Source organism: Urocitellus parryii, unplaced genomic scaffold, assembly GCF_045843805.1.
Source record: "Urocitellus parryii isolate mUroPar1 unplaced genomic scaffold, mUroPar1.hap1 Scaffold_60, whole genome shotgun sequence".
Taxonomy (NCBI): domain Eukaryota; kingdom Metazoa; phylum Chordata; class Mammalia; order Rodentia; family Sciuridae; genus Urocitellus; species Urocitellus parryii.
The window spans coordinates 1,051,060-1,123,148 of record NW_027554101.1 but is presented as its reverse complement, the minus strand read 5'-3'; the positions used below and the strand labels follow the sequence as shown (position 1 = coordinate 1,123,148).

At 42.3% G+C, this 72,089-nt stretch overlaps 4 pseudogenes; 1 reads left to right on the top strand and 3 right to left on the bottom strand.

Moving 5' to 3' along the window:
- Nucleotides 1–19,198: 19,198 nt before the first annotated feature.
- Nucleotides 19,199–22,599, bottom strand: LOC144252834 (chemokine-like protein TAFA-3; annotated as a pseudogene).
- A 5,583-nt stretch (nucleotides 22,600–28,182) lies between these two features.
- LOC144252828 (rho-related GTP-binding protein RhoC-like) lies at nucleotides 28,183–30,739 on the top strand (annotated as a pseudogene).
- A 1,046-nt stretch (nucleotides 30,740–31,785) lies between these two features.
- On the bottom strand, nucleotides 31,786–43,229 carry LOC144252823 (helicase MOV-10-like; annotated as a pseudogene).
- A 6,401-nt stretch (nucleotides 43,230–49,630) lies between these two features.
- On the bottom strand, nucleotides 49,631–61,321 carry LOC144252816 (F-actin-capping protein subunit alpha-1-like; annotated as a pseudogene).
- Nucleotides 61,322–72,089: the final 10,768 nt, after the last annotated feature.

The following is a 72,089-nucleotide window of genomic DNA, read 5'->3' as shown; positions in this document are numbered from 1 at the left end:
CAAATAATAACCAAACACTGAAAACTAGTAACAAAGAAAAAAATTTAAAAAGCAACCAGAGATAAAAAGACACTACAGAGGGATTAAGATAACAAAGATAAGTATGACAGCAATACATCATAAAAACCATGTAAGTCAGAACACACTATTACAACACCTTTATAGTACAGAAAGAAATTAGACAAAGAAAACCTGTCAAGAATTTTTCACCTACATTTTCAATTCTGAATATATGTTTCAGAAATGCAGGCAAAATAAAAGGCTTTTTCAGACAAATGAAAGCTAAGAGAACTCATTTTGAGCAGAATTACAAAAAACATTTTTTAAAAAAACATATTAAACAGAAAAGAAATCGTGTTAATGGAAATCTGCACGTATACCAAGGAATAAAGAGCTCCAGAAATAGCAGATACAGAGAGGAACACAAATACCTAGAGGAAAGAAACCCGACTGAACTCTTGTAAGGTTCTCACAGATACTTAAAGGGGTATGCAATTATGAAAAGGTAAACTACAATAAGTTAAAGAAATATATGTTGCGGCTGGGAGGATACACAGTGGTAGAGTGCTTTGTCTAGCATGCATGAGGCCCTGCATTCAACCTCTGCACTGCAAGAAAAAACAAACACACAAAAAATATATGGAGGGGCTGAGGATGTGTCTCAAGTGGTAGCGTGCTCGCCTGGCATGCGTGTGGCCTGGGGTCGATCCTCAGCACCACATACAAACAAAGATGTAGTGTCCGCTGAAAACTAAAAAATAAATATTAAAAATCTCTCTCTCTCTCTCTCTCTCTCTCTCTCTCTCTCTCTCCCTCTCTCTCTCTCTCTCTCTCTCTCTCTCTCTCTCTCTCTCTCAAAAAAAAATTATAAAATATATATGGAAAACCTGGGTTCGATCCTCAGCACCATATAAAAAATAAAATAAAGGTATTGTGTCCATCTACAACTAAAAAATAAATGTTTTGGGGAGCTGGGGATGTGGCTCAAGTGGTAGCACGCTCACCTGGCATGTGTGCAACCCTGGTTCGATCCTCAGCACCACATACAAACAAAGATGTCGTGTCTGCTGAAAAATAAGAAGTGTGTATAAATATTAAAATTCTCTCTCTCTCTCTCTCTCTCTCTATCTCTCTCTCTCTCTCTTAAAAAAGTAAATAAATATTTTCATAAAAGAATAATATGTTAGACTTAAATTTAACCATATCAATAATTACCTTAAATGAAAATGCTGTAAATATTCTAAATAAAAGGAAGAAACTGTCAGATCAAATTGAGGGGGGCAGGAAGGCAAGATCCAGCTGTATGTTCTTTACAAGAAATATGCTTCAAATCTGAAGACTCAATTACAAAGAAGGTAAAATAGCTATATTATTATCACACAAAGTAGACTAAAACAGAAAATATAACCTCATAGGATAAAAAGGGAAAAATAGGCAAACCTACAAGTATAATTGGAGATATCAACAATCCTTTCTCAGTAATTGTTGAAATGGACCTCCCTTACATATAAAAGCAGTTAAGACATAAAAGACTTGAGCAATCCTACAAACCAACTATTTAATTGAATTTTTACACAATAGAAAATTTTTCATATTTCTCAAGTGAATACTAAACATTTACCAAACAGACCATATTGGAAACATTTACCACAGACTTATTGGAAAATAACTCCCTACATATATGAAGTAATTAAAACCATGTAGAGTATTCTTTGTCTTGAATATAATTAAACTCAATAACAGAAATCTAAGTGGAAAATCCCCAAGTATTTGGAAATGAAGCAACATGCTTCTTGATGACATATGAGCCAAGGAATCCATCAAGAGAGAAATTAGAAAATATTTTAATTGGATAATAATAAATTATAACATATCAAAATCTATAGGAAGCAGCTAAGCTTTAAAGTAAAGTAAAAGCATTATATATATATATATATATATATATATATATATATATATATATATATACAGTAAAAAAAAAAGAATAAAAATCTCAAATTGGTATTCTAAAATTTTAACTTAAGAAACTAGAAAACAAAAGACAAAATACATCCAATATAAGGTAAAAAAAAAAGCAAAAATAAAGGTGAACAAAATAAACTAGTTAGAAAAGACAGAAATTAGGGAAATCAATTACTGAAAAGCTAATTATCTGAGAAGACAATATTGGAAAAACTTGTGGCTAGAATGAATGTGAAAAAAGATAAAAGATTCATTTAGGAACATCAGGAATGGAAGAGGGAGCATCACTACAGTTTGTACAGATATTCAAGAAATAATAAGGGCATATTCTAAATAAATTGATGCCAACAAATTCAATGCCTCAATGAAATGGAAAAATAATAAATTTGAAAGACTGATGACTAATCAAGAAGAAATAGCTTGAATATTCATTATAATTATTGAAGAATTTTAATTTGTGGTTAGTAATGAAACCACAAAGGAAACTCTAAGCCAGATGACTTCATTAGTGAGTAATAATCATTAAAATTGGAGCAACAAAATAATATAAACTCTACCTAAAAAGTAGAAGAGTGAATACTTTTCAGTTCATTCTATGAGGCCAGCATTACCCTGTTTTCAAAATAAAGAGAAAGATATTATAAGTAAAGAAAACTTCAGAACAATATCATTCATGAACACAGATTTTTAGAAATCCTTAACCAAATATTAGCAAATTTTAGCAAATCAAATTCAACAATATATTAAGGAACTACATTATGCTCAAATGGGATCTATTCTAGGAATGCTGCACGATTAGTTTAACATTCAAGAATAAACATTATTAATTTACCATATTACTTACCAGAAAAAAAGAAAATCATATGATCATCTCAAGAGATGTAGAAAATTCCATGATAAAAATCAACACCTATTCATGATAAAATTTCTCAGCAAACTCAGAATAGAAAGGAACTTCTTCAATCTGATAAAGAATACTTAAGAAAATCTACAATTAATGTCATATTGAACAGTAAAGGCTGAATGTTTCCTCCAATATCAGGAATAAGAGCAATATGTCTGTAGTTACAACTTCTAGTAATTATTGTATCAGAGGGCCCAATCCATGAAGTGAGGCAGGACAAATAAATAAAAATCTTCCATAATAGAAAGTAAGAAGTAAAATTATCTTTATTCACAAACAACATGCTCATTTATGTGGAAAATCCAAATGAATCTTTTTTAAAGCTACTAGAAGTAAAAAGCGTATTTAAAAAGGTCACAGGATAAAAAGTCAGTATAGAAATATCAATTGTGTATCATTACTACTGCCACCAATCAACTAAAAGCAGAAATTTAAAACACTGTATCAGCCATTTTATTATTAAAAAAACATAAAATATGTAGAGATAAATTTGCCAAAATATATTTGAAAGACCTAAACCTGAATATTCAAAATTACAAAATATTGCTTAAAAATTTTTAAGAAAACCTAAGTAAATGCAGAGACATTCCATGTTCATAGACCAGAAGTTTCAATACTTTCCCTACATTAAAATTTAATTTAATGCAAGCCACGTTAAGATCTCAACAAGTTTTTTTTTGTTTGTTTGTTTGTTTGTTTTTAGGAAATTAATGAGCTAATTCTAAAACTGGCATAAAAGACAAAAAGCCTAGAATAGTCAAAACAATGTTAAAAGAAAACAAAATTAGAGGATGTGAGTACTCACCATAAAGTCACCGTAATAAAGACAGTATGATATTGATGTAAGGATAGACATAAATCCAAGGACCAGAAAATTATAAGATTCCAGAAGTATTGTTTGTGTATGTTAAGAATTCAGAGGCAGTTTAGATCTGTGGTTCTGGTTCAGGCTCACCTGAGGTTGCAGTCAAGATGTTGGTTGAGACTAAGCATTTGAATTCTTAACTGCAGTTCGAGAAGCTACTCCCAAAATGGCTCACCTACCTGTCTGGTAGGTAGATGTGGGCTACAGGAGGCTTCGTTTCCCTGCAAAAAAAAAAAAAAAAAAAATTCTCCATAGAGTAGTTTGAGTATCCAACTGGTTTCCCCCAGAGAAAGTGATCCAAGAGGGCAAGGTAGAAGCTAATGTTTTTATGATTTAGCACTGTAAATCTTACTCCACCATTTCTGCAAAATTATACACTAATGATTGCAATACAACCAACGTTGTGGGAGATTACACAGGGGCCTGAATATAGGTGTTCATTAGATGCCATCTAAAGATCTAGCTGCCAAGGTGCTAAGGTTATTCAAAAAAATGAAATGATGCTGTAGCAATGGGGCATCCACGTAGGAAAAAAAATGGTCCTCAACCTGTACCTAACATCATATATTAAATTTACCTAGAAATAAATCATAGACTTAAAGATATGAGCTAAAACTATAAAAATTATAAGAAAAAGAAGAAAAATCTGCACAACTTCATTTAAGGCAAAAGATTTCTTAGCTAAGGGCTGTGGCTCTAGCTCAGTGGTAGAGCACTTACCTAGCACATGTGAGGCACTGGGTTCAATTCTCAGCACCACATAAAAATAAATAAATAAATAGATAAATAAACAAATAAATAAAGTCATTAAAAAAAGATTTCTCTGGTAAAATCCAAACATCACAAACCATAAGGGTAAATTATCATCAATGGGCTTCATAAGAATTAAAACTTTACTCTTTCGAATGCAGAGTTGAGTTATTGAGGCTGCAGCAGGAGACTTGCAAATCTGAGGCTAAACTTGGCAAGTTAGTGAGACCTTCTCTCAGAATAAAAAATAGTGGTGATGAGCCCCAATTCTAGCGACTGGGGAGACTAAGGCAGAAGGATCGAGATTATAAAGCCAGCCTCAGCAACTTAGTGAGGCCCTAAGCAACTCAGTGAGACCCTGTCTCTAAATAAAATATAAACAGAGCTGGGGATGTGGCTCAGGAGTTAAGCCCCTCTAGGTTCATTCCCTGGTACCAAAAAATAAAAATAAATAAATAAAAAGAAGCTAGAAATGTGGTTCCTTGGTGGAGAGCCCCCTGTATCCAGTACCAAGAAAAATGAAAGAAAAAAAGACAAGTCACAAACTTAAGAAAATACATAAAAAACATAGACTTACTTATATCCTAAGTATACAAAGAACTTTTCCATTCAATAATATAAAGCAAATGACCTTATAAAAGCAAATGAATATTTGAACAGACATCGCACTAAAAGAGATATATGAATTGTTAAAATAAGCAGATAAAAAGAAACCCCACATAGAGACTTGAAATTAAAAAAAAATAGTAAGATATCACAAGACACCTATTAGAATAACTAAAATACAAAAGTTGGTGAATGTGTGAAAATGATCAAAACTTCATATACTACAGGTGGGAGGGTAAAATTCTCCAACCACTTCAGAAAAATAGTTGAACAGTTTCTTATAAAATTGAATGCATTTTCTGATATGACCTAGCAATCCCATCCCTAGATAACCATTCAAGAAAATGAAGTTTTATTCCCCACAGACTCACTTGAATATTCATAACATCTAAATTTAAATAAACAAAACTGTGGGGAAAGCCCAAATATCTATAGACAAGGAAAAGTATAAACTTGCTATACAACCAGACAATGCAATATTAGCAATAAAAAGGAGTAAATTAATGACTTACAACAAAAGGGATTATTCTCAACAACATTATGCTAAGTGAACGATATTAGGCACAGTTAAATATAAATATGTATCTATAGTGTTCAGAAAGCAGTCCATTGATTGCTTGGAACCCAGATGCATGGATGGGTTGGAGTGGGGGCTGAGAATAGTTTGGGATACCACACAAATAACTTTGTGTGTGTGTGTGTGTGTGTGTGTGTGTGTGTGTGTGTGTGTGTTACTGAGCATACATGACAACTTTTAAGGAGATGTACGTGGTATAAAAATAATCATGTCAGTGGTATGTAAATGTGTCAAAACTCATCTAAATATTCACTTAAAATGGGTGCATTTTATTGCATGCAATCTGTACTTCGATGAAGTTCAGTTTAAAAAAAGAAAAGAAAAGAAAAGAAAAGAAAAGTAAAGAAAAGAAAAGAAAAGAAAAGAAAAGAAAAGAAAAGAAAAAGGAGGCAGCTTTGCACTGAGCTTCAACCTGGACAGGCAATATTCTGGCACTTTTGTATCTTCATTTTCACCTACAGAGCCCCAGGTTTTCTCCTCGGAGACTGTCGGGGTGCCACAGAGCCCAACATCAAGAGGAACTCTAGTTAATACCTTCAGCCCGGTTGGACTCCGGACAGTGGAGCAGGCGAAGGTGGCGCTGGCTGAGTCCAGCGAACAGGCCGGGAAGGGCTGGAAATAGGATGCGGAGCTCCCTCGTCGCCCCCGCGGGGTTGGGCGCTCGGAGCACCAACCGATCCCACAACTAGGGGCCGCTGATTGTTCGTAGGCTGGAGGTCCAGAACACCCAACCAATATGCGTGCCCTTGACTATGCGCAGAGGCCGGATGGCCCTGGAGGTCGTGGATCCGCCCTTGGGTCCCCAATGCCTCAGCCTCGCACCCGCTCCTGCACCGAGCACCACCGCGTGCCACTTCTGGAGGACTGGGGCGATGGACCACCCAGCAATGGGAGCGGGCAGGACCTGCCCGGCCAGAGCAGCCTACCAGACGGGAAAGGAGAAGCCTCCGCCTCCTCTCAGAAGGCGGTACCCGCCCAGATGCGCCCGGATCTGCCCTCCTGCAAAGCGAGCTCGCTCAGGACGTGCCGGGTGGCTCTGGCTCCTCCACTAGCCTCCTGTGCCCCATTGTAGCCCAGAGGTGCATCAGTGGACATCCCCTGGAAGACGCCGCCGATCCCAGATCTGCGGGCTCCGCAGCTCCCCGAGGGGCACTGACAGAGCCTAGCCGGATGCGGTCCGGTCCGACGGTCCTCGGTTGGTGCTGCTTCATTGATCCGAGGCATCTGCCCACCTCTAAGTAAAATAGAATTCCTGGGAGTCACTGTCCAACCAGAAGGGGATGGGGGCGACAGGGAAGCAGAATCTGTCTTGGAAGAGCTGTCGCCCTGCTTAACCCAGAGACAACCCTCCCTCCCCCCATCTTGTACATATCCTTCACCCACTCCCCACCTCCACCTTTCCAGCCCCCCACCTTCCCCTTGGACGTCTAATTGACTAATGTCTATGATTGCAACCAACTGCTTCTATGCAAACTTAATTAAAAGATTTTTTTTCTGGAAGATTATTGTTTTGCAATCAGCTTACCAGCAGCTTAATCTTTAACAATCAGCAACTAAAAGCAAAGGATGTTTGCATGTCCCCTGGCATGTGTTGGACAACACAGAAAAGGGGAACGAGCTGGTGGAGAACAGCAAGGAAAAACCCCCTCAGGTGGGAAAAAGGGAACTATCCTTGACCTTCCAGCTTTGAAGACTTTCCCAGATATCACTCTTGAGGAGAAAACAAAAAAACAAAAACACTTTCTAGTCCTCTCAGCTGAATGCCTTGGGCTCAGTCCTACACAAGAGCTTAGGGACTGTGCAGGGTGAGACTTGGATACTGAGCTGCTCACACTGCTCCTGTTTTTGACTGGTCATTGATAGGTCTTGCAAGTCTGAATGGGCCTCATTTTCCACATCTGTCACTCCTTTCTTGTGGAAAAATGCATCAGAGGAAATGTTCTATCATGTGCCTCTCCAGCTCTATCCAGGCTCTGGATGGCATGTAGCAATCTTGTTCTGGGAATCCTTGTGCCTTAAGAGAAGTTAAAGAGAAACATGATGCTGTGTCAGAATGAGAGGGAAAAGACAAAGCTCAAAATTCCTAGAAGCCAAAGGGCAAAAATTATTTGTGTTCAAGGAATCCCCTTCCCGCCCCAGCAGTCCATCCTTCCTGGGCAGAGTGGCCTCTTTTCTTTCTTGGGAATTCCTGGACATCTAGTCCTCCAGAATGGCCATACCATCAAAACTTTTGCATTTCAGTCTTTTTTCACAGTTGGTTCAGATTCAAATGGTAGCCCTTAAAGATGTCATTAAACAGAGTACCACTATGTTTGCTTGTTATGAATACAGCTGTAAAAATAAATAAATAAATAAAAATAACTCAAATGAAGGGATTATAGGCTCTGAAGAAGGCAGCACATTGGAATACTGAGCCTTCAGTATGTAAGCAGTCAGTCATCTGCCTAGTAGATGGAATTAGGGCTGCCACTCATCAATTGGGAAGAGAAAACACACACACACACACACACACACACACACACACACACACAACAAGCATTGACTAGAGAATAGAAAGAGCCTGGAGATGGAAAACATCTTCATCTTCCTCTCCCCTATCTCTGCACCCCCAGGCCAACTCTTGTTTTAAGAACTTATCATTTCTTACCTATTTATTGTCAAAATTTCCTATCTTTCCTGTGCAGTTTCACCCCTCATCTGGACTTAGCAGCTCTGTCTTCGATGTGCTAATCTACTTTGGCTTTTGCTCCTGAGTTCTTGTGTGGCTTTCCATTGTCTTTAGTGTAGAATTCAAACTACACAGTATCCAGCTTCTTCCAAGCTCACTCTGGCCAACTGTCAGCTCCTGCAGTGGCATTTATTACTCATCCTATCCCTAGGACTTCTCATCTTCCCTAAGCATTTCTTGTGGAGTGTTTGGACTGTGGGGAATTGGGTCCCCAAGGATATGACCAGGAAACAGCCCACATGTTATAAAATGCTACAAACTCTAGAGTCGGGCAATCCTGGGTAAATCCTAGTTCTTCTGCTTGTGGGCTCTATGATCTTGAGCAAATTAGTTAGACTCTGGGTCTTAGATTCCTTGTCTATAAAATGAGAATATTAATAGCTACCTTATGGAATTGTTCTGAGGATTAATGAGACAACTCACATTGCCTGATCCTCCCCCACCAATTCTCACTTTCCATATGTATTTTCCTGGTCTCTCTCCCAGTTAGTATGAAAGCTATCGAAGGCCCAAAGGCTTTTTTATCCCTCTCTGCATCTGTAAACTGGTGTTAATAGCACTTACCTCATAAGTCTTGAGCAGATTAAATGTTTCAAGGTACATGTAATCAGTTCACTGAAAAATTTTTCCAGTTCGCTGAAGTATAATGACTTGGGTTGGGAGGCTCAAGCAGGAAATAGTTTCATTATTTACCACACCTTTGTCTTTAATCCCAACATTTTCTTTTTAAAGAGAGAGTGAGAGAGGAGAGAGAGAGAGAGAGAGAGAGAGAGAGAGAGAGAGAGAATTTTTAATATTTATTTTTTAGTTCTCGGCAGACACAACATCTTTGTTGGTATGTGGTGCTGAGGATCGAACCTGGGTCGCATGCATGCCAGGCGAGCGCGCTACCTCTTGAGCCATATCCCCAGCCCAAATCCCAACATTTTTGTGGTTCTGGATGAATCTCAGGCAGCTTCTGTATATATTTCTGGTTGCTTTCAGATAATAAATTGCCCTGATCGATTTCATGAGTTTCAGGGAAGAAAATAAATTTTAGTATTTATGTTAACATATTGTATTAACATAATCAATTATGTTATAATTGTATGATTATGGTCATAATAATATTCATATTAATGTAAGGAAAACATTTTTAACTATTGCAGTTCTCTTTTTTATAGCTAGTTATGTGGTCATAGTTGGTGTTTTTAACTTCATTCTCTATTATTCAATATATATTCACTTTGCTTCCAGCACACTAAATGTCATCACTGAAAGATGTCTGTATTATTGGGCTGGGATTGTGGCTCAGCGGTAGAGTGCTCACCTAGCATGGGAGGGACCTGGGTTCAATTCTCAGCACCACATAAAAATAAAGGCATTTTGTTGGGTCCATCTACAAAAAAGATATTCTCTCTCTCTCTCTCTCTCTCTCTCTCTCTCTTAAAAAAAAGAAACATATATGTATTACATGTTTTACTTACATGCCATTAACCTAGGCAGTTATATATATTTTTTCTAAACCTGAAAAGAACAAAGTTGTGGGGCTAGAATGCAAAAAATTTCCCTGATGGATCACTAAGAATGACAATGAGAGGAATCATTCTCATTTCAACCTCTTGATTTTCAGACCATGAATCCTGACTATGAGGGAAAAAGGCACTACATATTGATCATTGCTTCAAGACATACACAGCTTCCTGAAGTACATTGCTTCAGCTCTGTCCAATGTGAGTATTCAACTGGCATTGAAACTGTGTCACCAAGTGACCATTCCACCATTCTATTAGGCCATTTACTTCAGAGTGACCAGGTACATTATAAGACCTCTGAATTCTATGATCACGAGTACTTTGCCATATTTTATTTGCTGTTAAAGGATCCTTGATCAGAAGCCATGTTTAGTGAAATATTTTATTAATAAGATATTCTGTAAGTTGGTGATATAGTTAGCAGTATGTAGACAAGGAAGGAAAAATCCATATTCAGATTAAGTGTCCCCTAGTGAGGAGAGGCTTGCCCCTTCATGATAGAAGTGTTCCAATGTAATCAGCCTGCTACCATGTGACTGGATATTTACCCTGGAGAATGGCACCACATTGAAGGTTCAGTGTTGGTCTAAGCTGTTGGCAAGTTAGCCTCTCAGCAGTGATTGTAGACAGATCAGACTTCATGAATAGAAGCCCATATTACTAAGCCATGCACAATTTCTGTCCCTGAACTTATATAATGGAACTATGAGACACTGGACAAAGATAGAGATGGCTGATAAAGACAGTTGGGGAAAGAAATTTGCTATCTTAGTGCCGTGATTATGAAGATCATCCTCCACTAAGATTTCACTTCAGTGGACATTCAGGAAGAGACAAATATTTTCACTTTTTCTCAGCTCATCATGGTTCATTCACATATCTCTTCCCCAGATTTCCTTATTACCGATTTTCCCTCTAATACTATGAGTATCAAGTCAAATTTTCAGCCACAGTACACACACCCACTCAAAAACTTTTTTTAAGTATATATTTTTATCACTGGCTATCTGGCCTTCCAGGAAAAATGAGCAACTATGTGTATTGCTCAAAACTTCTGAACAAAGGGAGGATTTTCCAGCTATATTTCTGGGTCCCCTCTGAGTGGGAGAGTAGTACTCCAAATATTTTCCTTTAGGTCAACTGGGTCAGAGAGAATTTCTCATAGGGTCACATGACAGGGAAGAGACAGTTTAGCAGGGTTAGGAGCCAAGGGAATCTGGGGCACTTGTTTATGCGATTTTTTTTCACCTTTAAGGCCTGCTCAAGTTCTAACACATATGCATACCACTTCCACTTGATAGTAGAATATTGCTGTAAATAATATCCAGCTCACGATAGGCAGCTCAGGTCACATGGTAACTTGGTAATCCACATCAAACATTGAGTTTCTAGTAGCCCCTCCCCAATGAAGCCAAAAAGGGAAAGTATTATCTGAAGAGAATGGCATAGTTCGGTCCAAAATCCTAAAGGTTTGTTCTGTGATTCATCTTTAGCATCTGCTGAAGTTTCCATACACTTATTCATAGTCCTACACAGTACCAGAAACTTGAAGCGCCATTGAACCTGAAAGCTTGGTTCAAGGAGCAGATAAGTTTGCACATTCTGGGTCCTACTCAAAACTGCCAGACATTTGAATTATTTGATATATTAAAGCTGCATGACCAAAGGAATTGAATGTTACTTTCCAAATCTAAGGAAGCTCACTAAACACTGCACCCCTTTCTTAGTGTAGAGAAGTGAGAGGTAGCAATTTTTCTTTCACCTTAGATGTAATACTTTAATGTACCTCAAATCTCTGGGCCTCAATAAATTTTACCCAAATGTCTATGGTAGTTATTTCCAACCATCTGGATGCATGTGTCTTACCAAAGCCTCTGAGGTACTTGCTACTTGCTACCTACCTGGTCCATTCAGCATCATCTCATTCCTGTAGTAGATAAAGCCTTGAGGAAGGAAGATGAAGGCATATTGCTGGCTTTACCAGTTGGCAGTAAGCTTAGTCTGGTGATCTTTCCTAACAGGCATAAAGAATAAGCATTTTTCCAGGTCAACACCTGCAAACCAGATGCCATAAGAGGTCTTAGATCCACAGGCTGGAAATCTAAGAGCACAGCCAGCAGCTGCTCAGTTTCTGTGAGGGCCTCAGTGTGGCAGGGAATATGGGTGTGTGCAGAAGAGGCAAAACCCACTCCTATGAGAAAGGCATTAACAACCAAATCTCCTTTTAGAGGTCCCACCACCCATCACTTCAAATTACAACATGAGCTTTGAAGGGACTAAACCATAATCAAGGAGTAGCCATGATTTTTGGATACACTGGGGGAATAAGGTTTGCATAGAGAAATTGTAGGAACAGAGAAAGCCATTCAAACTTTTTGAGCTCAGGCAGGCCAGCTACTAGAGAAGGATCCTAGAGAAGTCAATGGAAGTCTGTTGTCTCTGCCTCTGATATATGGACTGGGATTTCTGTGGGTCAAAAGGGCTGGAAGTTGCTACTACTTCTGGTAGTGGCATGGGGCAGAATAAGTACAACCTGGAACATGCTGGAAGTAATTGCTGCTTCTGCTGAATTTCTCTGCCTTCCACATAATTTAAAAATATATCTTTTTAACTAACCCTAACCATGAAAAGAAGATGATTCTGGAAAATATAGTTCTAGCTTACCCAAATTGACCCATACAAAACCACCATACACCATTTATTAGCTTCTTGATATTGAGCAAATTATTTAATATCTATGAATCTTTCTCTTTCTATCACAGTTTGGCATTGTCTCGAGGGACATTGTACTGGGTTTCTGGATGATGCCCTATTGCAGAGGATCTCTTACTTATAGGTATAAGTAAGAGGTTCTCTGCAATAGATATGGGCAATACTCATCCAACTTGCCACTTAAAACCATTTGGCCATGTGGCTTCTGTAGGTCTTTCCCTAGTTAGGGTCACCTCTCTTTTTCAGGCCCTCCAGGGCAGTCTACATCTGGCCCATGGAAAATGCAAACATCTGCTCTACTAAGCTCTCAGGGGTGCACTTACCCTGAAGGCAGTCATCTGGACTCACTATCAGAGCAGCAATCCTGTCACAGCCACTTGCCTTTAGATTATCTTTAGGCCTGAGTCCCTTTACCCCCAAACATATATCAATGATTCCAGTCAAAACTCTTTTCCCTCTGGAATACCCACCTTAAGTGTTATAGTAAAAAAGAATCAACACCCTTGGCTGGAGGGGGAAGAAAGTGACATCTCTCTGCAGACAGCTCTTCAAGTGCACCATTTAGCCTCAACTCTTAGCCTTCTGTCATTCCATGAGGAGGCGGGTAATGAGCTGTTGACCACCCACTTTACAAGTCTGAACAAATAGTCTTGCATCTTGATTTAGAATGTTGGGTTGATTGAGAATAATTCATACCCCATTTTCTTTTTCCAACCTTTAATCCCTCTCTCAAAATTTTAGGATGGGAGGAGTTCCATTTGTCAACAAAAAATAACAACTCTGCTCTAAGGAATAAGAAAAAGATTTATTCAGAACCAAACATGAGTAACCATGGGCTGGGAACAGATTCAAGCTCCCTGGAATGACATGGTTCTCCTGTGGAAGAAGTTGAATGGGCTTTTATAGTCACAGAAGAAAGTAGATGGGGACTACAAAGAGATGGAGAAATCTCTTCTAGAAGACTCAGGTGTTGTCTTTCATAAATTGAGGAAATCTTTTATAAGATTCAGATGTTATCACATTTTTACCAAGCTTAGTATTCATTCCAAGAGTTTTATTTCATAGTCACAAGAATGTTAGGTCGGATACACAGGTTAATAATAAAAAGCTATTAAAAGAGATTAAAGATAGCCCAAGATAACTTGGCTCTTGATCTGCAACATTCCATCTCTCCACTCAAGATATGTTAGATGTCCAAGATCCAACAGTCTTCAAGCTCTTTGGAGATCTTTAGTTCACATGTTTAATATATGGCTACCTCGCATGGTACTTGATACATGGTAGACAGTCATTAATTGCAGTGATGATGGTATATTGCCAATCACCCAGCATGTAGGTCAATCCAACTTTTGAAAATGCATAATCGTTTTCAAAAGTTGAACCTCCCCTTCCAGAGTAAGTACCCTCATTAATGGTTTAAAAAGCAGTCCACTGGGTTGTCTTTTACCTATTCTACAAGGCTATTCCAAATACATGAATAGCCATCTGGGTCCAGTAGCTGCTGTGCCCATGTCCACCACAGAACCACACTGAGTGACAAACCACAAGCTTAAGGATATCAGGACCCAGTTTAGCTACTTGCCCTGGGGGAAGAGAGAAATGAGTCCTCTCTTCCCTGTAATGAAGTCCCATCTTAGCCCCAGCAGGTGGAGGAGGAATGTACAATAATGTGCTGGACTGTGTGCAGCCAGTGTGCCCTGGTCTAGCCATCTGTCTTGATTAATCATCTCTGTGCTGAACTTGTTTGATGATACAAGTGTCATCCTTGCTTGTAGGTATGGAAATACAAAAATCCACAGATACCCCAAACACCAGCAGCATACAGGCATGTACAATTATATCATTACCCCAAGGTACATATGCAGTTTATTCTTTTTTATTAAAGTATTTTTATAGTTGTAGATGGACACAATATCTTTATTTATTTATTTTTATGTGGTGCTGAGGATCAAACTCAGTGCCTCACACTTACGAGGCAGGCTCTCTACCACTGAGCTACAGTCCCAGCCCCTCCAGTTATATTCTTTAAGTTTAAAAGTAGAAACAACATGAACTTGGAAAGCATGAACTGAACTGATATATGGAGAGACAAAACCTTAGGGAAGGCTCTATCTGCTCCAAGTCTTCTCTTGGCATCTCTCTTAGTCTTTATTTCTTTCTTTTTTAATTCATTTATTTGTATGTAGTGCTGAGAATCAACCCAGTGCCTCACACATGTTAGGCAAGCGCTCTATCCACTAGGCCATAGCCTCAGCCCCTCTCTCTTAGTCTTGATGTCTTGAATTCTTTTCAGGTATCACAAGTGACAATGGAAGGGAATAAAGGGGACACAGGCACACTCAGTGTCAAACAAACAGGCCCCCCAAAGCAGGAATAAAATCCAGTCTCATTTTTCAGATTGTGAAGTGTGCATATTGAGAAAGCTTAAAAAAACACTTTAGCAGGGATTGGCAAAATTGTTCTATAAAGACTCAGATAATTATTTAGGTTTTTATGGGGGAGGGGGGACATATGGTCTCTTTTAAAAAATTCAACTCTGAGGCTAGGGATGTGGCTCAAGTGGTAGCGCGCTCGCCTGGCTTGGGTGCAGCCTGGGGTTCGAGCCTCAGCACCACCTACAAGCAAAGATGTTGTGTCCGCCGAAAAACTAAAAAAAATAAATATTAAAAGAATTCTCTCTCTCTCTCTCTCTCTCTCTCTCTCTCTCTCTGTCTCTCTCTCTCTCTCTCTCCTCTCTCTCTTTAAAAAAAATGCAACTCTGCTATTATAGCACAAAAGTAGCCAATAATAAGTAGGCAATAATAGACAAATAAACATGGTTCTGTTGCAACAAAACTTTATTAACAAGGAAAGGTGACCAAGGAGTTTCATTTACAGACTCCTGTAGCAGACTGTAAGAAACTAGAAGCCATCAGGGCTGGCTTCACAGCTTTCAGCGGTTAACAGGGGCTCCATTCCATTTCCTCCAGAAAAGGCAAAAATCAATTCTTTTTGTAATGGCATTAGTTTTGTTTTATTGTGTCCTGTGCTCTGGTGTTTTGATGTTGTGGTGAAGTGATACAGTACTGGGCTTGAACCCAGTGGCACTTGACCACTGTTATATCCACACCCCTTTTTATTTTTTTATTTTGAGACAGAATCTTGCTAAATTGCCTGGGCTGACCTCAAATTTGTGATCCTCCCGATTCAGCTTCTCCAGTCACTGGGATTACATGTGTGCCCACTGCACCTGGCTGCTTCTTCCCTCTTTCTGTGTGTATATCTCTAAATGTTTCCATTTTTCTTCTGCCCTCTTGCACTCAAGCCATGAAAGTGTCCAGGCTCTTTCGCGTTAATAATTCTCCTCCTCTTTCTTTCTCTTCTTCATCCCTCTCTCCTCCTCCTCCTCTTTTTCTTCCTTTGTGCTGGAGATTAAACCCAGAGGTGCTTAACCACTGAGCGACATCCCCAGCATATTTTATAGTTTATTCAAAGACAGGGTCTCAGGAAGTTGCTTAGGGTTTTGCTAAATGTTGAGGCTGGCTTTGAACTTAGATTTTCCTGCCTCAGCCTCTTGAGCTGCTGGGATTACAGGTGTGCACCACAGCACCTAGCTTCACATTCATTCTTGCTAACTACTTTCCAGGTCCCTCATCAGTTCTGGGGTAAAAAGTGATGAGCAGTAATGAAAAGATCACATGTCTGGGTGGGTCCCTGGGCAGAACAAGCAAGTAGTCTGCTGCGTACCTTTGGGAAAATTATCTAAGCTCTCCAAGCCACCCTTTCCTTATCTAATAAATGAGCGAGTTAACTAACTGGCCTGAAATCCCTTCCAGCTGTGAGCTTGTGATTTTAGGAAGCTACAGCATCAACTCTGTGCAACTGTCTAGGGTCATTAATTAAGATGTTACTCACAGACCTTAAGGAAACTGCCAGGAGACAACAGAAATCCATTACGTGATCTGTAACTAGCAACCTTCCTAAGGCCTTCACAGCTGAGGGGCAGAGGGTGCCTGTGAACTCAGAGGATGTGAGACCCAGCACACTAAGGGGAGATGAGGAAGACAATCCATGGAAACCATTCTAGGCTCTCTTTGTACAGCTACAAAATGCACACAAATATTGACTTAGTTGGAAACAAGATCCCAGGTAACTACTATTGGAAACTGGGACAACTTCTCCATCAGATCCTCTCATGTGGGACTTTTCTGGCCATGCAAAGGATACCCTTCAAAGCCCTTCAGATAAATATATGAATAGGTTTGGAGGAAATGTGTCTTTGAGGAGCTAATAAAATAAACTACCAGATCCCAGCATGTGTCAAAGGAAAGCAGTCTCCTCTGAGCTTTTATTGCCTGACTCTGCTAAAGTTGTCTCACTTGTAGTCTAAATAATTAACTTACCCATCCCTAAAGGAGCATTCAGAGAAAAACAAAACCCACCCCTGCCCTCAAGTTCAGGTTTCCATGGCACCCAGGGCAGGCCAGGAGGCTGGGAAGCTATCCCAAGCTGCAAACATGGCCTGACTTCAGAGGTTCACTGGGGTTAGTGACCTTCTGAAAAAGGCCAAGAGTTGCTTTTTGTATTTGAGCTAAAGTTTTTTTTGCAATTTTTAAAGTTTTTTTAAATCAAATGACACAAACAGCAAAAACAAAGAATGTGCAACAAACTGTCCTCAATCTGATAGAGAAGGTGTCCCACTTTGTGGTCTGCAAAGCCTAAAATATTTACTCTCCAACTCTTTCCAGGAATAGTATGTCAACCTTTACTCCCCTCCTCCAGGTCCTTTCCCTGCCTTGAAGGAGGCAAGAATGGCTCTGATCAGCTCACTGACAACCCCACCTGAGAGCCCACTCTATGCAGAGATTATAGTTGTCAGAGCACTGATATTTACAGTCCAGCAAGAAGCTGGCACCATTGTTCACCCCATTAACAAAAAAAGAAAGAAAAAGAAAAAAATACACTAGGGTGGGGTGAGGGAGACATCAGTCTTGATTCTACTGTATAAAGAGGTAGACAGAAAGGGAGGAACTGAAACTAGTCCCAAATCATCTAATTTGCCAACTTGAGTATCAGAAAGTGGCATCATCCCAGTTGGTTTCTGATGACACCCTACCCCTAAAGCCCTGGTGATCCCCACCATCACAGAGGCTGCATCTAAGCTATCATATGGTGCCAGCTGATCCTCAGCCCTAGACAAAGGCTCCAGCCTACCACCTCAGCAGGTGAATTTAAAGTGACAGGACTTTGTCCAGCCCTACACTCCTCCCAGACTTTCTTCTAGAACCAGAACCTCTGAGAGCGTCACAGGCTAAAGACCACAAAAGAGACGGGTCAAAGCAGGCAATGGGGATGCCAACTGAGCACCCCCACTGCAAGTGGGCTGAGTGACCTCTGTGTTATCATGGAGCCTATTTGGAATTTGGGGGGCTTAGGGCTGAGTGGAGACAGAGTGACTCTACATCCTGGTGTGTAAAGATTCTGGTTTATTGCAGATAGGAGAACAGTAAACTTGGTCAAAGTGTCTAGCATGTTCCAAGAAATATGTTGCTACTGTCCAGCCAATGCTTTACAAGGTCAGGTGTAATAAGGAAGGTCTAGGTTGGAATTCCAATGTCCACACTAGTGAAAGTCTGCAGTCTTAGAGATTTGAGAGACCAGGCTGTGAGCTCATGGGATAATCATCTCAACCTCAGCACTCTGGGGCTCAGTTTCTTCTCTCTCTCTCTCTCTCTCTCTCTCTCTCTCTCTCTCTCTCTCTCTCTCTCGGTAATGCTGGGGATCAAACCCAGACCTCTCACATATGCTAGGCAAGTACTCTACTATTGAGTTACACCCACAGCTCTTTTTATTTTGAGGCAAGGACTTGCTAAATTTTCCAGGCTGTCCTCAAACTTGTGATCCTCCTGCCTCAGTCCCAGAGTTGCTGGGATTAGGTGCACGCCACCACATCCAGCTTTCTTATCTGTTACAATAAACAAATGAACAGAGACCTGAGGTGCTTGGATGAGGCTGATTCTAAGGACCTGTGAATTCCATACCCAACAACACAGCTCAAACATGCTGTGACTCCACAGACGCTTAATTGCTTTCCTTCCCCAAGTCAATCCAATCCCATCCAAATGAGAGATTACTGGCCTGGCATAAGGAAGAAAGCTTTCCTTCAGCTTGTTAGCAGTTTACCATGGAATCAGGGTGGATGGAAAGGTGCTGATTGTGAATTCTCAACTCTGTTCCTTGTGACCAGGGAGTAGCCAAAGAGCTTTTGAAAATTTCATCCCCAAACTCCTATCATGCCCTCAGCAGGTGGTTCAGAAGTCATGGTTCCATAGACTCTCAATGACCTAAATTATGTCTTCAATTCCCCAGCCCAACTAGATATTCCTTAAGGGAAGGACTTGTGTCTTGAACTTCTTTATCTCTAGCAGAGCACAGTCTTCAAGATATGTGGTTGGAGATCCATCCATATCTGCTTAGAGACTTGATTAAAATCAAGAGAGTTGAAGCATGAGTCCAGGTAAGTGAGTTGAAGCATGAGTCCAGGTAAGTGAATCTCTAAATTTGCTGGGTGATGACTGGATGCCATTCTTCAGTCCAAGGCTCAATCAAGCTTCTCCTGTCCAGGCTGTGATCCCTAAGAGCTATCGTGTTACCTAAACAGCAAACAATAGAAGACAAGGTGGTTCCATTCCATTGTGCCAGAGACTCTACAGGATACGCAGGTCACATTGCTGCTGGTCCCTTGCTTCTGAAGCAGTCCAGGCTGCAAAAGTGGCCCAGCTGGACCATGCAAACATAAATCAGGCACGCTTTACCCACTATTTGCTTCCAGGTCACTGTACAAATTGCAAGCACATTGTAGGCTTTATGGGCTACAAACCTAAACATATAATGTGGTGACAAATGTCACAAGCTCTGTGGTGGGTCTCACTCTCATCTAGGCTTAGGTATATTCAGAATGGCTGTCTCCTTTCTCTGCCTACAGATAAGATGCTCTACATCTAGTCAAACTCCCTGCTCCATTTGTTCTGTGCTCTGGGAAAATTGTGGCCTTCTTCAAAACTGTTGAGGCTGCCTTTCTTTCTCTTCTTTTTTGTTTGCCTGTTTGATGTGTGTGGTGATGGGCACGGAATGTAGAAGGCAGTGCCTTGGCTTGCCCCACATTGTCACTCATCTGTACAAATGGTGATGACAAAGAGATGCAACTAATTGACCATGACACACATGGAATTGCTAACAACTTTAATAAAATTTTAATTACCCCTTGTTTCATGGGATAGGCAACAACCCATGAAAATAATAATCCTCTTGGGTGCTGTCACAGCAGACAGAACAATTTGACTAGGGGAAGGGAGGTATGAACTGTTTGGAGTTTAGAATTGTGGGAATGGGGGGACAGTCCATGGAGAAGTGTTGGGCAGAGTGACTACTATACCTGGAATTCAGGTAGGCGGATAGACTCCTCCCTGAATTATCTAGATAGCTTCCCCAATTCCCCACTTTGTTTGTATAGACTTGATGTTTTCCAGAAGCAAACTCACTATAGGCAAAGAAGAGAAAACAAGGCATATGGACCATCAAAAAATCTGTCAGAAAGACACTCCTGGATTTCTGATCCAGAGCCCTAACACCAGTCCTCAGAGTCTGACTGTACATGGAAAGACCACCTGGGGATGCAGTGAGTATCTCACTGCTCACAGATACCAACTTGGGTCATGCCATCCTGGATCCCCAGGGCTCCTGTGCCCCCTTGGATGCCCCAGGTGAAAGAGGAAGAAGAGGAGTAGAATGAGGTGTCCACCTGGATACCTTAGTGGGTTTTGACTTTGTGTCCACTGCTGCAGCTCCATCCCGACAGGTCTGTGAGCACCATACACTCCTCCCCTGGCAGGCAGGGCTCCATCTGACACCACCACCTCTGCAGGATGATAGAGGCTATTGGGGCAGGAGGCAGGAGTGCATCTCTAAGCTCTCTGTAAGCACAGCCAGCAGTCAAGAGGGGGGGTGGGTCTGTGAATGAGGTACACATTTCCACACACCCCTGGCATGGAGTCCAGTGTTTCCCTTGTCTTCTGCCTACTCTGGGATGCCCAGAGAGGAAGAAATGTTGAGGACTGGGGACATAGCCCTACCAACTTTAATCCTACAAGTCCCAGCATCTCACCAAAAACATTGAGGGGGAAAGGAGGCCGGTAAAGTTGTCTCTGAGGCAATCATATCATTGGCACAGAGGTACCAATCTTCAGCTTGGTGTGTGTGAGCTACTATGCACCATGTGCAGAGGTCCACAGACCAGGAGGGCACAAGCTGCCATGCATGTGATCACACTGGGCATGGTTACTCAGATGCCACTTAAGCGTGAGAACAGAAGCCAGAGTGGGTAGGTGGGAAAGGGTGATGTGAAGGAACACAAGTGTTCATGTAAAGGCAGGGTTGAGTGTAGAGCATGTGGAAGAGGCTAGTGAGAGAGCAGTAGGTGAAGAGCCCATGTCTGAAAGGCTGTGTGTGGCAGAAAACCTAAAGTATGAGGGAATTTGTCTGTCGGTGTGGGCTGGGCAGTGAGGGACAGCACACAACAAGAGCTTTCCTTATCTATAACACAGAGATAGTCATATCTGCCCTCCTGTCCCCCAGAGGGTGCCCCGTCATTTGAGACTCTGATCATGAAAGCCCTGAGATGGGTATGAAATTGGATCCCCAGAAGATGAAAAGGCCCAACCAGACCTCCTTATCTCTCTGCTCAGAGTCTCACTGACCAGGGCCTAGCTTCTCACTCACCATCCTCACAGGAGGGCTTTGCCCACATAGTGCCAGCCACCTGGCTGGAAAAGCAGGAGCATTTTACAGTCTGGGAGTGCTCCTCAATGTGGTTCCTGTGGCAGCAGCAGTGAGCAGCGATCACCTCACAGGTGCCCTGATTTACAAAGACTGATGGGGCCAGCCACATCAGATCAGGTCCCCAGTCCAGGCCTCCAGCCCTGCTCCCCTCCCACCCACCTGTTGGTCCTTGAGCCGCTTCTACCTGCTAGGGAGAAGGCCTTTCCTTCCTTCCTTTCTTGTTTGTGTGTGTTGGGCGGGAACTACTAGGGATTGAACCCAGAAGCCTTCTACCACTGAGCCACACCCCCAGCCCTTTATATTTTATTGGGAGATGGGGTCTCTCTCAGTTGCTGAGGCTGGCTTCAACCTGCCTCAGCCTCGGAAGTCACTGGGATTACAGGTGTGCACCACTACACCTGGCTGGGGGAAGGTTATTTAAGAGATTTCCAGGGATTTGGTTTTAGCTCATTGATGGGCCACATGCCCAGCAGCATCAAGTCCTGGGTTTGATCCCCAGCATCACACACAGAAAAAATCCAATGGCAGGGGAGAAAGAAGCAGATGAAATCTTCCTGTTCCTCCCCAGTGAAGCCGCACTCATCACCCTTTGGCAGACCCTGGGTCTGAGCAGAAGAAAGCTGAAGTCTGGCAGCAGGTCCCGCCCCCACCTCCCTGCTTTCTCAGGGTGAGGGCAAGGGCCCCAGGGCTTATAGTGCGTGGGGAGGATCATCCACTTATATAGGCTTCAGCCATCCCAGAAGGAAAACCCCAGAATTAGGCCAGGAGGCTAGACTTAAGCCTCCACCCGAGGGCCTGTCTCCCTGCAGAACACCTTCTGGCTTGGAAGGGACAGAGAACAGTGGGTCTGCCCAGGCATCCTCCTGGTGGGGATAGCAGAAGGGAGCAGTTGCCTGGGTGATGAACAAAGGAGGAGTCAGAACCCTGAAATCTATGGATTGTACTTTACCTCCACGATCTGCTCGCTGTGTGGAACAGGGTGGGGTGTTATCCAGTTTTCCAGTTGTGCTGGAAAACCTCCTTCCCAGTCCCTGCTGCCTCCCCTTAACCTGTGGCAGTTGGAGGCTGCAAGGAAGCAGAGGCCAGGAGGGTCCACAGCCACATCAAGCACAGTGCCAGTAGCCATTGGCCTGAGTTCCAGTTCTGCATGTCCCTTTCACTCATCCTGTGGAGAGAAGGGCACACCTTGCATAGCTCCAGACAGGAGGGGCTCTCCTAGTTCCCAGCCCTAGTTGCTTCTCTGTGCTATGCCTTCTGGGAGGCAAGGGTGGGTAAGATGCCCACCTTGTCCCCAAGCAGCTCAAAGCCTGGCACAAAGTCACTGTAGGAAGCGATGGATGCCACAGAGAACAGGGGAGCAGGAAGGGAAGACCTGAGGAGGAAGTGACATTTAAAAGGGGTCTTAGAGCTGGGCACAGTGGCACACTTCTAATTCCAGCTGCTTGCGAGTCTGAGGCAAGAGCATCCAGAGTTCAGAGCCAGCCTCAGCAAAACGCGAGGTGCTAAGCAACTCAGTGAGACCCTGTCTCTAAATAAAGTACTAAATAGGTCTGGGGATGTGGCTCAGTGGTTGAGTGCCCCTGAGTTCAATCCCTGGTATCCCCAAAAAATTTTAAAAATGGGCTGTGGTGTGGGAGGAACAATCATGCTAACTCCCATTTTTTTTTTCAGTTCTTAACCCAGGCATGCTCTTGAATCCTTCATGACTATTCCAAAAAGTAGGATAGTTATTACCTATTTTATAGATGAGAAAATGGAAACTCAAAAAGTATGGACACAACCCAAACAGCCACCAGTGAAGGACTGGCTAAATGCTTTGAAGAGAATCTGGGCAGTCTCTTCCAAACAGCTGTGGAAACACAATGGAAAATGCTTTATTTAATGATGCATGCAGTGATTTCCAATGATAATCCACTGTTAAGAGGGAGCAGCAACATGTGGGATGATGTGTATAAAATGTGTAAAAGAGAGGGATTATTTATGCTGCCTGAATAGGCATAAACTAGCTCTGGAGCCACATGTGGTGGTCTGTACCTGTAAATCTCAGCAACTCTGGAGGCTGAGGCAGGATTGCAAGTAGGAGGTCAGCCAGGGCAACTTAGTGAGAGCTTGTCTCAAAATACAATAAAAAGGGCATGCACTTCGGAGGCCAGATAAGTCTGGCTGAAGATTCCTTAAATGGTGTGTCCTGCAGTGTCCTGTTAGTAGGTTCTATACCAGGCTCCGATGTCATCGGTGTAGGATCCATATTTTAATACTGTTCCTAAAATTTCATTTAATACCAAGATGTCTTTGACTTGATTTTATTCTTTGTAATTCTAGAAACGAGATTGTAGTTTAGCCATTACTGATATTTTTAAAACAGGGATATGATTTCTTGCACAGCACTTGAAAAGAGAAACAAGCTTCGGTTCTCAATGCTGACCTTTCTTTTTCAGGTACAAGTTTTCTAGCTCAGACAACTGAGAAAAACTATAGACCATTCTTGAAGCATTGGTTACACATTGATTTTCTATATTGCAGGCAAATTGGGCTGTGATGGGTGGTATGCAGGCAGTTTCAGGATCTGACAACCTGGGAGGTTCTGTACTAAAATGTTACTTTGTATCAGTTTTAGTACAACAAAATAAAGGACAATTTCAGAAAAGAAATAATTAAAAATAAAAAGGGCTAAGGAAGTAGCTGGCAATAGAGAAGCCCTGAGTTCAATCACTAATATTGCGAGCGCGCACACACACACACACACACACAGCACCAAACCAAACCAAAGGATTGTGACAAGTATTTAAAAGGTTGAGTTATGTAGTTCCTAGAATATACAAGTCAATAAAATGTTGATAGGTTTCCTCCTTCTTTGTCCACTTTCTCAGTCATTTTTACAAGAAAGATCTACATGTAGGTAAATACGTTATGTAACACATCAGACGGGGGCTAAGCGTCACTAAGGACACAATAATACAATAGGAGTGGGAACTGTATTCCTGGTTGGGGATCCAGAAGCACTTCCAAGAGTAGTACCTACCCTTGGAGAAGTAAGTAGGAATTGGACTCAGAAATTCCAGGCAGTGGAAGGAAGGGAATATGAGGCAGAACGGTGGTCTGGGTCTGCAGGTCCCAGAAGGTCCGCAAGGATTCTAGTGGCAGAGAGTGGTCTTCTGCACACACCATGTCCGACTCCATCGCCCGCGCTGGCACCCGGGTTTCCCAGTCCTGCCTCCCGCGAGCGCCCAGGTGGGGCAGGAGCGGGTGCTGTTTGGCCGCGGGAGGGCAGCAGCGGCCCTTCCTGACGCCACCCTGAGCGCCTCTCAACTTTCTCAACTTTCTCTACGCCCATCTGCCCCTAGGGGCTGGAAGGCGGGGAGAGGCCGAGTCCTCCGGGGTCCCACCCGCTCCGGTCACTGCCCACTCCTCTGCAGTCCTGGCAGCTCGCAGCGACTCTCCTTCCAGCCTCTCACCCAGCCCGGGGCAGGCGCCCCAAATCCTCGCGCCTCAGTGGAGGCGACCCTTGGCCGTCTGGGGCTGGGCCAGAGGCCGGCGGAGCCAAGGGCTGAAGGAGGGCAGGGGCGGGGCCCGGCCCCTAGGGTCAGTCTCAGCCTCCTGCAACGGCCACACAACTCGAGGCAACGGAGCGGAAGGTACAGGGGTCGGGGCAGGGGGAGAAGGGCGTCCCAGTTCCCGGGAGAACACTTTCCTCCTCTCCACTCGCTGGGAGCTCGGGCGGGTCCAGCGAGGGGTTTTGGCCCGTTCCCTCCCCTTGGACGCTGCGTCCGGGCTGCGCTGGGGTCCAGCCTGCTCGGCTCCTCCCCGGACTGCAGGGAGGAGCCCCAGGAGCGGCCTGGCAGGGGCTCTCTCCTGCTGAGGCCCTGATCGGAGCCCTTTCCCTTCCCTCAGGGTTTCCCCTAGCCTCCCCCGCCAAACAAGGGAGCGGCCTTGATCTCCCTAGGCGAGGGAACCCAGCCCAGACGCCCTGGCTAGCCCCAAGCTAGACGGCCCAGCACGGACCTGGCCTGGAGTGCTGGGGATGCGCTGGGAGTTCTCCCAGGCCCGGAAGGTGGAATGGAACGAATAATGACCCTTGGGGGCTGCCATTGTTCTGCGGAGGTTGGACACTGCCCTCGAAAGTCCTTGGAAACTGCCTGGGGCATGGGGTAGGGGAGACCGGGAAGGATCCAGCCCACGTGTGTTCGTGTGATCGTTAATACGAGTGTGTGAAGGAATCTACCCTCCACACTCCCTAGCTAGGCTAAAGATTTATTTTAGGGGTGTTGGTTGGGGAGCCCGGGGCACAGAGTTCTCTCAGTTCTGGCTTTAAAGTTGAGGAAGAGGTGTCAACTGAAGAGTGAGTCTTTCCCAAACTTCAGGGGAAGTGAGCCAGGTAGGAGGCCCACTGGATCTGCGGGAAAATCAAGAGAATGAGCTAGGTATCCCACATATCTTGTCTCAGGGGAGGTGCCAGAAGTTTCAGGCCCCGTTCCAGCTCCACTTCAGTGTCTGCGTGGGGTTTGGTTGCCCCTTTTAGGGTCAGTGGGGCAGTTCCTCTGGGGTTTTCTCTCACAGGGAACTATTGTTCATGCCATCTTGACCTTGGGCCTTGTGTCCTGGCTTGGCATGGGCTGCTTGCTCTTCTGGCCCAACCAGAGCCTGGAGGGAAAGTCTTCTGAGCTGGGGGTTCCAGGTCACTTAATTCATGTCCTTGTCCTGAAGTTCTGGCCTCTGCCTCCCACCATCTGGTGCCAGTTGCCTTGAAGGGGGATGGCAGTGGCGCACTCTTGCCTAAGTGACTGGTAGATCAGTAGTGATTGTTCTCTATCCGCACTGCCTGGGTTGGAGTTACCCCAGCCCATGTTTACACAGCTGCATGAGTTGAACTAATGGGAGTAGGTGGGGAAGTTGGAAGAAATCCTAGTGTCAGTCACCTGGGTAGACTTCAATGAACCCCTGTTTGGAAAGGGATGTGCTGGCAGGGCACATCTTCCCTGTCATTTGGGGTATCAGCAAGAGCCCCTCTGTGATCCGGAGAGTGGTTCCGATAAATTCTCAGTGACTCATGTCCTCTTCCCCCACATCCCAGATTTCTGAAGGTGTAAGTGGAGGAGAGGGAGGGGCCACCTAACATCTCACTGTTGAAGAGAAACAGCCTGGGGCTGGAGTATTCTGCTTCCTAAAAAGCAGACCCAGGCTATATAATGTGAGGTGGTGGAATGCAGGGACTAGAAGAGCTCAGCCCAGCATCCAGCATAACAGGATGTGGGACTGAGGAAAATCTAGGTTTGAGGCAGAGATCAGGTTACCTACCATACCCTGTGCTCCCTGCCTAGTTGGTGGAGGGACTGGTCCTCATTTGTCATTTCTTTTGGGGCTCCTCCCAGCCCAGGCTCTAGCTCCTTCCCTTTTCCCAACAGTCTAGATTTCATTTCAGCTCCAGAGCACACCCTCTCTTTCTCCCTGACTGCAGGGCTGGGAATCTAGCTGGGTGGAGTTTGGCTCCCCTCCCTGGGGAAGGAGGAAGTGAGGGGAGCTGTGAAGGTGTGATGAACTGCAGGTGTGATGAACTGCTCCTTTATGTGTGTTTGTGATGAGGGACACATGTTAGCCCTGGGAAGCTGACTCCTTGCCCTGAGTCACAGGGAGGGGTGGGCAGGGCATAAAAGTGAGCTGGACAGAGGGAGGAAGGGGCTGTTCCAGAGTGGGTGGAGGTGATTCCCTAGTGGATTATTCTGTCCCTCTGCTGTGATGGATGCGTGACTCCCTAGAGTGTAGTCATTGTCCCCTACTGGGGGCTGAGTAGCCTAGTGTTGCCACCAGGCCCAAGAGGAAGAGGGGAGGAAGGCAGGCTGTCCGAATGTGCGCTGTGGGCACTGCCTGGACTGAGCCTCCTTTGTGTGACCCGGGGTTTGGGGACAGGGTGGGGTGGGTCAGAGAAGCTGCTGACTACTGCCTCTGTCCTCTGTCTGGGTTTTCCTCCTCCTGTTCTCCTTTCCACCTCTGAGGTGACATGTAGAAAGGCAGAGACTCTGGAGGCATACATCCCTGCTTTGAGTGCTGTCCTTGACACTCTGATTATCTAACCCTCAGAGAGTTTCCTTGTTGGCCAAAATGGGAAGTGCACCATTCACCTAACAAGCCACTGGAAACTGAGGTAAATATTTTTTGTCAAAATACCCAACAAAGAGTAGGCACTTTGGGGCTTTATAAATATTCCTTCTCTTACGTATCAGCCACCCATTAAGTGGTTATGCTAGTATCTGGTTTTGTAGAGGGACTCCTTGTGTTTGACTAGGCAGGCGTGACTCAAGCTGAGGGACAATCTGTTCTAGATTACACCTTAGCAATTATTAAACCTTAAATGTATCAAATCTTGTTACAAATGAAATCTGTCTCATGACTCCAATATGCAAATCAGATAAAAGCTGGCTTTTCTGGAGGCATCCCTGAACACCTTGCTGAATGTTTCCCCTCAATTGAGTGGATAACGTTGAAAGTCATGTTTTCTGGTTCCCACGTGGGTTCTTCCACCTCCCACTGCTATATTTTAACCCATTGGAGAAGACCTGTCCCTGTCCCAGAAATTAGGAATCTTAAACTCTGTTTCCTACAGGATTGGTGCTTGGCAAGAATGTGCTGAAGCAAGCCCCCTTTTCTGTTTTCTCTTCCAGGTTTGTGGAGAGGTTTTGGAGGCCACAGAGCAGTTTTTGGACTACCATTTTTCCCCAAATCCCTACTGTCTCTTGTTTGCCAGCCCCAGCCATGGCTGCAATCAGAAAGAAGCTGGTGATTGTGGGGGATGGTGCCTGTGGAAAGACCTGCCTCCTCATTGTCTTCAGCAAGGATCAGTTTCCAGAGACTACTTCCCTACTGTCTTTGGGAACTATATTACAGACATTGAGGTGGACAGCAAGCAGGTAAGGCCAAGAGCCCTTTCCTATCCTGCCTTGGAACCCTGTTCCTGGTCACGTAGTATGTCCTTCCTTACCACTCACTCACATTTTTGTTTTATTTTCCTGTGGGAACAAGTAAAAGTTGAGAAATGAAACTGCACTTTTAGAAAACATATGGTGGTACATGCCCATCATGCCAGCTACTCAGGAGGCTGAAGCAGGAAGATTGATCACAAGTTTGAGGTCAGTGTGGGCAACTTATCCAGACCCTCTCTAAAATAAAAAGGGTTGGAGTGTGGCTTATTGGTAGAGTACTTGCCCAGCATGCGTGAGGCTCTGAGTTAATCCCCAGTATCCCAAAGAAAACCTGGATATATCCTCTGGTTCTACCACATACTCGCTGTGTAATCAGGGCCAAGTCCCTTTGCTTCTGGGTTTAAACTCCCCACCACCACAAAATGGTGATGATGGTATGATTTACCCCAAAGGAGTGTGAGAATTAAAGTGGTATTCACGATAGCAATTCATTTGAGATCACAAAAATCAAACACATTTTAGTGATTTTTGTGGGAGAGGTGTTACTAGGGGTTGAACCCAGTAGCACTTTGCCACTGAACTATATCCCTAGCCCTTTTTACTTTTTTAAACAAATTGAGACAGCGTCTTGTTAAGTTCCCCAGGATGGCCTTGAACTTGGCGATTCTTCTGCCTCAGCCTCCCACATTGCTGGTTTATAGGTATGCAGCAGTACACCCAGTTTACATCTTAGAACTTTAAAGAAAAACTCAATTGAGTTTGTTATGACTGTGATTAATATGGTGCCTTGCACACAGCAGGACTAGTGGTTTGAGAGGACCTCTGGATAGTAGGTTGGGGCCCTTGGGGTCAGCTATATATTGCCCGTTTGTCAGGTGGAGCTGGCTTTGTGGGACACAGCCGGGCAAGAAGACTATGAATGTCTTCGGCCTCTCTCCTATCTGGACACAGATGTCATCCTCATGTGCTTCTCCATTGACAGCCACGACAGCCTGGGTGAGGACTTTGGAGAGAGGGGGTAGAGATGATTTGGAGTCAGCCATCTTCAGAGGCTGTGGGGATGGAGTCACAGGGCCCACACAGGCTCTGCTGGCTCCTTTGTTGTGGCATCTCCAGTGTTTGGAAGGGCTTGGGGGAGGATATGCTACAAGGGACGGGGTTTTGAGGTATGAAGGAGACCATCAGCCTCAGACTGCTATGGGAAGGAAGACCAGTGCTCACATGCTTAAACTGAGGTACCTGTTGGGACATGTCTGTGCAGAAAACATTCCTGAGAAGTGGACACCGGAGGTGAAGCACTTCTGCCCCAATGTGCCCATCATCCTAGTGGGGAATAAGAAGGAAGTGAGGCAAGATGAGAATACCAGGAGAGAGCTGGCCAAGATGAAGCAGGTGGGTGGGGCTGCCTGATGGGGAACCCTGGGGAGGAAGGTGCCCTCTGAGGGGTTGCAGTATGGGGCAGAAAGGAGCTCTCTCTTCAGCCAACTGTCCTGTGTTAAGCAGTCATAGTGATATTTACCTCCTCCACTCCCATGTGTGTGCCCTGCTAAGAACCAGAAGGAACCTCAGTATCAAATCAGATGATCATAGAATGAAGTGACTTGTCCAAGGTCACTTGGCATTTTAATTTATTCCAGTTTATTATTCTGTCTTTGGAATTGGGGCTACTAAGATGAATAAGGAAGTCCTTGTCCATGGGGAGACAGCTTATGTTTCACTTAGGGTATGCAGACTGTGCCATCAGTGTACCTGGGGAGGAAGGGCATCATCAATGGCTGAAGAAAGGCTTAGAGGGTGAGGGAGCTGGCTAATTCAGGGTCTCACTAAGTGGCCCACTGACCAGAGGAAGAGTTTATTACATGAAGCTGCCGGGGTATAGAATAGAGACTATCTTGAGAGGATAATTATATAAGGCAAGGTTTTAAACTGGGGACAGCAGGCAGAGGATGGGTTGGGGGGATGATGGAGAAGGTAGTCATTTAGGAGGTAGCCAACACACATTCAGGCAAAACATATGTGGACCATAGGGTCTGCAACTAGGTGGGCGAGGAGGGGCTAGTCTGGGGACAACTTTGAATGTAAACATGAGGTTTAGATCCCTGCCTGGGGCAGCCGGGGCCTGGATGCTTTGTAAGCTCAAGGCTGGAGGAGGTATTTCTTATGGGTGAGGTGGTGAGAGGTGCACTTAGCCAACAGCTTCCTCTGCCTTATCTTCTGTCTTCTCAGGACCCTGTTGGATCTGAGGAAGGCCGGGATATGGCAAGTCATATCAGTGCCTTGAGTGCTCTGCCAAAACCTATGAGGGATTGCGGGAGGTTTTCGAGATGGCCACTCAAGCTGGCCTCCAGATCCACAAGAATAAGCGCCAGAGGGGCTGTCCCATTCTCTGAGATCCCCACGGCTCCTGATGCCCTTTTCCTTCACAGGGGCTTAGGGATCACCCACCTGCCCTTGAGCTCCACCCTTTGGACTCCATGCTGAAGGCTCCTTTTTCCAGTTCCCTCATTCCCAGGATTGCTTCGTTTCCCTAGCCCCCAGAGTGGTGGCAGGCATGCCCTCCCTCCCTGTCCTCTGGGAGCTGGGCCTGTGGCCTGCCCTTCTTGAGCAGTCCCTCTCCCTGCTGCCTTGGTCCAGGGGTAGGGCTCTTGCTCCCTTTGGCCTTCCCCAGAGGATGGTCACACACCAGCACTTCATATACTTCTGGCTCAGAGGAGCATTTCTAGGGTAGGTGGATTAGGGTTTCTCCTTTGGGCAGGGGCCTTGCCTCTGACTGCACTTGTTGGGGGGCATGAATAAAGGCCACAGGTTCCAACACGTGTGTGGCAGCTTCTTATTTTCTTTGTCTGGTTCCTATCTTGGCTACAAGCCCAGAGTCCCATCTCTCTCTTCATTTCCAAGTTGCTTGCCAGACTGGCCCCCTGTTGGCAAAGGCAGGACTAGGGTGGAAGGGTGGAGTCTTAGAGCAGAGATGAGGTCATGCCTGGCTTAGCCTGGGTGGCGGGTGAGGGGCATGGTCTCTAGCCTGGACTAAATTTAGAAACTGGTCGGTGGCTTCCCACTGAGTTTCCTCCCCTGGACATGGAGTCTGTGAGGAGATGTGGCCCTGGACAGGGTGTGACAGTCTCACACTCTTGCAGGTCAGCCTGGGGACACAGGAATCTGGGGCCAAGATGAGGAGACACGATCAAGAGGCTTTTGCATAGAACAAGATTTTTTGCTTTCAGAGTTTTTCTTCCTTCCCCTTCCCCCATAACAATGCTAACAAGCAGCTTGATGTGTCATTCTCCCAGCAGTGGAAGGGTGGAATGGCTTGGTTGTAAACACCCTCCCCCAGCCTTCCTGTCCCTTAGAGGGGCAGCTCAGCTGGGTTCTGGTTCAGGGTTGGGTGCAGCGGGCTAAGGCTTGGCTTGGTGTGAGAAGGCAGGCAGCTGTGTCTTCAGAGCTCATTCCTCCACTCGGGCTCCGCTTGCAGGGACAGGCCCCTTTTACTCTCCCACTCCTGGGGGAGGTAGTCATGACCATGGGGCCCTAGAAAGAAAGGAGGTATGCTTTGTCTTCTTTACCTTCTCTTCCACCACTGGCCCACCCTGGCCCAGCCATACATAAGGTAGAGGGGCTGAGCTTGCTCAGATCTTGAAGTAAGTTCTGTCCATTCTGTAGGTCCAGTTTGGCAAGAAAGCGACACCCTGTATACCCTCCGTTTTGTGGGGTACAGAGGTGTTGGCACACAGAGCTGTGTAGGCCTGGATGAGGAGTATGAGCGCAGGCTGGAGGCCAGGCCTGGGTCCTGCCACATCTGAGCCTTGGTTGCTCAAGCTCTAAATGTCAGCTCACTTACAAATAAGATGGAGGTTTTATGAAGATTAACTGATCCTGAGGATTGAGCCATAAGCAGGTACTAATGAAGATACAGCTGCCTAAGCTGGGGCTTGTGGCCACCATGAGGGATTACAGGGCAGGAATGCTCATGCTTTCCAGTCGGGGTCATGGCCCAAGAGAATGGGGTTGCCCACTATGATGAGCAAAGCTTTGGCCCAGGTCACAGCCACGTTGAACCTCTGGAAGGAAGAAGTGGTGGGGTCATGGGAAGGAAGGGCCAGAGGAAGGAAGAATTCCTGCCACACCCACCAGCCCTCCAACCTTGGGGTTCTTAAGGAAACCCAGGTTAAAGTGCAGATCCAGCTGCACAAAGCTCTGTCTGCTTCACACAGTAGAGATGAAGACCACGCTGCATTCTTGGCCTTGGAATTCTTCCACAGAGCCCACCTAGAATAGATAGAGGCAGGGTGTGAGAATAGGTGGGTTCAAGGGGAACTTAAGGGATGTCTGCCCCATGGCTCTTGAGCTGCAAGGAGGGTACACTGGGCAATTGTCAATCAGTGGGTGAGTGCTGCCACAGGGGACAGGAGGCATGCTCTGCAAGCACAAGCCTCAAGAGTGAAGCTAGCTCTGGGATTCAGGCCTGTAAAGCCATCAGAACAAAGCAAACAGTGTTGCAAAGAACACAGTAACTACAAATAGTGTTTCTGAAACTTTCCTGGAGATAATCAGCAAGTACTTGTTTAGACTATAGAACCTGGGGCCCTAACCCAGACCTCCTGATCAGAATTTTCCAAGGCAGATATCTCCAAATCTCAAAAGAGTAGGTTTCAGGCTTGTAACTGAGGAGCTGTAAAAAATACTAGTGCCCTGGCTCTGCCCCCAGATATCAGTGTTAATTGGCTGGTAGGGGCCCTAGTAGTATTAAAAGCCCTCCAGGTGACTTTTCTCTGTACTAAGAGCTTGGAATCACCATCTCAGAGCAAGTGTTAAGCTATTGAGGGTGGAATTGAGGTGACAATATCACATGACAGATGGGGGTAGGCTGTGGCATTTGGACTTCATTCTTAGGGCAAAGACCTCAAACCTGCCCAATAACAGTGACCTGGGAGGTTGTTAAACATGCAGGCTTCCTGATCCCATGCCAGAACTATAAACTGGAGCTTTGAGGAGCAAGAAGATGGGAAAAAACCCAGTTCTGTCCAAGGCAGTGGAGGTGGGACAGGGACATGGGCCAGACTGAAGCAGTGACATAGGAGCTGAGGTCTCTGATTTGGGAAAAAGAAGGGTACAAAGAAGGTGAGAGTGAATGTGAAGTAGTGTGTCACCTTCAAGTCCTTCCAGTCTCTGAAGCTCCCTGTCAAGTTTGGCGATGCAATAACGGATTTTTTCGACCTGGAGTGAAGGGAAAGGCATATTTCTCTTATGCAGTCACCTCAATTCAAGAGGAACTAGGCAGGAAGGAGGCCAGAGAGCTGGGGAGCAAAGAGGGAGGAGGCAGCTGACCTCTGCACTCTTCTGAGATATAGGGCCAGCAGAGGCCAGGGCTGTTCTAGAGGTATCACCTGGGGGAGGACCCATCCTTGCTGGGAACTGAGGGTCTGACCTGCTTCCAGTATGGCGAGATGACTCCAACGCTTCATGGGCTCAAGAGGGCTTTCCCCTTCTTAGAGGAAGTGGCCAGGAGCAGCTCAGGTAGGAGGTCACCATGGCAGACTCTTAAGGGTTGAAGAAGGATAGGCTATTTCACTCATGCTCATCTTTGCCCATCACACCATGAAAGATGATGGGAAATCCCTGGTCACAGGGCTAGAAGAAACCCTCAGCTGGACTTCCCTGCTTCCTTTCCCTCCCACTCCAAAACCCTTGCAGGCAATAAGGAAGCTTAGTCCAAGGGGACAACTGGAGGGACCCCTGGTGTCCAGTCAAGCCTTTTCCTACCTTCAGTAAACAATCAAGATATGGGGGTGGGGGCCTGAGTCCTGCTCTGTCCAGTCTCACCTGTTGAGGCAGACCCTCTTAGCGGCAGAAGCACTCTTGATCCACCACATCTGCACAGGCCTGCAGCTCTCCAACGTAATACAGTTGGTTGGGAATGTCCAGTATGGTGGGATGGGACCTGAGAGGCAGGAGGGAGGGAGAGCTAGACCAAGGCCTGGATTACTTTTATCCTGCCCTGGGGGGACAGGCTTTAGGCCCACACATGAGCGTCTTGCTTCCTGCTTCCTGCATAGCAGGACACATTCACCTGCAAGCTCTCTTGCCAGGCATTGCACACCACATAAAGCAGAACTTGTGGGTCCATAGGGATCCAGTGACCAGTGAAATTATTATTATTTTTTTTTCAAATTACTTTTAAAAACTAAGATTTGCCAGGCATGGTGGTGCATGCCTGTAATCGCAGTGGCTTTGGAGGCAGAGGCAGGAGCATGACCAGTTTAAAGCCAGCCTCAGCAAAAAGCAAGGCATTTAAGCAACTCAGTAAGACCCTGTATCTAAAAAATGCAAAATAGGCCTGGAGATATGGCTCAGTGGACATGTGCCCAGTTCAATCCCTGGCACACCCCATCCCTCAAAAAAAAAAAAAAAAAAGAAAAAAAAAAACTAAGAAATTAGGGACTCAGCTTTCAATTTTGCCAAGGAAGGGCAGTGCAAAAACAATGTATCACTTCCCATTACCCTTATTTGAGATAATATGTTAAATCCAAAAATAAAAGTAGTAACGACACAATAACATTTCCTTTTTGCAACTGTCCTATATGGTACTCATCCAAGCATTTTTAATGTCTAAACTTATTCAGTAAAAGAAGCATATAAATAGGGTGTGGTTCTATGTGCTTGTAGGTCCAGCTAGCTATTCAGGAGGCTGAGGTAGGAGGACTGCCTGAGGACAGCCTGGGGAACAAAGAGACTCTTAAAGAAACAAAACAAAACAGAGCTGTCTATGTAACTCAGTGGTAGAATTTTTGCCTAGCATGTGTGAGAGCCTGGGTTCAATCCCCACCACTGCAAAACAAACAACCCTGCCTAGCCCTCTAATTTGATAATATGTTTATGAAAAACTATTCATTTTCTCATTTCTCCTTGGATTGCCTGGAAATGCCATCTGAGACAGACATCAGACACATCCTGGTGTCTGACCACCCCCATATCTAGATAATCTCACTAGTCCAGAATGAAACCACTAGCTAAAGGAGGCCTCTGACCTTCCAGTCTATAGTCCTTTCTGCATCACAGAGGCGCCGAGCAACAGGAATGCAGACCAGAGCCTCCTGCTGGGGCGCAGTGGGTGCAAAGGCATGGGCTTGCAGTGGTGGGAGATGAGGGTGTGGGCATACCAGTAGTTTCATAGCAGCTTGGTTATGAACTGAGGTGATGAGCTTGGTCATAGCCATCAGGGCCCTTCTTGTACAGGGCATTGTAGGTGAGCAGCCGTTCCAGCAGCGAGTACCCCAGCCCATATTTCTGTGTCAGTGGGGACCACAGCACAGGTTCCAGCTGTCGAGGGTCTCCAGCCAGCACCAGTTGCCCTCCTAGATTGCCTGTTTCCTTAACTTCCATCAGTCCTAGAAGGCAAGGGTGGTATGAGGAGAAAGGTAAGTGATGGGATCTCCCCATGCAGGGTGGCACACCTGCAGCCCATGCTGAGCCGCTCACCTGCTATGGCCACCAGACTCTCAGGTTCCATGCAGTGACCAGCATCATCGATGAAGATGTGTGTGAAGTAATCAATGGGAAACTGGGCTGATACCAACCTGGGAGGTGTCAGGCCAGGCAGGGTCATCCCCAGGCACCCAACTACCAAACCCGAATGCTCACCCAATCTGGTCCCTCACTCACCCACTGAGAACCCTTCCCCATCTTCCCAGCCCACTACACTTTTATTTACACACACACTCCCCACCTGCTGGCCATGATGACAGTGGTAATTAAGATTTGGTATTCCTGCAGTTCCTTCTTGGAAGGAAACACATACTCCCCCTTTTTCACATCCCTGTTACAGTAGGGCTGTGGATTGTGAAGCAACATGAGACATCAGCTTGGCTCTACCCATGCCCACTCTCACTCTGGCAATGGGCCACTTTATAGACAAGGAAACTGAGGCCCAGGGAGGGTTCTCACCCACCCAAGGGTGAGGATCCAAGTCTCCCTACTTTTCTGGTTTATCCTTAGAGTCTCCCAGAAATCTGCCATCCCTTGACCCTCTGCACTTCCCTTACCTTAATGTCCTCAGGTACCATGTGGATGTCCCTGCTGGGGGCCAGGAGGCAGTAGATGGAGCTGGGCAGGTGGACCCAGAGCCGCTGACAGAGAAGATCAGCACCCGAGTTGGACGGAGCGCAGGCTAGGATGTGAGCTTTGGGCAAGTGCTTCACCACCTGAGATGCAGACAGGTAGAGTGTGGGAAGCAGTTTCCCAAACTCTGGTGACTCACACTGGGGCAGTGCAGCATCTGCCTCCCACAGCCAAGGGAGGCAGTGATATAAATGACAAGTTCTATCCTGGAGCCCTGCTAGTTCAATTAGCACTTTGACGTGGGACAACAACTGCAATAAAACACACAAGTCTATGAATACCAAAATGCAAAAAGTCACTCCAAGAGCCACACAGTGCCCAACCTACCCAACAGTGCTCAACAGACACACTGACTCTAGCTCCCCACTTTAAAAAAAAAAAAATTTGTAGTTGTAGATGGACAGGATGCTTTTATTTTATCTGTTTATTTTTATGTGATGCTAAGGATTGAACCCAGTGCCTCACCCATGCTAGGCAAGTGCTCTGCCACTGAGCTACAGCCCCAGCCCTCCCCACCTCCTTTTGATGGCTGCTGAGAAACAAGAACTTTCAGGAAGATGAAGGAAATCAGAATTTGGGGAAAACCGCTCCATCTGGGGGAGTCAAGGATATAGGTCCCAGGTTTATCCTCAAGCCTCACCTGCATAATGGCCTCCACTAATGTGACAGTCTTACAGTGCCTGGAGGCCCAAAGATGATGTAGGGGGCTGGATGTGTGGTGTCCATAACAATGTGCTTTATGGCCTGCAGCTGCTCTGGATTTGACTCCAGACTCCGGTCATACAGCCTGGCAGGGAGGCTGGGAATCTGAACTTCAACTTATCCAGCATCCCAGAGGCCTCTCGGACTCCATCCCCAAGCCCCACACTCCAACCAGCCATGGAGTCCCCTGCCCTCAGTCTCACTTGAGCTCCACATCTGAGGGCAGCAGCGGGACCCCATGGGAGGGCACAGGAAAAAGCATGGACCACAGCAGCCAGCGCCCTGTCAGTTCCAGGGCCCGATGCTGGACCCACAAGGGCTGATGGTTGAAGGTGAAGGTCACCTTGAAGGTCAGCCCATCCACAAATCGGCTCAGGAGGGTTTGGATAGGGAGAAAGGTAGAGTAGCTCCAGTTAGGTGGGGCAGACAGTAAAAAGCCAGGACCTCCTTCCACCTCCCTCTGCTCTACTCCCTCTTTCCAAGACTTCCATAAAAGCTCCCTAGGAGTGGCAGCTGCTGAGGTAGCTCAGAGTTCCCTGGAAGAAAAGTGCCTGCCCTGTGCTTGGGATCCACTCATCTTAGGAGAAAGCCTCTTATCTCCCCTGGCCTGAGGGAGAAGACTGAAGAAGGGTTCCCCCAACATCCACCTCATGGAAAAGCTCAGTTTGACATGGTCCAGTTCCACCTTGTGCATGAAGCCCTTGTAGGTGATGGGGTCCTCCTGGTGTGTCTCAGAGGGCAGAAGGGAAAACAGGTGGTCCCTCTGCAGCACTGAGGGGTGGCTCTCGGTCACACCAGGAACCTACAGGGTGTGAACGTAAGCAAGCTTCTGTCCCAAGCATGGTCACTGAAAGACCCAACCCCCAGGCTCTCTAGACCCCTGAGGGATGAAAACTGAGTCTCTGGCCTTCTATCCCAAGACTCAGAGAGCTGCGTTTTCCCTGTTTCCCTTCCTCTCCCACCAGACAGGAGTTTTGGGGAGAGGAAGACTACAACCTTCCCAAGCTGCTCACAGGTGCAGAACTCCAGGGTGCTAGTTTAAGGCCTGGCAGCCGCTTCCCACTCTACTCAGCTGCCCTCTCACCAGCTCAGTTCTACTCTGCCTTTAAAATATTGTTAAAACTCATCTCCTGTAGTCATCTTGCCCTGATCATCCTTGTTCTCTCTTCCCACCTGCATTTGTGTGGAGAAATTCATTCTCGTGGGTAATTCTGGTCTAAGGTACACACATTCAAAATCTGTGTGCTAGAAAGGGGCCTATGAATTATCCAGTCCAGCTCTATGCTTTTTTGATAAGGAACCTATGGCTCAGAGAAAGCAAGGATCTTGCCCAAGATCACACAGCCAGTAGTAGCAAAGTCTAGATTAAAACCCCAATGTCCTGCTCTGACACCATTTTGGGCAAAGGATGCCCACCCTACCCCTTGCTGACCCCTCTGGGACAGGAACCATTTCATCCTTCTTCTAGGTTTGCCCTGTATTTAGAAATGGCCTATAGAGGTTGGCTGACTTGAGCCTGCCCTCCCTGCACTGATCTGAGCCCCAACCTCCAGAGTGAGCAGCCTTGGGTTCTGGTCCACGGAGTCCCAGGTCATGGGCACCGATTCCAGGTCATAGTGCCGGATGTTGTGCTCCATCTGCAGCTCCTCCAGGTGCAGCAGCAGTCAGAGTTTCACCTCATAGTTCCTCCACATCAGGGCTGTCTCCAGCTGGGCCCTGGCAGTGATGGTTGGGGGGTCAAGTGGGAAGGGCAGGAAAGGGACAGGTCAAGCATCCCCATGACCAGGAGCATCTACCTCTCCCATTTGCAACTAGGAACACACCAGGAATCAGAGAAGACCAGAAGGACAGAGAAATGGATTGGGTCAGAGGCCTTGAAGAAGGGAGCCCCAACTCTGGCTTCCTCCGATGTCCTTGACCCAACCTCAGACCTGACTTGAGTATCCGTGGTAGAACTTATGGCGGAAACATTCTCCCCCAGATCTTCCTTCCATGACTCACACCCTAACCTCATTCAAATGTCATTCTCTGTTCAAATGTCACGTCATCAAAGAGGCCAGGACTGACTGCTCTCTGTAAAATATCACCAATTCATCCCCTTGTCCTGCTTTGGTTTTACTTTAGCATTACTTGAGCTCTTCAAAGCACTCACCAGAATATGGAATGTACAAGATAAAATAAAAGAAATGATCAGTGCTCACTGTTCCCCACCAGAATGGGCAAGGCCCATTTGGAACAGCACCTGGCAAGTGGGCATGCTCAGCAAGGGTGAACGAATAGAGACTGGGAGGCTGGACAGACATCCAAAGCAACAGGCAGAGGCCAGCAGGGAGAGAGAAGACAGGAGTGGGGTATCGAGGGGAGGCACTTACTTGATCTCAGCAATCTCCTTTGAGGCAGTGTAGATACTTGTTCCCTGAAGACGGATGGGGAGCAGCTGCCTGAGGCGTGGGGGTGGGTAGTAGGTCCCCAGTTCCATACTTAGCTTCAAGTCATAGCCTTTAGCACTGCAGAAGTGGGGGGAAAAGCTTTCATAAACATTGAACCTGTCACCTTCAAGACTCTGGGAATGCCCCTCCATGGAGGATGCACAAGGACCCCTGTGATGCCATTGCCAAAAGGTGGTCGGCAGCCTCTGCCCAAGGACATGGAGCTCACTAGCTCATGTGGCTGCTCGGTCCATGGCTGGACCAATTTGGGAAAGCCCAATAGTTGGAATATTTAAAACATATTATTTATAATACATTTTCATTATTAAAAAAGAATCTGGCAAAAAATTATAATAACATTTTTACCATTCTGAGACAGTCAATGTTAATTTTGGGGGGTATTAAGACTTCCAGGTTAATTTATATTATATATATATATATATATATATATATATATATATATATATATATAGTTTTTGTTTTGGGGTACCAGAAATTGAACCCGGGGCACTTTACCACTCAGCCACATCCCCAGCCAGCCCTTTTTAATTTTGGTTTTGAGACAGGGTCTCAGTAAGTTGCGTAGGGCCTCACAAAGTTGCTGAAGCTGGCTTCAAACTTGTAATTCTTCTGCCTCAGCCTCCTAAGTTACTGGGATTATAGGCATGTGCTACTGCACCTGGCACCTATATATTGTTAACAAAAAGTGAACAATTATCTAACTGTGAAGGTCCTACAGTATTTTGTAACTAGCTAGCTATGTCGAAAAGATGTTTACACATGAGTCCGCTCGCATGACATGTCCAGCATAGGGAAATTTATGGAGACAGAGATAAAGTGAGTGGCTGCTAAGCACTGAACAGGTGGGTGAGTGATAAAAGGGTGGTAACTGAAGGGTACTGGGTCGCTCTTCTTTGGCAAAATAAAATGTTCTAAAACTGACTGTAATGATGGTTGCACATATCTGTGAACATACTAAAAAAAATCACTGACCTGTATGATATGTGAATTATTTCAGTAAAGTTGTTTTTAAAAAGAGAGAGATCTGCGTGTGGTGGTGCATGCCAATAATCCCAGCACCTCAGGAGGCTGAGACAGAAGGATCAAAAGTTCAAGGCCAGTCTCAACAACTTAGCAAGACCCTGTCTCAAAACAAAAAGGACTGGGGCTAAAGTTCAGTGGTAAAGTGTCCCTGATTTCAATTCCCAGTACTACCAATTTTTTTCTAATTTAAAAAGAGAAGAGAGTGGGCTGGGTAGAACATGGGTTTAGCATGCATGGTTTTGATCCCCAATGCTATGAGAGAGAGACAGAGAGAGAGAGAGAGAGAGAGAGAGAGAGAGAGAGAGAGAGAGAGGTGTCAAACAATAATGGGTTGCCTGATAATTCATTACACAGTTAAAACACTTCTTAAAAAATGTTTTCATACTGTCCTTGTTCCTGCTACTCTCCTACAATTTGCTTCCCAGGCAGAAAATTTTTTCTGAGCCCAGAGGAGGGAATAAAGGGGCCCCTGGTTCCCAGCTCTGGGCTTTTCCCAAGGGCCCACACTGTTGTGATAAGGACATGCCAAGCCCTGTCAGGTCTGGAGGGAGGGCTTACAGGTCAGGTCTTTCTCCTTCCTCTATCCAGTTGGTCAACACAGGGTTTCCAGTGATCCAGGTGTGCTTGAAGGGAGTCATGGGCTTCAATTGTGCAGCCAAAGGGCTGTGGGCGATGGAAGCCAAGAAACGGGAAATGTAGAAAGTGCCATATCCTTCTGAACCCAACTCCCCAGGTCCCAGCAGCTCCCAGAGCACCGTGGTTGAGAAGTAGCCCACAAAGCTGGTCTTACGTTGCACATGCAACTCATAGCATTCACCTGCAGGAAGAAGGCTGAGTGAATGGGAGGGGGGAGGGAAGGCAGGGACCCTCCCACCAACATGCTGAACCTGACACTCCCCCAACCGGATCCATCCCGAGAGGAAACCACTGGACAGCCACAGTGTGTGCTCCAAAGCTGCAGCCTTGCTAGGACAAGCCCTGCCCACCAGAGTTTTTCCCTTTGGAAAGCTACTCATTGGGGCCCAGTGGGCAGGACAGCTCCTGGTCAACATAGTAGAAGGCAAACTGGGGTTTCTGGCAGAGTGTGAAGAGGTGACTGAGGGTAGCATGTTTGTTTCCTCTGTTCCTGAGCCTCAGGGTCAGCACCACCTTGTGGTTCAAACCCAGGCAGATAAGGAGTTGCTCATCTTGTGCTTCATGGGGCCCCTGGACTTCTACGTCCACTCCATGCTTCCTGTGAAGATACTCAGCCCTGAGGAGAGTGGGAGTCAAGGGTGGGGGCCAGGGCAGGAGCAGCCTGGGCTGCGGGATGCCCTGGGGAGAGTGCCAGCCATGCTCCCACCCGCAGTCAAGCCCCCCACCTGCTTCCGCCATTCCTTAAGGAAGAGGCCTCCCCACAACCTGAGCAAACTACTCTTCTTGGTTAGACAGCCCCTTCCCCCATGCCCTGAGCACCCCTCACAAGCAAGGGTGTGTTCACGAACAAACACACATGGACACACACCTATTATAAAAGATCTTGGCTAGCAGTGACTTGTGGTGCTTGCTGATATCTGAGCTCAGTTTCATTCTCCTCTTTTCTGGGAGCTGCAAGTCAGTCCAGTGGTCCAGTTTGAAGAACCTGACCCGAGTCTTGGTGACGTAGGACAGATTTGCCTTGAGAAGCACTCAGACTGAACCCAGAGATTTCAGTGTGTGACCGCAGTGCAGCCTCTGGGGCTCCCAGGGCAGCCTAGGGGAAGGGACTGGTCTCCCAAAGATGAATGGGCACTACCCAGGCAAAAGAGGAAGGGCACAGTGTTTCAAGGTGAGGGGTGTGATCTCGCTACCTGGGCCATTACTGAACCTCTGGGAGCCTCCCTTCCCTCCATTATGAAATGGGAATGGCAAGGCTTGCCTCTTAAAGATTGCTGTGAGCCTCACCCAAGATAGTAGTAGCATTGCGGCAAGCCACTTAGCCCAGCACCTGGCACATAGGAGACCTCAGTAATAGTGAGTGGTGATTAGTATCACATACAGTTTGGTTGCACTAAATTGAGAAGTGTGAGGGGAGTGGCAGGAGGCAGCAGAGGTACATAAGGCCCATGATTCGGCCGGGTGCATAGGCCCCTACCTGATCTTGAAGTCGCTGTTATAAATGGTTCGCAGCTGCTCTAGATTTGTCTCCATGTCCAGTCCCCGAACGAATAGGAAACACTGGCGGTCTCCTGGAGCTGCCGGAAGCTGAACATACTGGGCATCTCAGCAGCGGCTGCAGCCCAGGCAGGAGGGTCTGTGGAAATGAAACTGAAAGTCGCCGCCATGGCTGGAAGTTGGCGGCCCTGCAATGTGGGTGCAGAGGGGGAAGCCCCCTACCTCTGACGCCCTGCTCCTGCAAGCTCCCTTTCCCCCACCAGATGTCCCTCTGCAGTTCTTTCCCTACCTGAGCCTTCCCTTCGGTGGGTCTCTTCATCTTATCCCCTCCCCCTCTTCGCATTAACTCTTTCCTAAGGAGTCTGACCCCTCCCTCAGGGCCCTCCCCTTACCCCAAGCTCCCTCCCCTGGCTTCCAGCCAGTATCTGAATGTGGCCATCGCCAAGGGCCCCCAAAAGAGCCCAGGAGGACCTCTGAGCCTCTGCTAGGGATACTCCCTAGCACTGGAGGCTACTCCCACCCTCCAGAGCCTCAGGATTTATTGAAAAGCAGAAGAGCAAAGAGCAGGGATTGGGACCTGGGTCAGCTGCAGCTGGACTGGGGCAGCTCATCCAGCACCTCCCCCAGACTGGCAGAGACATAAACCAGCAGGCCAGCCAAGCGGGCGTCACACCCCCCTCCCCCATATTCCCTGCTCAGGCTCAGATGCTACAAGGATGGAGAAGATTAAGCAGGGGAAAACGTTATGTTTAGAAATTGATTATGCAAAGTAGAGGAAAAAAATAGGAGCACAGGCAAAGATTTTACCCTTTTTTTCCCTCCCCCAACTACCCGATGAAGCCCCAGAGGAGTACAGATGGTGAACAAAATATTGCTGTTGCTTACCCCATCTCAAAAACCTAACCTACCATCTACCATACCCAAACCCAAGGTTTTGCTCAATTCTGACCAGCAAATCTAAGTCCCCATTATTTTTGAACACATAACCTTCTTTCTCTGGGCAAACCTATCTTCTGGATGTCCTTAAAACAATTGTCATGTAGTTAAAATGGGTAAAAATTTTGTTACTATGTGGCTTTGTTATAGTGGAAATTTTTAAAAATCAATTTCATCTGGAAAGTCTACTTCAGGTGGAATTGTAATTGTTATTTTCACACAGGGGGCTCTAGATGTCTAGAATGGTTTTTGTTAGAGCACAGATCACTCCACTTCAGGTGAAGGAAAACCCTACCCACAAACTAAGTGGCCTCCTTCAGGGTCAAATATTCCCTTCTTAAAACTAAATCTGGGAGCTGGGTTGTGGCTCAGTGGTAGAGCACTTTGCCTAGCATGTTTGAGGCACTGGGTTTCATCTCTGGCACTTCACAGGCTTCATTCATTAAAGGCTGGTGATTCTTACTCTTGAGCCACATATTTGGGCATTAAATACACATAAAAATAAAATAAAGGTATTGTGTCCATCTACAACTAAAAAAAAAAAAAAACAAACTAAAACTGGGTGTCACCAGATTAAAGGACTTTTTCAATTTTGGAGCATGCACAGAGCACTGAGGGCACTATCATTTGGAGGATCCCAGGTTCATTGTAATATCATTTACATTGCATAAGCCAATGATAGAGAAACCTCAATAAATGCCACAAATACATAATACTGAGGTGGGAGGTTTTCAGATCAATATAAAACCCCACCACATGGAAAAACCCAGACTGCTTCTTTCATTACGTTTTCACCTTTCACATCCAGCTTTTGCAGAGCCTTCCTTAAATCTATTCCCACTTCAAAGTAGTTAAAGTTTGTTTTAGTGAGTCCAAACAGCACTGAAGACAGTTTGAAAGTTAACTTTGGCGAACATTACTAATGGAGTAAATCTCTCAATAACACTACTTTGCAGGTAGAAGCTTTGTTTTTTCATTACTCAAACTATTAGTTGGGTTGTATAATTCAGAATTTGAATGTTCTCCAATCTTGTTCAAACTATACTCCCTAAGGCAACTAGAAATAGCTGTTAAACCTAAAATACTGAAATTGGTCAGTCTACCATAGACCAAAGGAGAAGCTGCAACAGTTGAGCCTCATTGTTCCAGGATCCTGTATTTACAAATTCATGTATTTAGTAAAGTTTATGTGGAACCCAGCCTGGCTCACATCATCATGAAATGGTCTTCTGGTCCTTCATGGACAAGTAGAGAAGTGGAAAGTTGGCAAGTTCCCAGTACACACGTTCCCAACTCAGGCACAGCACTCTGATGTTCTGCCTAGTTTTAGCCCTCATATTATTAAAAAGTTGTTCTTTTCATGGACCACTTGGTGCTCTTTTGCTACTTTGTGCTTTTTGCTGCTTAAAATGGCCCCAAATGATAGTGCTGAGTGTTCCTAAGCACAGGAAAGTTTTCCAGTGAAAATTCCTCAGATTATCTTTATTCAGGCACAAGTCTGCTGAGAGCCATTGACAAGTAGGAATGACGCATCGTAATCCTTGCCAGCGTACCCCATGTTAAATGGACTTGCCTTGGAAATTTGCTGCGACCTTGCTTGTGTGTTTGAGAAAGGTGACCCTGCTCAATCACCAGGGTGGATCCAGGATTAGGGTGTATCTTACAGGAAGTATCCTGTCCTTGGGTTTAGGGCATGACAATAGGAGTTTTAGGGAAGTTGGAGGATGAAGATTATTCCTGCTGGGAGTAGGGTGTGCCTGCTGCCTGAGTTCCCGCTGAGTTCTCGTGGAGAGAAAGTATTTAGGACGTGAATTGTGCAGGGGGGGGGAGGAAATTGCCCCTGAGCCTGTGTGGAGGCTGGTGTGAGATTGGAATAAAGAATTGCTGTTTGAACCTACAAAGCTGTGTGGTGGCTTGTGATCTTGTGCCCAGCCAAGACATTGGCATCTGGCACAAGTCATAGTATTCACCCATTCCATGTCCACAGACATTGTAAAATATAACTACTCTGAATAATGAGAATCACCTGTATATCCATATACATAACAGAATACTTTTATCTTTGGTAATGTGGATTGAACCCAAGGGAGTTTTACTAGTGAGCTACATACATAGTTCTTTTTTTTTTTTTTTTGGACAGGTTCTTACTAAATTGCTGAGATTTCAGGCATGTACCACTGTGCCCAACAACAGAATGCTTTTTTAAATTTTTTTTTAGTTATAGGTTTACATAATGTCTTTATTTTTATGTGGTGCTGAGGATCAAATTCAGAGTCTCACATGTGCTAGGTGATCACTCTACTGCTAAGTCACAAACCCAGCCCCCCAAACTTTCTTTGACTTTTCTCAGGGTAGGTTGTGAAACAACTTGAAGGTGGTTATGAGTGTCTGATTCACTTGGTAGTTCTTTTTTCTTTTTTGGTCCCAGGGATTGAACTCAGGGCCACTCTACCACTGAGCCACATTCCCAGTCATATTTTGTATTTTGTTTAGAGACAGGGTCTCACTCAGCCTCCCTTTTGCTGAACTCACTTTTGGCTTTGAACTCTCTATCCTCCTGAGCTGCTGGGATTACAGGCATGCACCACCATGCTTGGCTTCAACTTGGTAGTTCTATATAGAACTTTAAATTAATAAATTGGCATTCAGATGTATAAATTGGTCTTTTCTGAATTTAGAATGTGTCAAGGTTTGCCAAATTATCTCATGAACTTAGATAAGTGTAGCATCTAGAGCTTTGGTTGATTATAAAACAGAACTGGCACTAGAACTAGGCAAACAATAGAGACAAACACGAAGGCTCAGATGAAACAAATAGCCTTCAGCAGTGTCATTTCAAACCCAGATATAGAGGTGAGGCCTCATAGGAAACTCCTTTATGGGAAGCCTTTGGCCCAGGATACCATAGGGTGAATTCATCAGTGTGTACTGAAACAGGCACAATTTAAGCAATTATTCTGCTGAAGAAGGTTAAGAAATTCAGGTGGTCTCTGCAGGAGTTGGCAAGGGAGTTTGATTTCCTAGCATTTACACAAGCAACCAAGGGTTTTAGATAGCTTGAGATTTCAACTTTTAAAGTCTTTCTGGAATAAGAAAATCAATAAGATAGTTTGGGATAGGCTGACAAGGTTTATCAAGTTAAATGTAAGAATGTTTGAAACTGTTCACATTACAAGAATGAAATACATTAAACGTCCCTCAAAAACGTGGGAATTTGAACTGACCTTAGGTGGAAGGTGAAGAAACTCCCTCTGGTTCTCTCTTGGGAAACAGGATAAAAAGCCTTTCCCACAGGTCATCAGTAGCTAAGCCAGACTTGGAGGGGAGGAAAGCAGCATTTAAAGTTAAGGCAATGTGAAATATTACCCAAATTCCAGGTGCAGGAATTCTTTAATTTCTACTTCCTGCCTAGTGACTCCCATCCATAATGGGTAGAGAAGATAACTTTTTCTTTTGGGCATTAATATAAATCAACAAAACCTTTGACTTGCTGGTAGCTTTTGGGTGGAGAGTGGTCCCTACTTTGCTAATACACACACAACAACAACAAAAGCTGTCTTTCTAAGCTTTGATATTTGCTGCATTCATAATAGTTGAAAGTAGGGCTCTTCCTGCAAGCAGCCTGAAGTGATCTGTAAGAATGATTCCTTACTCAGCTGATCTAGAAAACCCTACAAAATCATTTAAGAGATTGAAATCTGCATATTCACTTTAAGAATACCATTAAACTGCTCAAACCATCAAGGACATTACTATCCAAAAAGCCATCAAGCATCTGAAAATTGTCACTTTAAAGATATTCTGGTATTACAGTGGAGTTGGTAGGTGTGCTCAGGCCAAACAGTGGGGCTAGACACAAGGTTGGTGGCCTAAACAGAATGAACTTTTGTTGATAGGCTCAGAGATGAAGAAAGTAGCTGGTCCAATGGTGCACACCTGTAATCCCAGCAGCTTGGGAGGCTGAGTCAGGAGCATCACTGAGTTCAAAGCCAGCCTCAACAATTTAATGAAGCACTAAGCAACTCAGTGAGGCCCTGTCTCTAAATAAAATACAAATATGGCTGGGGATGTGGCTCAGTGGTTGAGTGCTCCTGAATTCAATCCCTGGCACCCCCCACTAACCTCCCCAAAATGCAGAAAGTAATGCTGAACTTTAGGTGAAGATTCTTGGATCACTGAACAGATCCAGGTAAACAAAGCACCCAACATGTACTGTTGCACACCAGAGTTCATGGTCAGATTAACCTAATCATAAACTTCACTACAGAGATGAAAAGGAACAAACTATTCATAATCAAAAGAGGAAGTTGGACAGACGAAAAACATATCCAAGAAGAAACTAATAGAAAGTTAAAACAAGATCAAATACATTGAATTTCTTACCTTGAGAAGAAAGGTTGAAGAGATGCATCAAAAAGGAGAGAGGCTCAGATACTTTTAGAACAAAATGGGTATACGTCTATTGAAATACCTGATACAGAAGATAGTGTTGTATGGATGGGTAGTATGAATGACAAATAATACAAATATATTTTATTTGAAATAGACAAAAAATGCCTACACAGCATTCACTTGGAAACAAACTCTTGCTTGACTGTATTACTGAGCAAAGACAAAGCTGAAGCACAAATACCCTTCTTTTTTGACATGTATTTAGAGACAGGTAGGAAGACACTACTTGGTTTTAAAAAACTAACCTTCCCTTAAGGCCTGTTCATAGAAGTGTAAACAATGTAAATAAATCCACCATTACCAGTTGTCCTATCATATCTATGTCACCTGTGTATTCTGAGATCATACACATACCTGCCAATATAACTGGGAAGGGTTGCTATATCACAGTTACACTTTATTTCTTGGCAGGCAGGACTGAGGAAAAGTAATTTGGAACAAGTTTTACACCCTACTTAGAAAACACTAGTATTCCCTTAAATAACAGGTTACAGTAGAAGGATACTGCCTGGAAGTTACCTTTTCACTTTGGTTCATCTTAAGTTTTTGTGATTTACAGAGTTGATTCATTTGCTGATAGTACAATCCTGTCACAAAATGTTAAAGCACAAGATATGTATTCCTTCAGTCTGCATTTTCAAGTTTTATACTTTACTACATCCACAGTATGTCCGTAGTTCTTGGATACTTAAAAAAATAATACATGAATAAAACTCTTCTAAAAATGCAGATGTCTATAACTACAATGGTACTAAGTGGGAAGAAGACAATGAGGGAATGAAGAAAGCAAACATACTCCATGTGCAGAGAATATGGTTCAAGGCTTTGGATTAAAAATGAGTGCCCCCCAGAGAAGCTGGATGTCATGGAATTTCCAGAAAACTTCCTTTCCCCCCAAATAATAGACCTGAAAAGCCTCAATCCAAACTTTTGAAAAACGATAGTTATGAGATGCTATAAATGATGATCAAAGCAGTCAGACGGAGAAGGATGTATGTGTCTTCCATTTAGCTACAATTTGTAGCAGAGCCTCCTCGGCTATTGGTGGGTCAGTCAAAAACACTGAAGTACCAGAAGTGCTTTGGAGCACAGGGTAAAAGTACTAAGCATATTATCTGTCTAAATCAGTAACAGGACTTCATGGCTAGGAAAATTTTCTAAAGAGTAAAATGACCCCAGAATAGATGGATCTTTCTTTAACACTAATTGTAGCAGAATTAACAAAAAGGACAAAAAAAAAAGATTTACAAGTAGATATAGTGATAACAGAAAAATACAAGGCAGAAAACACAAAAAGATGAAGTCAATGCTATAGGTTCAACAGTATTTCATGAGGCTAAAAAAATCTGTTAACTTTGAAAGCCCTAGCAAAATATCACTCTTGTTTAAAAATCACTTATTTATCATATGACCACATTTATCATATGAATCCTTTTATTTCTACATACTGAAGAATCCTACACTCAGCCTTTAAGCATTCTGTATTTCTTTGCCAAACTTTTAGCTGAGTATCTTGTTCTAGTCAATTTTTGTACTGGTAACTGGACGCTGCCTGCGCAAGGCCTTGAATGTGGTGTCTGACATTGTTTGGTAGTTTTCACTAATTGCAGTCTGCAACAGATAATTGAAGGCTAGTTACTTGAACAGAAATGGGAAAGTAACTCATTAGTCAAAGGGCATGCTTACATTACAAGAGTTAGACAGGATATATTATATTATTTCTAGTGAGTTCCTCTTCAATTTCTGAAGTGAGCCAAGAAGATCATATATATCCTTTAAACTAGAGCTATGGTCTCTTCCAAACTTAAAACTTTAATTTCAAGCAGAATGCCAGATTAAAGGGTCTGACTCAACAGTATAGGCATTCAAGATAAAAGAGAGAAAGGCCAAGCAAATATATTAACAGAAAAATATGGCACTAGGATTTAGAAAAATTAGTTCCAAGTCTTTTTACCTGATATTCATTTTCTGCACTCTCTATGATTTGAATAAAATCCTTGGCAGTTTGGACTTCATTCTAATGGAGAAAGAGGAAGAAAAAAATGAATGAATTATTTGGTTCCTTGTTTATTGGTTGAGTACAGCAAAAGGGGTGCTCTGCCACTGAGCACAGCCCTTTTTCTAAATTTTTAGACATGGTTTCACTAAGTTATCAAGGCTGGCCTTGAGCTTGCAATTCTCCTGCCTCTAGATTCTGGATTTGCTGGGATTATAGTGAAAGGTTAATAAAATAGGTACTTGTCACTCCGTTTTTCTATATGCTTAACAAAACACTGTTGAAATCCTGAGAACTGTTTTGCTAATCTTGTTCCCAGAATGTGCTGTCTCCAACTGCCAAACTACAGAATGCACTCCCTCACTCTGTTGCAGGCAAACTGCCCACTCACTCTATCTCTCTTTGCTAAAGTGAACTCTGAGCCCCAGTATGCTGGCCTCCAAATAAAACCCTCCTGTTGTTGCATAAGACAGTCTCTTGTGGTCTCTTCTTCCGACGTTTCGCCCAACCCTAACAATAGGTGTGTGCCACTGAAGCAAGCAGTGCTTATATATTTAAAAATTCATTTGTGCTGGATACAGTGACAACTCCAGAGGCTAAGGCAAAAGGATCAGAACTACAAGGCCAGCATTGGCAACTTAGCAAAACCCTGCCTCAAAATAAAAATTTTGAAAATAAATACAAGGGGCTGGAGATAAAAGTTCAATGATAGAGCAAATCCCTGGGCTCAGTCTCTAGTACCACAACAAACAAGCACGCACTAAGTAAAAAGATGCTGAAAAGTTGATCCATATTAACTAACTGTGGTATGATAATTCCTAGATTACCAAGCGTTCCAATGCATATTACCTCCTTTGATTCTTAGAATTATCCTGTGAAATGAATAGTTTTTTATCATCACATTCATTCTGCAGTCAAAAATAGAATCCTCTAAAATGATATGACCAAAATTATACAGCTTTTGAATGATAAAAATAGAATCTGAATCCAGGTCTTCACCAAAACTAAAAACCAGACAAACAAACCCCATGTACTTTCCAGTCTATCACAGTATGGTCTGAAGAGATCATTACTGTGTCTTTAAATCTTAATGCCCTGAAAAAATTATTTTTGCTTTAAGATGAAATGAACAGGGGTGGGGTTGTAGCTCAGCAGCAGAAAGCTCAACTCATATGTGCAAGACCCTGGGTTTGATCCTCAGCACCACATAAAAATAAATAAGTGGAATAAATGTGTTTTGTCCAATTACAACTAAAATAAATATTTCAAAAAAGATGAAATGAACAATGCCCTCAGGGCCGCACCCCAGGACCTTTGCTTGCTAAGCAAGTGCTCTGCCACTGAGTTACATTCCAGCTGGATGTCTGCCTTTTCCACTCTTTTTTTAAAATATTATTTTTAGTTGTAGATGGACACAATACCTTTATTTTATTTGTTTATTGTATGCAGTGCCAGGGATCAAACCTGGTGCCTCACACATTCTAGGCAAACGCTCTACCACTGAGCCACAGCCCCAGCCCTGCCTTTTCCACTCTTACTCTCATGCTTCTACAATACAGTTTCATAGAAACTTCATGATGTGCAGTGACTTTACCACCGTGAGGGTTAGAGACTGTATGAAGCTGATAAGGGAATCCAGCTGTCTTTTATTAAGGAAGATATTACACAATTTGTGAAGACATAAATTAATGTTATTCTTTTTACTTTTTTTTCTTTTGCTTTGGAAAGTTAGTTATCACCCACAAAAAATGTTTCTATGTTGCTAGATGTGGTGGTGCATGCCTATGATCCCAGCAACCTGGAAGGCAGAGGCAGAAGGATCACAAGTTTGAGGCCAGACTCAGCAAGGCCCTAAGCAATTTATCAAGATGGTGTCTCAAAAAAGGGGGTGTGGATGGGGATATGATTCAGTGGTTAAGTGCTCCTCCTGGGTTCAGTCCCTAGTGGGAGAAAAGGTATACTCATACAATGCTGTTGGGACTGCAAATTGGTACAACCACTCTAGAAAGCAGTATGGAGATTCCTCAGAAAACTTGGAATGGAACCATCATTTGACCCAGTTATACCACCCCTCAGCAATGTTACAGAGGACTTAAAATCAGCATACTGGAGTGACATGGCCACATCAATGTTCATGGCAGCTCAATTCACAATAACTAAGCTATGGCCAACCTAGGTGCATTTCAACAAATGAATGGATAAAGAAAACACAGTACATATACATAATGGAATAATACTCAGCCATAAAGAAGAATGAAATTATGGTATTTGCCAGTAAATGGCTGGAACTGGAGACTATCATGCTAAGTGAAATAAATGAAAGGCCAAGTGTTTTGATATGTGGATGCTGACACAACTGGAGGGGCAGGCAGCAGAGGTTCACTGAATTGGAGGAGGTAGTAGGCTGGGAATAGGGGGAAGGGAGGAGAGTTAAGAATGGGAAAGATAGTAGAATAAATTGGACATAACTTTCCTATGTGCATATATGAATACATGACCAGTGTAACTCCACATCATGTACAACCACAAGAATGGGAAGTTATACTCCAGGTACGTATAAGTCAAAATACATTCTATTGTCATACATAACTAACCAAACAAGCAAAACAAAAACAAATAATGGATGGATTACACTCCAGGTCAAAACAAAATATTTTAAAGTAAAAAAGACAAAAGTGAAAAAAACTTTAAATATTGTATACTTACCGAAACAGTTACTAAACCTTGTACATGTTTATGACTAACCAACTGAACATTGCCATCTTCATAATAGTGAACCTGTGTGATGAAGTATTTGATAAAGTTTTTGTTTATGTTTAGTTCATATAGAATCCTATTACTTAATGCACAGATTCATGCTTTAAGCTATCCTTTAAGTTGACAATCCATGTTTAGCAATTCTGAATAATTAACACAATCAATGATAATACATAGTGGTATTAAAAGAAAATTCACAGAATATTTAAGTTTAAGAATTCTTTTTTTAATATTTATTTTTTAGTTGTAGTTGGACAAAATATCTTTATTTTATTTATTTTTATATGGTGCTGGGGATCGAACCCTTGGCCTCACACATGCTAGGCGAGTGCTCTACTGCTGAGTCACAACCCCAGCCCAGTTTAAGAATTCTTTGGGCTTGATGGTGCATGCCTGTAATCCCAGTGACTTGAGAGGGTAATGCAAGAGGATGGAAAATTTGAGGCCAGTATTAGCAATTTAATGAAACCTTGTCTCAAAAAATAAAAAGGGCTGGATATAGTTCATTGGTAAAGTGAACCTGAGTTCAATCTTGTACAAAAGAAAAAAGTAACAAAACCTCTTTCCTTACAAGATAAAATTTAAATTCAAAAAACATTTGTATGGGGCTGTGGCTCAGTGGCATCATGCTCACCTAGCATGCATGAGGCACTGGGTTCAATCCTCAGCACCACATAAAAATAAAGAAAATAAAGTCCATGAACAACTAAAAAATATTTAAAAACAAACAAAAACAAAAACAACAAAAAACATTTGTGTTTTTGATTCCAGGCACTGGGACAGATATTATGACTACAAAGATAAATAAGATCCCACTTTAGAAATATTAAAAAATAATAAAAATCATGGAAAATTAGTTTCTTTTTTGAAAACCAAGGAGTTTTAATGGATCCTTAATATGTGAGACAAGGCCATACAAATATCATCAATATGCAGGAGGTTCATAGATCTGACTGGCATGAAAAACCTAATTGGGAGTTAAAAGAAAATCACTAAAAACCAAATATTTGATGGAAAATTACACTCTAAAAATAAGTGTGACATAGGCCAGATGCAGTGGCACATGCTTGTAATCCCAGGAACTCTGAAATGTGAGGCAGAAGGATCTTGAGTTCAAAGTCAGACTCAGCAATTTAGCAAGGCCCTAAGAATCTCAGCAAGACCCTGTCTCTAATAAAATAAATCACTGAATTTCTTAGAGCCTTCATTTTGCTGAGGCTGGCATTGAACTCTAGATCCTCCTACCTCAGTCTCCAGAGCCACTGGGATTACAGGTATGTGCCACTGTGTCTTGCTAGGCCTAAATATCTTAATGTCTCTTTCAAATAATTTTCACTGTGACTTTTAAAAGATAATAAAAATGAAGTAAGCCTTCTCTCAAAGTGTGACCAGACATTCTATATTAAAAAGTATATATGTATAGGGCTGGGGATATAGCTTAGTTGGTAGAGTGCTTGCCTTGCATGTATAAGACCCTGGGTTCAATCCCCAGCACCCTGCCTCTGAACACACACACAAGTATAAAACAGGGCTGGGGTTGTGGCTCAGCAATAGACAGCTTACCTCCGCTCCTCATCACCATATAAAAAAAAATAACCAGCAAACAGTATTCTCTACATAATTATCTTTATCAACCCAAAATAGATCTCTGTTTAACTACCTCCCCAGGAAGGCTTTTATTTCTTCTCATTTCCATCCACCTCTCTTTGCATCTGCATATAATTTAGTACTTATTTTAATTCTACAACAAAGACCAACTTGCATGTTTATTTTAAAATGTGAAGTTTTATTTATTTAGGCAGTGCTGGAGATTGAACCCAGAGTCTTATGCATATTAGGTAAGCACTGAGTCATACTCCCAAACCAAAAATGTAAACTTTTTTACCATGATCAATGAATATGTTGGAATCTTACCTGAATCCTGAGTACTCCAACCACCTGGGCTGTAAGTGGTGTAATAGTGAACTTCCACTCTGATCTCCAACGACCATTCCTATTAAAACATACACATACAGTGCTGCAGAATTAGCAGTAGGCACAAGAAAGACGTGATTTACCACTGAGGCCAAAAAGTTGAAAAAAATTTTTGAGGGGTTGGGGAGGAGAGGACCAGTCATTTCCAATTTGATAAACCCAAGGCATATTCAAACATAAGTCTGGAACCAAGTGGCCTGACCATAAACATTTTCTAAATTATCTGGATTTCCACTTTTCCTTAGTTTGCTTTGAAGTGAACCATTCCCATTCTGTTCATGATAGGCTCCTCTGAAAATGGACAGGCTGCTGAGTTACATAATCAACTCAAATATTACTAACCCTTACCCAAGTAAAACTCAATAATTTCAACTGGGCACTTTATATTAATCATTTGTTCTCACTCAATATACAAGTAGTTTTTAAAAAGATATGGCTATAGAATCTTAGAATTGGAGCTGGGTATGTTGACACATTCCTGTAATCTCAGTGACTCACAAGACTAAGACAGAAGGACTGCAAGTTCAAGACCAGCCTCGGCATCTTTGTGAGACCCTGTCTCAAAATAAAAAATAAAAAAATAAAAAAATAACAAGAACTAGGGATGTAGCTCAGTGGTAAAGCACCCCTCGGTTCAATCTCACATATTGGGGAGAAAACAAAACAAAAAAACCAAAAAACCCAAAAGAAATTAGAATTGGAAGGAATATGAATAATGTCTAAATTCATAGATGGAGAACTGAAATCTTTTTTTTTTAAAGAGAGAGTGAGAGAGGGGAGAGAGAGAGAGAGAGAGAGAGAGGGAGAATTTTTAATATTTATTTTTTAGTTCTCGGCAGACACAACATCTTTGTTGGTATGTGGTGCTGAGGATCGAACCCGGGCCGCACGCATGCCAGGCGAGCGCGCTACCGCTTGAGCCACATCCCCAGCCCCAGAACTGAAATCTTGTAAGTAAAAAAAAAATTACCCTGCTGAAGCAGGAGGATCAAAAGTTCAAGGCTAGCCTCAGGAATTTAGCAAGACCCTCAGCAACCTAGTGAAATCCTGTCTCAAAAATAAAAAGGACTAGGATGTATGTAAAATAATAAATGTTGGGAGCAGCGAATGAATTATATAATTCTTGACCTGTCCCTCCTGGAACGCTCTGTGCAAAGGCCTAGATTTGAAACTGACCAGCTGCTGTGGTGATGCCCTGTTAAAAGGGAAATTCCATGCTAGCCAGGGACTTATCAGTTCTTAACCTTGGGTTCTAATGACAGTTGACCACAGGTGGAGAATTATGGGCACAAGCTGATAGTTCTAATTGGGCTGTTTATACCCTCCACTTTGGTTCTGTTTATCTTTAAGAAACTTTCTTACAATGAATCCTTTTGAGGTTAAAACCTGTATCATAAACATGCTGAACTGGCTCTGGGTTGTCCATCCCTCATCAGGGGATGGAGAACCATGGGGGCCCAGCTTTTTCTCTATTTGTCTTGTGTCCATCTCCTTATCACCTGGTCTGGTATCTGAATTAACTGCTGTGCAGTTTGCAGCAAAAAAATTCTCAAAATAGATAAAAATTGCTGATTTCTCTACAAAATAATTAGACGCAAACAAAACAGAATATCTATTTCTTACAAGAAGTTTTTAGGCTGAAACTGATGGCTTTCAATACATGCCATAATAGTCTGTTGCCCATCTATAGTTTTAGCATAAACCTATTAGGGAAAAATCAAACTAGAAAAACACAATCTAAATGACAGACAATGCACATAAGTAGTGTGTTAAATCCTTGAGACAGAATAAGCAAAACATAGCACTCACAACCAGATCCTGTTAAATTCTTTATATATATATATATATATATATATATATATATATATATATATATATATAGTTGTAGGTGGACACAATACCCATATTTTATTTTTTTTATGTGGTGCTGAAGATCCAACCCAGTGCCCTGTGCATGCTAGGCAAGCAGTCTACCTCTGAGCCACAACCCCAGCCCTAGATTCTGTTAAATTCTAACAGAGTCAGAGGTACAATGAATAGAGGAAAATATTGCTCCTGGCTTAGAGTTTAATGGAAGTGTCATTTAAGCTGAGCTTCACAAAGCAGATAAGATTCTGATAAGCAGAGACTGAGAATAAAGACCAGCAAACAGTTCAGGCATGAAATCAAGGATTTGTTAAGTGAATGTCAATTAGGTCATCAGGTTAGAGGGTATGTGTAAAGTAGACTAGTGGGAGACAGAATGGTAGATTTAGATCATACAGTAGTAGATATAAGTAAAAACTTTAGATTTCATTCTACAGGAAGCAGAAAGAGAGTAAAACAACATGACCAAAACAGTTATTTCGGGAGAATATGACCAGCACTATTATTTTTGGAGAATGACCAATACTGCTATACAGGAAAAAAAGGGAAGAAAAGCTGGATGATGGTTAGAAGACCAAAATTAATTTAGGTCATAATCTAGGGTAGTATCAAATGGTAATAAAAAGGAAGGGTTGCAGACAGAATGCATAAGTTTAGCAATATATTGTAACTGAAGGATTAAACAAACAAACAGACAAACAAAAAAAGGAAGGGCCAAAGTATTTGTACATCTGAATGACTAGGAAGATGGTGGTATCAGTAACAAACTGGGAAATCTAGATGGAAATGTCTAGCCAGTAGTTACAGAAACACCAACTGTTCCTTACAGTAGAAATAAATGGAAACAATTACTAGGGAATGCAAAGAAGCCATTGAATTTTAGAGTTCACATAATATGTTTTCCCATATTATTTTCTATTTGCTCTACTAAAACTGGCAAAACTACAACAAAATAAAAGAAAAGGCATGTTTATCATCCACAAAAGGTAAAGCTGAAGTTAGTTCATAGGTGTTTCTTGTGAAGATAAAACCCAAACATATTGTTTTTCTAACACTAAGTCTGTGTATTCCCTATATTTAGTGGGCTATGAACTTTCAAGAGTATTTTAAAAGTTTTGGGATATTAGAAAATTAGAGACAAAGAAAAAAGAATTAATAGGTATTGATAATAGCACTCTAAGCAAAAGATCATTTCTATTTTCTGGGCTCAGTATGAAACAGCAAAAGAAGTCAAGGACCACAAAAATGTTCACTGGATCAAGTGATTCAGGAACTATTAATACTCACAGAGAGCACTTTCTATAGGATGGAGACTAAAGTAAAACTCAAAGGCTCATAAGTGGATGAGTAAAGAGGACATAGCACTAGTAGGTGAAGAAGGCCCAATGATTTGGAGGGTAAGGAAGAAAACAGAGGAGAAAGAGCAAGATGAACAGAAACAACTCGGAAGAATTATCATGATTAAAGTTTTATCTCCATTAAGTACAGGAAAAATAAGAACATTTCTAAGTAATGAGAACTATATAAGAAGGAAAAACAAAGTCATATGAAATTGTCTTAAAGTACACAGGATAGTATGAAACCAAGAGTAAGAACCTTTCTTTCTCAAATTCAAGTGTAATGGAAAAGTTTTTCAGTGTGGAGGGAAGAGAAAAAGATTTTATGTCAGACTCACACCTAATAAAATGTTGGGGATTAGATGCTCATCTAGGACAAATAAGAATTTTCTGGAAAATGCCACATAGAAAATGTGATAGGTAATAATGAGTTGAAATTACTAAAATAGATTACTAAGCAAGACAGCTAAGAATATAGAAAACTAGTGTACAGTAGACACCATTAGAAAAATTCCAGCACTGTGTTGCTCATTTGATAGCTAAGAGAAGTGAAAAAAGACCCCTGAGGTTATTTGCCATTGAAACTCTCCAAATTAAGAATGGGGAATGACAAACTTTGAATAGGTAACAAATGACAAATTGAAAGTGTATTTAGGATCGAAAAGCCAATTTCTAAAAGGAAGTGTATCAAGTCTCCCACTGCAATACTGGGTTCCAAAAAGGAATTCTGTACTGGTATCCATCAAGATGGGTTTTCTCCTTTATGAAATAAACAAACAAATAAATAAATGAATGAATGAATGAATAAATAAATAAATAAATAAAAGAATAATGTTATCTATCATTTAGGCAGGGCTTACGTTGTGCCACTGTTTTAATCACTGTAAATGCATCATTAACTCATTTAATCTTCACATCAATACTATGTGGTAAGAACTATTTCCATTTCAAATGAGAAAACAGACATATAACCATTAAGTCATTTACCTAAGGTCACACAGCTAGTTAGGTGGCAGGGCTAACTAACTCAAACCAGTTATTAAAGTTTAAATGTAAGTGCTTTTAACTAACTTTCTATATTGCCATTTAAGTCATCATCATCACATATTTAAAATACTCTAGTTAATGTATTGTTTTTGAGAATTTCTTAGAGATTAGATTTTCAGCATTCTCATTAAATAATAAATCTGTTAGGTAATACATGTTAATTAGCTCAATTTAGCCATTCCACAGTGTATACCTATTTCAAAACATCATGATTTTATTAATTGATATAAGTTTAAAATACAATAATAAAAAATTATTAAACATTCTGAGGCTGGTGTTACAGCTCAGCTGCTAGAGTTCTTGTTTCACATGCACAAAACCCTAGGTTCAATTCACAGCACCACCAAAACAAACAAACAAACAAATTAAAAATTAAAAATTCTACACATATTTTTCTTGTCACAATATTATAAAGAGGAAATCATGTTAGAGCCAAATTTATCCGTTAGAGCCCAAGAGATAGTAAAAAATAAAAATAAAATTACTCTGGGTTTCTAAAAGTGTTTATTTCAAAACAGTTTTGATTATCTAGTGAAAAATATCTTAACTATGCAGAAGTAGTTTTGTTTTTTTTTTTATAAATGCCTATGCCAAAATGACACAAATGTGGACAATAGATCTCCCAACAATTTTAACATTTTTCCTAAGTCTAAGTTAAAGTATTTAAAAACTTAATTTTTGAAGTAAGGCAATATATTTTCATAAGTAAATAAAATAATTATGAAATAGAACATATAGAAATTCAAAATTATTATGCATTGTGATTTTTTAAGAAATTTTTCATGTATTTATACTCCTTTTAAAAATGGTTTAGGGGGCTGGGGTTGTGGCTCAGTGGTAGAACGCTTGCCTAGTATGTGTGAGGCACTGGGTTCAATTCTCAGCAACACATATAAATAAATAAATAAAGGCCCACTGACAACTAAAAAATATTTTAAAAAAAGATTTAGGGAATAAAATACAGAGACCATAACTAAGAAAGAAGTGATGTTTGGTTGGCCAAAGTTCCCAAGTGATAAGGTAAATGTAAGAAATACACACTCTGATAATGAAATAGGCAGACAGTTACTTAACAGTACAGAAGCTGTTGGAATAATGATCTTTCACATAGGCTCTTAAAGCATTGTCACAGGATTCTCTCCAAGACTTCAAACCTCCATCTACTTCCTCTGGTTGAGGGTCACTTGCTTCTTTCCATGAGTGATCAAACTTAAAGGGAATTTTGTTTCTTGGATCTAAAAATCAGCTATTACCCAGGTCACCATGCTCTGTAATTAAGACCTTCCAAAGAAGACTTAAAATTATGAATAAGTATAAAAATAGATTATCACATTTTGCAAAACAAGTAAATAAAATTGAGGAAAGCAATTTTTCATTAAGTAAAATTTCTCTTTCATATTGATTTTTCCAAGTCTCATTTTTATTCTTATGAAAATATTATATTTATGGTAAGTCAACTTTATCCTATAAATTGCCCCCCCCTCCTAAAAACTCATCATTTCTTGGTTGGTCTAATATTTATGTAAGTACTTTTGAACACTTTAGTATTCTTTTTTCTATACTTTATGAAAAGTTTTCAGAGTCATTATACTGAACATTTAAAAATATATAAAGGTAAAATTCTCTTATTTCTCAAATAGCAAATTCCTAAAGGAACTTAAAGTAGCCTACATTTCAGTATGAATGCTTTTATTTCCCCATTAAATAAAAATGTCTCCTGTTATTCTTACCAAAAAGAATTAGAGACAGCTGGAAAACTTTTAAGATCTTTTGATTTTCTCTCTTCATATTAGGGGCATCTCTCTCTCTCTCTCTCTCTCTCTCTCTCTCTCTCTCTCTCTCTCGTCAAAGATAACAACTAGTATCAGCAGAAAGACAAAAGAATTTCCTAATGTGTAGAATATTTTTAAAAACTTTGAAAATCAAGACATAAATTTATTCAGCACTTAATTCATACATCTGCTTTGGTTTCTATCATCTCAACTACCTGTCAGGTATAGTCTATCTAATGGGTGTATTTTTTTCATATATTTTTTGGATCTTTTGAAAATATGTGAAAAGGGCATTTGTTCGGCATGTAAGCTGGAAATCAGCCTACTTGCTTTGTGATGGCTCATAGGGCTCCACACACTGGTCTGGATATTTGTGGTTTGGAACACCAACAACCACCAGCCCCATCACCATAGTAACCTGGCCACCCTCATGTGCACATTGTGTTCCTTTTCTTTCTGCTTTTTTCCAGTGAACTTTCAGCCCATTGGATGCCACTTGTAAGTGTGTTGCTTGCTCACTGGATTATTATGGCCCTCAGCTAAATTTACTAGCTAACAGACTATGCATAAAAGGCTTCCCTATGCAATAATAATGTGTAACAAGTTCTGTGAAACTGGCCACCAGAGGCTTCTTTTTGACTTTGTCACCACAATCTCCTCAGCTCTTCAGTGGGCTTTGGCTGGTCCGAGTGAGTCCACAGCCATTGAGTACTCTTCTTCCTAAAACCAAAAAGTGTGTGTGTGTGTGTGTGTGTGTGTGTGTGTGTGTGTGTCTGTGTGTGTGTATTTGTGTACAATTTTAAAAAAATCATGGATACTTTGAAGCCAATTAATACTGCCATCAGGTAAAAAATCCCAGCAATAAAGGTGCCTCTGAAAAAAACATACTACTACACAAATCATACAGATGCCTTTTTAAGTAGGTACTACTCAAGTTTTATAATGTTATATGTTGCTCACTGTCATCATATAACTATGCTGAACCCTTTTCTGGATATAAGAAATACCATAAGTAACATTGCCAATTATATATTAGGTGTTTTATCAGTACTTGTTAACTGAATGCAAGTATTGTCTTAAACTTTTTATGGCATGGTATTAAAAGGATATCAGTACCAATGATCAAGAAATAAACAAAAAAATCCCTGAAATCTTTAACAATCTCATACTTATTTTTACAATCCAGTTGGTAATTAAATTCAGCCTACAAAGAAAAAGCATGAAGTTGACTCTTTCATTTAAATTCTCAAAATTTAGCACAACATTCTCCCTCATATCTGGATCATGTACCTACTATGAAACCAACGAATACCAATTAATGAATGGCTTATGATTTAGGATTTACCGTTTCCTGAGTGGGCTTTCCTTGAAAAAATCAGTGCAAAAACATTTAACATTAACAAAGCATTATAGCCTATTATATAATAAATAAGTCTTAAAAGTTTACCTCAATATTTTATCAATCTTATTAATTTTCCCAAGAATCACCTCTTGATTTCATTTATATCAATTGTATGTTTCATTTATTTCTGCTTCATTTTTATTATTTCTTCTGTTTTTCTGTTTTTTTTTGCTAACTTGCTGTTCTTTTGCTAACTTGCTGAGATAAATACTTAACTCATTATTGTTTAACCATTCTTCTTTAATATGAGCATTTTCTCAAACAGCTACTTTTGTTAAAATCAACAGATTTTATATTTTTAGTTGTAGAATTTGTAAGAAAGAAAGTAATTTGTAGTTAATTTCATTGTGCCTTGTGATAGCTGATTTTAGGTACCTAGATATTTGGTTATATATTGTGTCTGAGTATCTGAGGGTTATTCTAGATAAAATAAACATTTAAATTGGCAAAATTAGTACAGCAATATGCCCTCTCCAATGTGGGTGGCCTCATCTAATCTACTAGAGACCTAAATAGAATTAAATACTGAGTAATAAAGAAATCTTTCTCTGTTTGATTGTATTTGAAGTGAGATGTCAGTCTTCTGCATTTGGATTATGACTCTCACTGGAACTCAGATCATGAGCTCTCAGGAGAGAGTCTCAGTCTGGCCCTACAGACTCAGACTGGAACTATATAATTATAGGTCTCCAACTTGTTAAATACAGATTTTGGACGTGTTAGCCCCCATAACTGCATGAACCAATTCCCTTATACTAAATGTATTTTTAAATGTCTCTATTTCTGTGTGTTTACTATTTGTTTAGCTTCTCTAGAGACACCAGATTAATACTCCCATACAAGATGGACCTTTTATACAGATAAATTATTTGAATTCATGAAAATTAAACTTTCATTTTTATGTACCAGCTACAAAGCTAAGACATAAAATTTTCAAATAATAGCTCTTATTATAGAATAAAATATCATGTACTTTGGATTAATAATATAAACTAAGAAGACCCCTCAGGAGAAAATTATACTATTAGGAGAAATTGAAGTTCTAAGAACAAGATACTATTTTTGTGATTATCAGATTTAATATTTTCTGAAGGGGTATGTTAATTCCCCATAAGAAGTTAGCAAAATTACAATCAAATCAAGCAACCTCTGTTGACAAGATAATTTTTAAAATAACATAGAAAATTCAAAAGGTTAAGAAAATCAGTAACATAATCGTTAAAGAAGCACAAGTATTTGCTCCTCTAGTTGTTATAGTTTACTACAAACCTGCAGCAATTAATGATATTGGCATAAGGATAGAGAAATAGATCGATGGAACAGATGAGATTGTTCAGAAGCAAGATCACTTATACCCTTGTCTTAGAACAAGTGACATTAGAGTATGGGAGAGTGTACACAGTGGAGAATTGCTGCAAAGTGGGTGAATGATACTGAACAATTAAGACACCTATATGGAAAAAAATCAACCTCAATTCCTACTTCATATTCAACAAAAAGATCAATACTTGCAGGCTTTCATACTTATTAACTAAACATATTTATTAAAGTTCTGATAATGTAAACATATATCTTTAAGACCTTAGGTAGAAAAAAGACTTCTTAAATAGAACACATAAGTTACTAATCATACAGGGAAGGGATAACACACTTTAACTACATTTAACTCAGATTCATCAAAAGCCACCTCAAAGAAGAAAAAAAAATAAGTTGCAGAAGTGGAGATGGATGTGACACATATAACAAAATGATTCATATCCAGAATATACGAAGGACGCCTAAACCTTCAATAGGAAAAAAAAGTATCAAAACCCTAATAGAAGAAGATGGGGGTATGCATAGGGGATACAGCTCAGTAGTAGAGTGTTTGCCTAGCATGAGCAAGGCCTGGGTTTGATCTATGTCCTACAAAATAAAGAACAAAACACAAGCACTTCACAACAGATGGCATTTAAATAGCCAATATACATGCGAAGGTGCTCTAACTCTTTAGGAAATAAGGAAATGCAACTCAGACAATATTGAAAACTATTACCCACTCACCAGTCAGCAAAATCAATATCAAATGTTGATGATTATTTGGAGAAATAGGAACTTTCTTACTCTGCTCTTGGAGCATTAAATGGCTGAAATTCACTATTTCATACATACATGAGACATATGAGATTCTAATCAGCAAGAGATCACATATATGACAGTGATCCCATAAAATTATAATGGAGCTAGCCAGGTGCAGTGGTGCACACCTACAATTCCAGCTAATAGGAGGACTGAAGTTTTGAAACCAGCCTAGGCAGCTTAGCAAGACAATGTTTTAATTTTTTTTAAGTAATAATAATAAAAGGTTGTACATGTAGCTTGGTGGTAGAGGACCCTTGGCTTTAATCCCTAGTACCACCAAAAAGATTATAATCTAACTGAAAATAATCCTTAATACGTAATGAAGTGGAGCTGTCTTGACATCAACATGATACTCATGTGTTTGTAGTGATGTTAGTATAAACAAACTTACAGTTCTTCCAGTCATATCAAAGTATAGCACATACAATTCTGAAAAGTGAATAACATTTGATAACTATAATGAGCATCTATGTTATTCATTTGTATATTTGCTATCCCATACATTTTTTTTATTATGGAGTCTTGCTACTTATTTTTAAAGTGCATATCCAGGTGTGGTGTTATCCACATATAGTCACAGTATTTTGGAAACTGAGGAAGGAGGATTGCTAAGGCAAGAAGATTGCCTTAATCCAGGGGATTGGTTACAGTCAAAGCAGGACCCCATCTCTTAAAAACCAAAAATGGCAAGTTTACTATAAAATAATATGCAATAACAGGCCACAGTGGGCCACAGTAAGTGATTATCTAATATATCTAGGTTTGTGTATGCATTCTTTATGATGTTCAAACAAGGACAAAATCACCTAACAATTAACCTGTCAGAATGTGTCCCATCATGAACATATACATATATATTCTTTACAATTAAGCATTTAATACAGTAGACATTGGTCAAATATGGATAATGCACATCTACAGTGTAGCTCCACTGCATCCACAGAGGCTCTAAAGAGTATAAAACACAGGCCAGAGTTAAAATATTTAGTATAAAAATAGCAAATATCTTATTTTTTTTAATCTATCATGTGTTGCAATGATTATATATATTTATTAGGCTGAATAAAATATATCATTAAGTCAGCTTTATCTCTGTCTACTTACATTTAAATGTAGCTTGGAAAAAAAATTTAAATTATATATATACATTTCACATTATATTCTATTACATATCACTATTTCAGAGACATTACTCATATGTATACCTGAAGACTTGCACCAGGAGGATTGTAAGTAGCATCATTAGTTATAATTCCCAAACTGGAAATTATTACTAGAGTAATAATTTATAGTAATATTGTGGCATATTCATACAACATGTAGCAAAAAATAACAGTATAATAAAAGCATGGATCTATCTTCAAAATAATATTAACATAATGAAGCCAGATTAAAAAAAATAAAAACACATATGATTGAATTCATTCTATTCTATTTAAAAAGTTCAAGATCAGACAAAACTATCAGATTAGATGAGAAAATTATTTATAAAGCAGTGACTACCATAAAAATGGGGTACCTTTTAAAGAGATATGATGAGCAAAGTGCTGACAGTGTGTTAACTTCAACAAACAATATGCTCAGTGATGGTTAAATACTGGTGTTCTGTAAATTGTATATATTTTTATTTATATGCATTTTCTGATTGGGTTACAATTCACCATAAAGAGGACTTTCAAAAGAATCATCAGGCAAAGAAAAAATAAGGGTAAAGTTATCAATAAAATAAGTCTAAATGGTCATTTTAGTACCCAGTTCAAAGAAAAAATGACAGTTTCCAAATTCTGTAAGGGTATTGCAGAATACACCTGTAACACCAGGTTCTCATAAGAAGAGTGAGGTAGGAGAATCAAAATTCAAGGTCAGAATCAGAAACTCAATGAGACTCTGTCTCAAAATTTTTAGAAAAAGAAAAAATTAACAAAGAGTTTGGGATACAGCTCAAGGGCACAGTGCTCCTGAATTAAACACACACACACACACACACACACACACACACACACACAAATACACAAACACAAACACAAACACTGTCAGAGCTTCAGAAACAGAGAACCTTCTCCAAGACTGGGGGTTAGAGAGGAAGAAAGAGTGGATGATATACAAGTAGCAGTGAGATTATTCCAGACTTTAATAGTAATACTAAAAGCTAAACAACACTAATTTCCAAAACAGAATTCAACATTCAAACAAATTTTCAATGACGTGTCAGAGTAATATACTCCTATATATACCAAAGTAAAAAAATCTTATCTCCCATATATTCTTTCTCATTAGGCTTCTGTGAGTTCTGCTATTGTAAAATGAATATAAATATCAATAAAAGAAAAATCTTGAATATAAAAAATGAAGGAACCATCATGGAAGAATGACCAAAGGAATGCCCAGAATGAAATGAAGGGAAATTACAGGATGAGAACTACTTAATAAACAAAAATATCACCAGTCCACATTTAGGTCAGAAAAACAGAAATATCACCAGTCCACATTCAGGTCAGAAGGCCCTGGGAGAAACTGTCTCAAGAAAATAAAATTGATACCACGACTGAGGGAACTAAAAATCTTGAGAGAATATTTGGAAAACTGATAGAGAGTTTGAGAATCAAAACACAGAAAACTATACAAATAAGAAAACAAGGTAATTTTCTAATCAAAAACTTCCTCCACAGCCAATCTTGAACAACTTAAGAGCTATAATGCCTGCAACTCTTAGCAGGCACTACAAATGTGCATGTGACAATGTCCCAAATAGCGTAAAACTGAATATAATCTAAAGTAGTTCACCAAAAATTTCCCAAGGTATTTAAAATGTTTCTGTGGGAATGTACATTAATTCTATTAAAATTGTTAATAAATTAATAGAAATTGTTTTTATACTTCAGTAAAATGGTCAAATTTTCTTACACATATTTTATAAGCAAAGGGTATACCACAATTGTTGAGTTCAACAATATAATATTTGCCAAGCACCTAGAAAACAAGCACAACATATGAATGCTACCTAATAGGACTAAAGCAAAGGACAAGGATGAGATACTAGTTCTGGTTTTGCTCTAACATATCCTACAAAAAAAAAAAAAACAAATATAGACTTGAACATGAAGATGATTTGTCAATACTACCTACACTTAAATACTATTGGCTAACACAAAGTAGTAATGGGCATATACTTGCTTTATGCTGCCAACAACATAGACCTACCTGGTAACTGAACTCACACTTCATGATAGAAGTACTATCTAAGAATTTCCCCCTTTGCCTTTAATTCAGGTCAGAGTTCATTACCACCACTCAGCACACTTCCACATTGTTTCTGTCTCCTTACAGAATTGGACTACACATGTCAGAAGATCAGTTTAATACTTTAGAACCTGGTGCACCAGTGAGATGAAATTCACTCCACCCAGTGTTTTAAAAAGCATGACTTGAAATTTTCCTTAAGGGAGCCAATGTGCACTATTAAGAATCAGGACATTAGAAAAATCTGAAATTCGGAATGCCTGAGAAAACATTTTTTACCTTTAAAACACACTACTGCCTTCCTTTTCTAGGAATTTAATGTTTGAAGAATTATATTCCAGGTGCAGTCTTTTTCTCTCCTGGATCCCTCCTGGGGACAACAGATGGATCACAGTAGAGTTTGAGAAAGGACTGCGACTTGAATCCAGTTTTATGACCACAACCAACCCTTCCTTCCAGGACCCACCAAAAAATCAAAACAAAACAAAACAAAACATATCAAATCGAGAAAATGCCCTCCAGGACCAACAGGCAGAAAAGTCCCTGCCATTGGCCACGGGGACATGGCTGGGCCTTGGCTGAGAGCGGGGAAGACCCTGCTTCCTGTAGGACTTCAGGGATGGACAGGCACCCTGCCCTCTGTGGGCCAGCCAGGTCCCTCCCCCAGGTCTCTGGTGGCCGCTGGCCCAGCACTGACCTTCTGGAGGCCCAGGACCAGCAACCCCCGCCATTTCTGATGGTTCTCATTGCTGAAGATTTCTGACCGCCGCTGCACCAGCTGCGTGGATAAGGTACCCACAGTGGAGCTGGGGCAGCCCGTGGGCCAAGCTGGGCCACGATGGTGGCCAAGCCGTGGCAGGCCAGTGGCCACACAGTCAGAGCACAGGCCACATGTGTCGCAGGCCACCGCCTATAGCCCGGGCCATGACTGTTGCCAAGGAGCTCAGGGCTTCTTCCTGCCCCCAACTGGCCTTCGCCTCGCACAGTGCCCGCTAAGGAAGCGCCGGAACCCTGAACTACAGCCACCTGCAGGGCCCTCTATTCCGCGGAGCCCGCTCCTCTGTGGCTCCTGCTTTTTCTGGGCCCCCAGCCCCACCAGTGTCCCACCGCCTTCGCCTCCTTTCTGATTCCAGTCCAGGCCAAGACTGGCTGTGGGCAGAGGCAGCAGCTCCTCTGCTCCTAGCCCTCTCCCTGCCCTCCAGATAGGCAATGGCCCACCTGCATCACCTCTAGAGGGCCAATGCCACAGACTGAACGCGCAGAGGGCAGGAGCATGCCACTGGGCCATGCACTGCATGAGCCGCCCTTGGGCAGCCACGCAGAGCTCTGGGGGAAAGCCGAGCTCCAGGGCACAGACACAGAGACTCAGCACGCACTGCCTGGAGAGGCCGCACATGAAGCATACCTGCAACAGAGCGGACCAGGCTGTGGCCAGACTGAGTGTGGCCATGGATTCGGCCTCTGGGGAACTTTTCAGGGACTGTTTCAGACTCACGGAGGATAAGTGCTCTGGGCCCGTGGCCAGTTCTGCTGTGGTGTGAACTGGTCAAAATAATCAATGTCATAGGCATAGGTTATAGACTATAGGAATAAGATAAGATGATATAGAGAAGCAACGGTAAGACATAAGTTCATAGACAAGTTCACAGGAGTAAGCCTTAGTAGAGAAATCATGTAACTATAATACATAGCATTTAAACCACAGGAAATTCTCCAGCAAGAGAGGCTTAATTTAAGACTTATGTTTCAAGTCCAAGATCTGGTGGCCCCTTGGTTTGGGCCTCTGTGATAGGTGGCACATTATTAAGGGAGAAAATATTGGAGGGATTTCTCCCACCTCAAGTCAAAGGAGAATATAGAAGGGAGGGAGGAGGGAAAGGTAGAGGAGGAGATGATGATGATGATGATGATGATGATGATGATGATGGTGATGATGGACGAAGAGATTGGTATTTCCCCATCTATTTTTCAAACCATGCTTCCAAATACCTCAGGACTTTTTACTAGGCCTCATCTCCTGAAGATTTGTTACAATTCCCTCTACCACCCTTGGACCAAGCTTTTGTATTATATAGAACTTTTGGGAGCACTTATCCAAATTTTAACAGTCAAGATTACTAACTCTTGAGTAAAAAATAATTATGATATTTCTAAAGTTTGAAGCTAACACAGAGCCAGATGCTGGATCAAGTAGAAAGATTATTACATAGAAATGTACAGATTACGCATATAAATGTTAAAAGCTTATATTTATTAATTTAAGCATCTGTGAACAATCTCTGAAGAGTAGTAGTTTTTCTACTCAACAAATATAAATCTCAAGGAAAATTTCTTTTTCAGACTCTTCATTTGGAGAAACAATATAGGTATGAATATATGTCCTGAGGGCCATTGCAAGTGAGTAATCTGTGCATTTCTGTTTTGGTGATGGAGTGCTCTGGGTATTTTGCCAGTAGAATGTCTAACACCATGAATCCCACCTCCATTTCCTCAGATCCTAATCTTTTTGTACAACCAATTCTTTAGTGAATGCTCAAAAAGGGCATATATTATTAAAGCCTGCATCCAAAGATCACTGTGAGAAGTGAAATAGGTAAGTGCTCTGGATATGACTTGGGATAATAGTAAATAGAAACACAGTGTATTTTTCACAGTTAGGATGGTGATTGTGATAATCATGATTTATGAAATTTCTCTGTATAATGATGATAACAGATTATTGTTTGGCTGCATAAGAATAACATCTTATTTTGGAGCACATTGTGATTGTTTTGTTACACAATTCTGTACAAGTATTATTCAGAGCTTTATCCAATTTTGAATTTTATGAGTAGCTGAGACTAATATTTATATACCAATCCTTTTGGGCTGATCAAGTGGCCAAACTCTGATCCAGTCTCCTAGCTTCCTTCCCAGGAGACAATCAGAGGAATAGGAAACACTAGGAAGTTTAGAGTGGAAAGGAGGAGGTTAGAAGCAGCCCTGCACAGGGGCTATATCCAGTCTCCGGGGCCACTGTATGGGAAAGGGACATGCCTAAAGACAGAAGTCATATTCAATAATGGGCAAGAACAAAAGTAAAGAGTGTATGGTAAGTTGGTGGTAGGGAGTAAGGAAAATAAGACCTAAAAACATACTGGAGCTACATCATGAAAGGTCCTGAATGCCTGCTGGAAAGTGTGTTCTTTAGACAAGGTGTCTCATTGAAGGTCCATGAGCCAGGGAGGATTAGAGGAAGATTGTTTCAGGAGGAAAGTTTAAGGGAACTTGCGAGTGGACAGGACTAGTGATGGGAAGAATTACATCAAACCTAAAATTTTCTGCATGTGGCTTTTCTGGTGATGAAGCCCCACAACAACCACTGCTGAGTTTCTAGTTCCTGGACTTGAAGAGGTATTCTGATGTCATTGACCTGTGGTGTGGAGAAGTGAAACTAAAGTATATAGATAGTTGTGGCTTCATGGGAAAAGTACCCGGACAAGGATTGGAGAGACCTGGCTGGGAGTGTCCAGAGTTGGAAGATTTCCCTCTCCTAGGTTTTGTTTTCCATCTGGTAAAACAAAGCAAGCGAGATGTATTAGTTGAGCATTTTACTCCAAGCTAGGAGCACTAGGAAAGACTTAAAATACAGCTTCAAGGGGTCTGTAAATGCCTGAAGTTGCATTAAAAATTGGTCTATAGCTTTCCCAGTTTCTCTTGCTCCACTGAAATGCCCTCTGCTGGAGGTGAGTCTTCTTCCTCGATTTTCCATGAATTTTATGTGCTCTTCCCATAGCACAGATCACACCCAGTATTGATGTTTCTTAACTCCTCAGAGCCCATAATCCCTTCTCAGTAGGTGTACCTGTTTGCCCCCACTTATGACTCTAGAGCTCATATATACATGTGTGTGAATGTGTAAATTTAGGGATGGAATTGAGTTCTGCCTAGGTAGGTGCTATGAGCATCCCTTTCTCTTTCCATTTGTTCCCTTTTAGCTCTTTTTGTGGTTTGCTGTATACAAATGAATGTTTCTCTGTAGTTCTGGAATAATGAAGTAATTGAACTTTGCAGGCCAAGCAGGAACTGTTTAGGGACGTCTTGCTAGTTGATTTTAAATTGCATTCTCATTTATCACTCTATTTGATTAAGTGGTAGTTCATTCTCAGGACCCTCATCCTAAGAATCTTCCTCAATATCATATTTCTTTCACTCTTGAATCTCCTAACATTTGGAGAAATAAAATGTTATTATTGTTTCCTAAAAAGTAAACTTAGGGCCTTTGTGTCTGCTGCTGCCCTTTGGAGCCACTTAGTGGTCATACATTTCCATGCAGTTTGCCTTCAGCTGCTGTAATTAAGCTGGAAAGGCCTTCAGTTTTTTATGCTTCATCACTAGATGGAGTCAAAAGATGAACATGTTTGAAAACACGCAATCT